Below are 70,407 nucleotides of genomic sequence, written 5' to 3' on the forward strand. Positions count from 1 at the left end.
AAGAATAAAGAGTTAGACATGGCCAGCTCCTAGCAGGCTGGCGTCAGCTTCCTGACGTCTAAGAGCATCCCTTTCTGGGGAAGCCAGAGGGCACAGCCAGATGGTCTGCAGCCCAGGCAAGCGTCCAGTTCCAGGCACCACAGCGGTCACTGCAGAATCATGAGACAGGAGCTGGACACCGGGCATTGGGCCACAGGACAGGCTGCCTGAGGCTGGCGCCCTGCTGGCTCTCTGCCTCCTCCCTGGGTGCAGGCTATCCTGAGAGCACAGAGGTGGACACGGCAGGAGGCTCCCCTGGGTGGGAGCAAATCCCCAGCAAGCCAGGGCCTTTGGGACAGGGACACATTCACAGGGATCAGGGAGCAGGAAGGCTCTCCATACTCTTGGTGTCTGTGCCCATCACCTGCCATTTTGGAAGAAGCTAGTGGGTTGGAGAGAAGAGAGGAGGGGAAGGCTAGCGGCTTTGGGGATTGGGAGAAAAAAGGAGTGGGAGGAAGGAGGAAAAGGAGAAAAGAGAACAATATAAAGAAGAGAGAGGAGGAGAAAGAAAGGAGGAGAGGGGAGAGAAAGCTCTGGGCTACAGGTAACACAGACCCCAACATAACAGCGGCTCAAACAAACAAGATGGAAGTTTCACTTAGATAACAATCAGAAGTAGGAGGTCCAGGGCTGCCGTGGGAGCCCAGGAGCCTTCTCTTTCCATTATTTTCAGGGTGTCATCCTCATCCTCATGAACAAACATACCCACCCCCAAACACAACAGTCTATTTCAAGCAGCAGGGTAGAGGAAGGGTACTGTACCCCACTTTATGGCCCAGCGCAGGAGCGGACACACTCGTCCCCCTGCCTCTCAATGGCCAGAATACACTTCCCACGGCTGCCCCCAACTGCAGGGGAGGCTGGGAAATGCAGTCTCGGTTTTGAGCATCCATGTGTCCAGAATAGCAGTCTCAATGCAAAAGGAGACAATGGATATTGGGGCCGAGGAAAGTAGAGAGGAAGAGAAGCTCTTGGAAGGAGAAGAGGGAACAGGAAGAGAAACGGGGTAGGCTCTCTGGAGCAGTTAGCGCCCTTGCCAGACCTGACCCCTGGCATCCCTGGTCCCCACTCCTGGGTGACTGGGTCTGAGGGGTCTATCATAAACAAGTTTCTTGAGGGCCGAAAGCCCTTCCCTTTCCCCAGAGATCAATGAACTTGCCACTCACTGGATCCCAGACCTGAAGTGGCTCTGGATTCCTTGGTGAAGGTCTCTGGAAAAAGATCTGCATCTAACAGAAGGAAAGAAGACAAAGTGCAGGATTCTACTTTCCTACTTAGCCAAGAAGAGGCTCCAGACAGCCGTGTGATCCTGAAGAAGGACATGATAAGTCATATTGAGTCATATTCTCACAGGATGCCAGGAAGGAACTTGTCTGGTTTTCTTCAAGGTATATGAAGGAACATAAAACCATCTTGATATATGGGACTATCTCACATATCGATTAGCTTGCACTGGGCCACCCATAACTGAAAACCCATTAGAATGTCAATAAGAGCATTTGTTATTGCTCAAAACAAGAAGTCCAGAGGAGGGCAGTTCCAGGGTCAGTTAACCCAACAGCTCCATGATGTCTGGGCTCTGGCTCCATCTCCTAGAAATTCTTATAATTTTTCCTTTGCGTGGTCATGTGGCAGCCTGACCTACAAGCATTATGTCCTTCTAAAACTGCTTTCAAAGGAAGTATTCTCCCCACCACTGCCATTTAATCCGGAAGGAAAACTTTTTCCGGAACCTCTCCATCAGAACTCCCCTTATCTTGGCCAAACTATGTCACAGTTGCTGGCAAAAGCAAACGAGATTACCCCTTCCCATGGGAGGGATCGTTTAGGACAATCCTGCTTCATGATGGGGGAGCCACCTTCTCTGAGCACACTGCAGCTGGATCCTGAACAAAGACAAATTCTGTTATCAAAATCATAGGAAGCAATGAGTGTTGGTTTGGCCAAGAGCAGACATTAACAATCAATCTTAACTCTCTCAGACAGTCATTACCAATCAAGCAAAGTTGGCACATGAGATAAAGCATATATATTATCTCAGTCTTAGATAATGGGAAGTAAGGAAGCCGTAATTCAAGCATCTTTAGTGACCCAGTTATCTTGTCATTGTCTCAAGGAGTGCCTTTAAATTTGTCTACAGACAGGGTGCAGTGACTCACACCTGTAATCCCAACACTTTGGGAGGCTGAGGCAGGAGGATCACTTGAGGCCAAGAGTTGAGATCAGCCTGGATAACACAGCAAGACACTATCTCTACAAAAAAAAAAAAATTAAAAAAAATAGCTGGGCATGGTGGTGTATGCCTGTGGTCCCTGCTACTTGGGAGGCTGAGGTGGGGGGATCACTTGAGCCCAGGAGTTTGAGGCTGCAGTTAGCTATGATCGTGCCACTGTACTCTAGTTTGGGCAACAGAACAAGACTCTGTCTCTATAAACAAAAAATAAATAACACTTTTAAAAATTAAAAAAATATGTCCACAAATTATTTGGCATTCCCTCCTACAAAAGGCGGCAGCTAATTCCCCTCCTCTTGAATATGGACTCGACTAGTGACTCATTTCAAAGGAATAGAAAGTAGCAGAATGATGCTGTATGATTTTTGAGACTGTGTTCTAAAAGGCGGGGTAGCTTTCACCCTGCTCTTTCTTGGACCACTTGCTATGAGGGAGGCCAGTCACCATGCCATGAGGAAGCTCCAGCAGTCCTATGAAGAGACCACATGAGGAGGAACTGAGATCTCAGTTTCTGCCAACAGCCACATGAAGGAGTCATTTGGAAGTGGATTTCCAGCCCCAGGCAAGCCTTCTGATGACTACAGCACTGGCTGACATCTTGACTCAACCCCATGAGACACCCCGCGCCAGAACCCCCAGTTAAACCACTTGCAAATTCCCTTCCCACATAAACTGTAAGATGATAAATGTTTGTTGTTTGGAGCCACCAAGTTTTGGGGTAATTTATTGTGCCGCCAGGGCTCACAGTGTCACTAGGGTGAGGCAAATGTCATGTCTAAATGAGCACAACATTTAAGGAGATGCTCCCTTTCAGGGCTATGACAGTTCAGGGTCCACACATGACCCCGAGAGGGAGTATCTTCTTAAATTCTGTGCCCTAGGCTCCTCACTTGCCTCACCCCCGCCCCAACCCTGTGTCTAGCAGCAGATATACCTCCATGGCCCTTTTCCCTCTTCCCAACATTCTCCAACTTGTGTTGGGAATCCATGCAGTTCATTTTTTTCCTCTCTCTCCTCTTGAGACAGAGTCTTGCTCTGCTGTCCAGGCCGGAGTGCAGTGGTGCAATTACGGCTCAGTGTAGCCTTGACCTCCTGACCTCAAGTGATCCTCCCACCTCAGCCTCCTGAGTAGCTGGGACTACAGGCATGTGCCACTATGCCCACCTATTTTATTTTACTTTATTTTATTTTGTTTTTTGTAGAGACAGCATCTTGCTATGTTGCCCAGGCTGGTTTTGAACCCCTGGGCTGGAGCAATCCTCCTGGCTCCCAAGGTGCTGGGATTACAGGCGTGAACCACAGCGCCCGGCTTTCATGCAGTTCGGAAGAAATTGGCTTCAGAACTGCATGGTTCTGGTTCCAAGGTGGAGCATGTGACTAGGCCAGTCAGCACATTCCATTACCCTTTGGTCACAGTGATTGGATCAGTGTGGCATGTGGCCCAGTCCTGTCCAATCAGAGTAGGTGGTGTCAGGCTTTATTGCTAGCAACATGGGGGACAAATATGAACCCACTTTTCTGATGTTAGCAAGATAAGTGAAACTGTGCAGACTTCTGGCAGCCTTTCTGAGACCTGAGCCAGTTTGGGGATAAAACTGATGTCAGGAAACAGAGAAACTGGGTCCTTGGTGACGTTGTTCAGCTGTCCTTGGTGACATTGTTCAGCTGTTAGATTAACCTGAAGCCAGCCTCATCTCTGGACTTTTCAGCCCAGCAAGCTAAAAATTTCCCTTTTAAAATTGAAACCAGTGTGAGTCTGGTTTTCTGTTACAGGCAAAGGAAAGCACAAATGTGATGTTAAACACACGGAGGAGACCCCACATCAGTCACTCCCGCAGATGCTGCCAAGGATCCAGCTGCTGCACACTGTGCCGAGTGCATATCCAGATGTTCTGTCAAAGTGCTCTTGTTTCAGCCAGATGTTTAGTATCTTGTAGATGGAAGGTTAACTTGATTTAGTGCTTAAACGCAAACATCCTTCCCTCTCTCTCACCCATTCCCTAGGCCTGGTATCTGCCCACTCATAGCCCCTGCCATGTGGCTGTGCCCCCATCAAATCCTGGGGCAGGCGCTGTGTTTTGTATCTTGTAATAGCACCACCGTCGCTTGTCCTCGTCCTTTCTAGCCATTTGGGCCAGGGATTGGGATCGAGACCAGAGAGCCAGTTATTGCTGCACAGCCAGCAATAACTGACGTGCAGCTTGGCATGAAGAGATGCGCTGGGGCAGTCAGAGTCTTTCTTTGTCTCTCCGAAGTAAGAGATCCTGAAGAATGACAGTTACAGGTAAAGCCACAAAGCAGAGATGGGCCCTAGAAGAATGTCAGGCAAGTGGAAGTGACGTGAAAGCGGAGATGAGGAGCTACAAGGCTCCAAGGAAAGAAGAGCTATCCTAGAGTCAGGGGAAAGGATGAGGAGAGGATGGAGCAGATTCACAGAGGGAAGCAGACTGCCTGAGACAGGGGATAAGCCACTGAGAAGCAGATAGAGAGCAATCAGACAGGGCGTGCTAGGTTCTGCTGTGGAAACAACCCCAAATCTCAGGGGCTAAGCCCAGCAAGAATTTCTTCTTGACCACACATGACCTGTCCATCACAAGTCAGCAGGGAAGCCTCTGTGCACCACAGTCACAAGGGAACGCAGGCTAAGGCAGGGGAAGGAAGTTTGACCAATTGTACATTGGCCCTTAAGGCTTCTATCTAGAGTGACACACGCCCCTTCTGCTGACAATTCATTGACTAAAGCAAACCTCATGGCTGTGCCTAATTTTAAAGATGGAAGAGTCGTGCAAAGCTACTGTCTGTGTGGAAAGAGGAGAAACAGGAATATCTGTGACCAGCTTATTGACTGCTGGTCAATAAGTGGGGAGTGGGGAGCCGGTCCCTAGAGCTGCCTCAGATCCCACAGGCTAAAATTTCATGCAGTCCTGCCATCCTGCGATTCTGGTTTATACTTACACAAAGTTCCTCTTACCCCACACATGCTTTGCAGTGCCCACCATCCTCCACACACATTTGTGTGTTTCTTGCAGCCTAAGACATCCCTCCATAGTCTTCTTCCTTCTTTTGAATGCTCCTTTCCCAACTGGGGGCTCCCTCCTTCAAACGGTCTAATGTGGCAGAAATTCCTTTGTGTCTCTGTTTTACAGCAAGGTGGGAGGATCTACAAACCCTCTTACTGGGGAATATTGGAGAAGTCTGCCAGAAATTCTATTTGTACACATAAAGACCTTGTAGGTTCCCCTGGCAGACACTATTAATAATACAAATCTATATGGTATTCTAGTGCTCACTATTTGCTAAGCACTGTGCTAAGAACTTTGAATTATCTCATTTAAAATACTTTTGGCCAGGTGCAGTGGCTCATGCCTGTAATCCCAGCACTTTGGAATGCAGAGGTAGAAGGATCACTTGAGACCAGGAGTTTGAGACCAGCCTGGGCAACATAACAAGATCCCCATCTCTAAAAACAAATTAAAATATTAGCCAGGTGTGGTGGTGTGCACCTGTAGTCTCAGCTACTTGGGAGGCTGCGGTGGGAAGATCACTTGAGCTCACGAGTTGGAGGTTGCAGTGAGCTGTGATTGTGCCACTGCACTATAGCTTGGGTGACAGAATGATACCCTAACTCTAAAAGAAGAAAAATAAAATCCTTAAAATCTCACTTTGCAGATGAAGAACCTATGGCATAGAGAGGTAAGCAACTCTCTCAGTGCATCTCACATTCCAGTACACACCCAAAAGAGATGGTGGGGCGGGTTTTGGGGCTGATGGACCAGCCCTGGAGACTGAGGTTAATCTCTGGGGACAGAAGAAAAAGAAAGGAGGCTGCTTCAGGTGGACAGAGCTTACCTCCAAGGAAGAGACAGCCTGGGATCCAGGAGAAACACACTTAATGGGGCAGAATGTGGTGTCCTTCAGATGCACTTGGCCCAGACTCAAGTTATTCGAGAAGATTGTGAAACAAAAAGAAAAGAAGCTCTCTCTGGTTGAGCACGTATAGTGCCCAAACTGTGGTCTCTAAGTATCTTTTTTCACTGAAGGGAACCAAGGCTTCTTGGAGAATTGCCTGTTTCCAGGTCTGGAGCAACAAATATACAAGATGAGCCCAGAACATCCTGAACCAGAAAGTGAGAAAGTGATCAAACACCATGAGGGGCATGTCAGAAGGACTCAGGTGCCAACTTGAAGGAGCTCCCACTGGATAAAATGGGATTATTTGTGCATTCAAAAACAAACCGAAACAAACATACAAAAATCCTGCAATGAACTGAAACACATTAAATATTGTAAAAATCCAAGAGTTCAAAATGACAATAAAAAAGAACCAAGTCACTATTCTGAGAACTGATAAATTAAGGAAACATGTTTTTTAAAAAACTATCTTTGGGGCCTCCCAGATACACAGTGAATTTGAGGTTTGGTTGGAAGGCACCCCATGTTCTTCCCAAGATTCTTTTTCTGGCTCTCTCCAGGCCTGGATTTCCACCATTAGAGACTCATTTGTTTGGGTTCACAAAGATTCAGAATCAAAGTCAAAATACCCTTGGGAAAGGTTTGTTGACTGCTGTCTTTGAAGACTGTGGTAGAGGAAAAGTGGAAAGTCCTGTGGTTCCTAGGGTCTGGACAGATAGTGGACAGCCAGAGAAGAGGGGCCAGGAAGGTCAAAGGATTTGGCAACGTCAGCTCGGGCAGGGATTCTTCAGCTTGAATGTGCAGGAGAATCCCATGGCTGGCCATCTAAAGTTCAGCTCCTCCGTGGCCCAATCACACGGGTTCTGATCCAGCAGGTAGGAAGAATGGCAGAAAGGTACATTTTATTACATACCCCATGTGATTAGGACACAGGCGGTCCTGCCATCGCCCTCTGGGGGATACTGGATCTTCCCTCTTGGGCTGTGTACCTTCCTGCTTCAGAGCCCTTGAGCATCAAGCTGAGCACCTACAGCCACTGCAGACTCCATCAGGCCCTCACTCCGGGATCTCTTTGGTACTGCCAGCTCCCTTAAAGGTGCCAGGATCTTTCCTGTATGGAGAAGCTGGCACCATGGAAAAGCAACCCAGCCACACAGGTCCTCATGCCAGCTCTGAGCTGCCTGCTCTCGCCCTGTCTCACGGCTTCCCAAGCTGAAGGACCTTCCCGGCTTCTCGTGTGACTGCCCACTCACTCCTGGCCTGATGCTTGACAACACATCTGGGACTCTGCTGGGCTGAGGACCCTACATCTCAGCCCAGGTCTCACGTGCTCTCAGTCCTGGGATCCCTATCTCCTTCCCCATGCCACCTCCCAGCATCCTTGTTTCTGGGCAGGAGGTTCTTTGCAGCCCTGCTCCTCAGGTCTGTGACCCAGCCAGATTGGTGGCCATCTGCCCTCACTCTGCGGTCAGCTAACCACCTCTCTGTCCTCCTCCCCACCCTGCCACCTCACCTAGTCCCTTCCACCTCCACGGACCTCCCCTGGGGCCTCCCTCCCCACATTGCTACCCTCCCCTGCTGAGATGAGCCCCACATCCCATGAGCTCATCCTTTCTTAGCAGTGCTCCTGAGACCACCTCTTCCCCATAGACTGAGCCCCAGCTGGGGGCTGACCTTTGGCATCACACGCCTGGCCCTTGACTCACAGCTCCCCTGTTCTGACACCCGGCCTTTGCCTGACCCCATCGGCAGGCCTGGGCGCCAGCCTCGGCCCCCCCGGCTGGCCTGTCCCCCCGCCGCCTGAGCCTGGGTTATGACATCTTTCCACTGAGCAGCTCTTATTTTGAGAAGGCAAACACCGCGGCGCCCACAGGCATGTGCACACGCCAGCACACGCACACACATACCCTGTCCATCCCCGGACGCCTCATGCACTGGGGTTAAAATCTGGCTGGCCGTGTTTATTTTTCTTCCTCTAATTTCCCCTTTGGAACAAACAACAGTCCTGTAACCCCGACCACCCTCCCCTTTCAGATCTGTGGTCTCCCGCCACCCTTCTCCCAGGTCCTCCCCTCGCAGCTGTGAATGAGAACAGAGTAAGTCTTTTAGCGGGAGGCAGCAGCCTGAATGAATTGATCACAGCCTCAAAGCCAGCAGGACAGGGGGGATGGTGAGCATGTGTGTTTGCTTCTTAAACACTCTTTGCACACCCTGAAGCTTCTATTTTTCCATGTGACTTGGAGCAAATGCCTTCCCCCGGCCATCCATCCTTTTAAAAATTATTTTATTTCATTTTTGGTCCCATGAATTTTGTTTTCTATTTTCTACAAGGGAGCCCAAATCAGGGCCTCAGAAAAACAAGGCCGAGCTGCCAACTGGAAATGTTTGCTCTGGGGGCGAGTTCGGAGGCTGGCGTCAGGCGGGGCAAGATCCGTGCCAGTGGAATGTGATTTGGGGAGGAAGCTGCAGGTCACTCAATCGCTGGCAGCCGGCCCGGGAGCAACTGGATGCTTTCTGGGCTGTGTGTGTGTGTGTGTAGACTTTTTTCCCTCATGCAAACAGAGCACTGGAGACGTGGAGACAGAAGCATTAGGAACAAATGAGACAGGGGTTTGGAAAATCAGGGGATCTGGGGGAATAAGGTGGGCCGGGGCCGGGAGAGGGTGCCAGGAGCTTGTGCAGCCATGTTAATCAGCATGCGCTGTGTGTTCAGCTCTGAGCTGGGAGCTTGCAGGAGCGAGGAGGGCAGCAGACCACATCAGCCCCCAGTGATCTGTGGGTTCTTTGGAGAAACAAGGCTTTCAGTATAGAACACTGGCAGGTGAGCCTGGAAGTTCCCCAGAGCTGAGTGTGTTCCTCTGGGCTGAGTGTGTCCAGGGAAGGCTTCCTGAAGGAGGTGTGGTGGGATCAGAGCCCTGAATGAAGCATGTACGGTACTGCACTGAGAGGAGAGGAGAGACATTCAAGGTGCAGTTATTAGCTACCATGTGCCAAGCCCTGTGCTCAGCCCTTTACATTGATAATCTCCCTTTAATCCTCACAAAAACCCTATGAGGGCCAGTAATCTTTCTATCCTGGCTTTGCAAACAAGGAAACTGAGACCCAGTGATATCAAGGAACTCAGCCAAGCTCCCAGCTTGTAAGTGGTGAGCCGGGGGTCAACTCAGGACCATCCCTGACCAAAACCTGGGCTCTGTCCACCACCACTGAGGGCCAGTTTTCACTTAGCCGAGTTCCTTGCGGAAGGTCTTGTTTTCCCTGCCCCACCCAAAAGAGGATTGTTGAATTCAAGATGGGGAATGTTGGGGACCTAAGATGCCAGGGTAGACTTCCAGGGGGCAGTATGACAAACACTCAGAGGCCAGAGCGATAAACTACCTTGTTTCCTTGTTCCCAGGAGGTAGTGGCTGGGCCCCTTGGCAGTCCCCCCAGGGTTCATACCAGGCCAGCCCTCTCCTGCAACCTACCCCCCTTACCAATGACCCACGCCCCCCTCACACTCCCCTGCAGACCCCCATCACATGTCAAGTTCTTTGCCATCCCAGAGTGAAGGTCCGCCCACTTCCAGGAGTCCTCAGAAGTTATCTGTGTTGCTCTGAGTCACACATGAAACTCAGTGAACCAGACAGAATGGATTTTCCCTGGGCAGCCACCACAACCCTGGTGTTGGAATCAGGAGACCTGAGCCAGCTGAGTGGGGGGCAATTGGTTAAAGTCAAGAGTCTACCTCCTGTATGATATCAAGTGAGCCATTTCCATTCTCAAGCCTCAGTTTTAAAATGAGGAGTGGCCTGAATGGTTTCTGAGCAGTCACAGATGGAAGGAGAGGCTCTAAGGTAGTTGAACTATCTGCAGGTGTTGGAAGGGTCAGTCAGGAAGACTTTCTCGAGGTGTTCAACCCACCGCAGAAGGATTCTCTGCCAGAGGAAGCAGGGTCTGTCACTGGCTCAAGAGGGGAAAGGAAAGAAGCCAGGCTGGAAGGGCAGGAGGAGATGAGGGTGAGGGAGGTGGAGTCCTGGCCACGATGGTTAGAACAGCTTGACTCAACTTTGTCTGGTAGTAATCAGACAGACGGTGATCCATCTGATTAGAACAACTTTGTTGACCACTTGGGAATTCTGTTGTCTTGAGCTCAGATAGTTGGTTAGCCTCCCCCATGAACTCTTTTTGACAAAACTGACCACTAATGTTAGGTAGACACTGGCTTGGGGCTTACCCGGGCCTGATACATCACCTACATTGGTTGAACTGACCAGTCGATTCCACGAGACAACTAGTTTTACCGATTATTTCCAGGAAACAGGCAGTTTATAGCATTAACTAAAATCAGTACTTGTTTTGGCTTTTTGGAGACCGTCTTTGGATCTGACATCTTCAGTCCTCAGAGACATTCAGGCTACCTGCCACTGACCAACAGGAGTCAGACTCCTGAGAAGACTGGGAAAGCCCTACCAACAACGGGCATCAGGACTCAGTCTCTCTCATCAAAAAAAAAAAAAAAAAAAAAAAAAGGTGGGATTGAACTAGACCAGGAGTGGCAAACACATGGTGTGAATCCTGCCACTCCTCTTCTTTCATCCATGGCAGACATTGCTAATCAATTATAGCACTCATTCCCAAAGGGACCCAGATGCAGCCTCAGGATCCTTTTTAACACAGAGCTTCAGGCAGCTTCTACCAATCAATTAGATTTGGCATGCGTGATAAAAAGCATTTGTCCTCTGGACTAGATGATCTCCAAGCCTCACTCCAGCTGTGCTGATCTAGAATTGCAACTGATTAGGCATCCTGAGGACTCAGCCTGGGGACCACCAGGTCTACAGCTGTCCCTGGGGTGTCCAGGTCTGTGGGGCTGCCCTTGAGCTGGTGCCTTATTAATTTTCCTCACTGCTAATAAATGTGCATTGCGTCAGCTCTGTTCTGCCCCCTCATGTTCTCTGGCTGCTGCCATCAGTGGGGACTTTTTCAGAGAGCTGCAAAAATAGTTTTTTGCTGTTGTTGTTTGAGGAGCCTACGCAGAAGCAGCAGCCAAGGCTTTTTTGCTTCCTTTCTTTACTGAGGGAATGGGGAAATGCGGAGGGAAGACTTCACAATGAAGGAATGTGCTCCTTGGGGAACTGAAAGTTGTTTTCCTTAAAGAAGAAGAAGATGAAGAAGAAGTCAGCAAGCTCTTTCACATCTAGCCGCAAAGCGCATCTGCGGGGATTGCTAACAGCTCTCAGGAGATCACTGGCTCAAGTCAAGCCTCGTTAGGCTGTTGACAACTAGGTCCTGATGAGCAAAGCCCTAATGAGCAGCTCGCTCACCGCCTGCCCTCCCGGCTGGTCCCTCGTTGGTGTTCACTGGGCTCATGGAGGCCCTGGGAGACAGTTTTTCTTGCCTGCGATGGATGTTAGGCATACAGGGGAGCTCGCTTTCTCACGGGTGAATGTTTCACTTTTCCCCACTGCTGTGCTCTGGGGTTTTTAAGAGGGTTAAGACAAATCCTAAGACACTAGGGATAGGAAGAGCTTGAGATCTGTGCGTTCCACCTCCCCCTCCCTTTTACAGATGAAGAGGCCTCCATTTACAGATGAAGAGGCTGAGGCTTGCGGTGGGGGGTTGGGGGAGGTCGGGGACAGGGGAGGCAGATGCTGGGAAGAGAATGCATCTCTCAACTTCCAGACCACCAAGTCAGAGCTGCAGAAAGCTCAGATAGTGTCCAACCCAGAGCTTCTTGAACTTGAGTAACATATGCCCTTGTCCCAAAAGGAAACATATTGTCCCAGAGCCTTAAGATCTGAATTATGCTCTTGTGCTTTATGCTTTTAATTTCTATATAACTGTAAGCCCAAAACAAATTAATAAATAAATACAAGCCAAACTACAAAAGCGATCAAAATTCACATTAACAAACAGGTTAATATGATGAATAATATTGTTTTGCAGAAACAGAATCTCATAGGGCACAGGAGAGGAGCAGAGCACCAGCAGGGACCCTAATCTTCTTCCTGCATCCATCAGAGCTTTCAGAATGAGGAATCTGGGGGACAGTAGCATGTCAGGGGGAGGGAAGAGGAGCAAGAGAAGGCAGGGACAAGTCAGATGCCAGGCAGAGGAAGCTGAGAGCCTGAAGACTTGGCTGCTCCAGGGCAGCGTGCTTATCCTCTGGGGTCGACCATGTTTCTTCCTTAGGCAGGGCTCCTTGAGGCTGAAATCGTCCCTAGCAGACCCTCGATGGTCAGGACACTGTCATGTCACCTGCCAGTGGGAACCTCACTGGGCTCTGCCCACATCCAAGCACTGCTCCTACCTGCCACTTCCACTCTCCTTCAAGTGGGGACACAAAACAAACATGCTGTACAAGTAAAGCATAGAGCATGTCATAAGGTGAAATGGCTGGTGGTTCCAGCTGGAAATGGGTGGTGAGGGGAGGCCTCAGTGACCAAGTGACATAAGGGCAAAGGTTTGGAGGAGGAGAGGAAGCAAGCCATAGGCATTTCTCAGGAAGGTGGTCTGCCTGGCCAAATCCCACCATCTTTCCAGCCTGGTTCAAATGCCTTTTCTTCCAGGAAGTCCCCCAGAGCTGTTTGGCTACACCCTGAATTCCCACAACTTTTTCCTTAGTTGTACTGCTTCAGATTTGGATTTTCTTTCCTACTGGACTTGGAGCTCCTTGAGGTGGGGACTGTGTCTCCTCTTACTAGAATGTCAGCTCCACAGGGTAGAGGTTTTCTCTGTTCACTGCTGCATAACCCCAGCCTAAGCAGATGCTCTACAGAGGGTAGTGAAGGGTTATGGTGGATAAAGGAAGGGATGGGGATGGTCTCTTCGCGGGATGTGAGCTTTTGGTGGCGGAAACTTCACCAAACTTATCTTTTTTTTTTTTTTTTTTTTTGAGATGGAGTCTTGCTCTGTCGCCCAGGATGGAGGACAATGGTGTGATCTCGGCTCACTGCAACCTCCGCCTCTCAGGTTCAAGCGATTCTCCTGCCTCAGACTTCCAAGTAGCTGGGATTATAGGTTGCGTGCCACCACAACTGGCTAATTTTTTGTATTTTTGGTAGAGATGGGGTTTTGCCATGTTGGCCAGGCTGGTCTCAGACTCCTGGCCTCAAGGGATCCACCTGCCTCAGCCTCCCAAAGTGCTGGGATTACAGGATTGAGCCACCATGCCTGGTCACCAAACTTACCTTTCTAACCAGTCCCATTACAGTACCCGGCTCAGCTCAAGATCTGTCCAATGTAAGAATGACTGTTAGCCGGGCGTGGTGGCTCACGCTTGTAATCCCAGCACTTTGGGAGGCCGAGGCAGGTGGATCACAAGGTCAGGAATTCTGGACCAGCCTGGCCAACACAGTGAAACCCCGTCTCTACTATAAATACAAAAATTAGCTGGATGTGGTGGCAGACGCCTGTAATCCCAGCTACTGGGGAGGCTGAGGCAGGAGAATCACTTGTACCCGGGAGGCAGAGGTTGCAGTGAGCTGAGATTGTGCCACTGCACTCCAGCCTGAGCAACAGAGTTAAACTCCATCTCAAAAAAAAAAAAAAAAAAAAAAAAAAAAAGAATGACTGTTGACTTGAATCCATTGTTCTCAACTCAATTGATCAGGTGGGGGAACCCAATGCCAGAGAAAAGACTGTGGATTCAAGACAACCACGAGTTCTTGGCAGTCAGGGCAGCTGTGCCTTTGACATGACCAACTCTGTCTCTGGATCCACTGTTTTTTTCTGGTCAAAGCAGCTGACTGAATAGCTGAGCAGGTCTTGGTCTGCACAGAGGAGTGGGCCTTCATTCACTCAGTAAGTACTTATTGATTGTTCTACCAGCTGGGATATAGCAGTAAACAAGTCAGGCAAAAATCCCTGCCCTCATGGAACTGACTTTCTAGTGTGTGGGAAACAGAAACCAAGCAACCAGTGATATCTACAGTATGGTAGATGATAGTAAATGCCATTGAAAATGAAACAAGGAAGAGGCAGAAAATACTGAAGGGGAAGGGTACAAACTTCATAGAGGGTGATTAGGGGCAGCCTTACTGAGAAGGGGACATAGAAACACCAGAAAGGGGTGAGGGAGCGAACCCTGAGGCTACCTGAGCCAAGGGCATTTCAGACATAGTAAACAGCCAGTGCAAAGGCCCTGAGGTGGGAGCCTGCTGGGTAGATTCGAGGAATGGTAGGGAGCCCTGTGTGGTGAGAGCAGAGTGTATGGGCTAGGTTGGGGGATGAGGTTAGAGAGGAAATGGGGGACCAGATGTCAACTTTTGTTTCTACTCAAATGTTCCAGTTCTCTATTTCTGTATAAGAAACTACCCCAAACTGGAGTGGCTTAACACAACCCTTTAATATTCTTTTTCATGGTTCTGTGAGTTGACTGGGCTCAGCCAGGTGGTTCTTTAGTGGGTTCTCCCATGGGGCTGCAGCCAGCTAGAGGCTGGGGCTGGAGGCACCCATAAGGTTCTGCTGAGCGCCTTCTTCACTCATATGTCTGGCACTGTGTTGCTTTCTATGTGGCCTCTCTCTTCAGTAGAACCCACCTGGACTTCTCCCTTAGCAACTAAAGGCTTCCAACCGGCAGGAAGCCAAAACAGCCAGTCTCCATAAAGCACAGCAGCACTTCTGCAGGGCTCCATTAGTCAGAGCAGCCACAGGCTAGCCCAGGTTCACGGCAATGGAGGGACAGAGTCCATCTCTCCATGCATACAGGGAGGGAAGGAATTCATAGCAGCCATTAACACATCCGAGCAAAAGAATTTAAGGGGAGGTTTTAAGCAGAGAAATGACATGATAGGATACCTGACCAGTGGTGTGGAGATCTGTCATGCCAGGCTCCTCCTGATTTTTGTTGACAACCCTTGTGACCTTTTCCCCTCCCCATTCTCCCCTTCCACTCTGACCAAGAGTCAGGACTAAACCCTACCCGCTGGGCACTGCCCTCTGCACATGGGTTTGAAGGTATACAGCGCATGTGCTGAGATGGTGCACACAGCAGGTCTCAGGGAGAGAGTGTCCTTATCTGGCATCTGCCCAGCCCCAAAGACTCAGTTTTCCATAATTGAGATGGCCATTTGAATAGAGGAAGGTAGAAGGAAGATTGCAGGAGAGTCTGAAAGAGCTTCCTGCCTGGATGCCTCATCACTGTCCTCTGGATCCAATGTCCTGCTGGTTAATGGTGGCAGCGCTAGCACTGTGAATGGGAGGTGGGAAGAAGCTCTGGATTCTTCTTATTCCCCTGGGTGGCGCTTTCTGGTGCTGCTGTGAGTACCACCCCAGGGGGGCACCATTCATACTGTGTCTGTTTCCACCAGGAGAGTTTCCTCCTGGCAGTCTAATTTCCACTCTTCCTCCCTTTCTCTTATGGGTGCCACACCTACTTTGGAACAATCTGAACAGCCATAAATAGGGACTCCAGATTTAGGAATGCAGAGCTTCATGTAGCAAGCATCCAAGGTTCTATCCCATCCGGCCAAGAAGCAACTAATCACTGGCTGCCACCCTGCAGGGCTGTCCTGTCTGCACTCGGGTGGTGTGTGCACCAAGGAAATGCTGGGCATGTTCCACTGGCAAGGAGGGAGGGCCCCAGTGCCTGGATACCAAGATCTGGGCTCTATATGCCCTTGTCATCTGACCCTGACTAGAAGGAGCTAGAAGGGCATTGTGCTGGACCAAGGGAGGCCAGTGGCTGCAGCTGAGAGGTGGACAGCAAGAAGCCCACCAGGCTGGCAGCACAGCAGGAAGAGCTGGCTGACACAGGCCAGCCCCATAGATGGCCCAGTTATCACCTCCCAGATGCTAGTCGCTGAGCTCTCAGGAGGCAGTAGACACAGTGGTTCAGAGCTTGGCTTTTGGGGTCAGTTGGCCTGGGTTCAAATCCCACGACTGTTCTTTCTGTTGGCAAGATTTTTTCTTCCCCACTAGGAGCCTTAATCTTCTTATCTATAAAGTGGGTTTACTTCCCTGGGTGATGATAAAGATTAGTGAGATAGAGTTCGTATGCGCTCCTTGCATGGCAGTATTAAAGAATTACGATTGCCTGGCTTTCTAGCATCTGCTCCCAGTGGCCTGACCCCTAAGCTCTTGCCTTGCCTTCCCTTTTTATCTTTATTACTTTTCCCTAGACCTGCCATCCAAGGGGTATGGAATCTTCCAGTGACAGCATCACTTGATCCCAGGGTCACCTCAAACGGTTAATTCAGTGGGTGATGTTTTTAATGAAGGCCATAGGCTGTCGTCTGCGTTGTCCCATCCAAAGGTGTGAGTAGGGCCACCTGGAGCCTTGGGAGACTTTTTATCCTGGAAAGTCTATGAATTCCTGAAATCCACATTACTGTCATTACAGGGCCACCACAATGGGCACAAGTTCCTCATGGGGAGACCGCAGTGTTGTGTGCAGTCCCAATAGTGTGATACCACCAGGGGGTGCTGCCCAGCTGGTCTCTGCCCCAATTTCCAGCAAGGCTGAAGAAGGCAGAAGCAAGAGCCCTTGGAAGACAGGTTTGACCCTTAGGCTGGTGGGGCGTGGGTAGCCAGCCTGGACTTGGAAGGTCTGCAACCTGGCAGGCTGACAGTGGCAATAGCGGGGACTCCACGTCAATTGGCCTCTTTACAATTCACCGCCTGTTCCCACACACACCATTCCATCTCGAGACTCAAGAGATGATGCTCAGATAGTGAACAGAGGCTCAGAGAAGTCAGGGAGCGGCTCAAGGTCACACACCTGGTATGTGACAAGGTGAAGATCCCTCTGGGCTTGGCTGTTGCCAACTCTGGGGCCCTGGCATTTGGCCAGCGGGAGAGGCAGCATGTTGGGGAGAAAAAGCCTGTCTGGGAGCCTGTAGCCCGGCTTGGAGCCCTGCTCTACCTCCACCCTGCATGCCTGATCATTCCTATCCAATCCCTTCTCCTCCTCCTGCCCCAGGGGATCTCAGTGACCTTTTCCCCTATTTGGGGGAAGTTGGCACAGGGCTCAGGATCAGTATGAGTGGATCCCTTGGTATTCAGCCAAGATGTGATTTTCCCAGACACAGCTTGGCCTCTTTAAGGACAAAATTCAGTCCTGCTAGAGACTTCTCACACCCCCTAACTAGCCATGGGCACTCCAGTCTTCAACTACACCCAAGTCTGGGATGCAAGGGGGCCTGAGCAGCTGGCTAACCCAGGATGCCCCAGGTCACCATTTCCCAGACTCTAGGCATCATGCCACATGCTGCACATGCAGCGTCTTTGAGTCCTTGCAGCCCTGTGAGGCATGGTATCATTACTCCCATTTTACAGAGGAAGATACTGAAGCTCAGAGAGTGCCTGAGCAGCCCTGGAGGAGGAGTGTCGCTTTTCCTCCATCTCTGCCGCTGACTGGCTGGATGCACAGGAGGACTGGGTCTCCAGACAGGACTGTAAAGGGCACGAGGACTGCTTGTCCTTATCAGAGGCTTCCTGAGCACCAGCCCTTAGAGACAGGGAGGAAGGCAAGAGTGCACCTTTGAGGAACGCACAAGCCCAGGAGTTCCAACAGGGCTGCAGTGGAGGCTAAGTTGCAGCAGGACTTTTGAGCAAGCATGTGCAGATGCCAGCAAGAGCAACTGGAGACTGTAGTGAGCAGGGAAGATTCGCAGGAGGAGGGGGACTGGAGCTGGTCATGGAAGGGTGAGGAAGAGTGTGCTTTGCAAAGGGGAGCTGTGGGGGAGAGCTGGGAGCAAAAACCAGGACTTTAGATAAGGTGCAGGAATATGCAGGTGTCCAGGGAAGAGGGTGTCTGTGGGAGCACATGCTTTATGATACTGGCACCCACCTTGGTAGCAGAATAAGATTTGCATTTACTACAGTCAGAAAACCACGTGCCTCAGAGTGTGTGTGTGTGTGTGTGTGTGTGTGTGTCTATGTTTGAAGCCTTATGTCGAAGTCCTTTGACATTCATGATCTCTTTGTCCTTTCCCAGCTACCCTGAGAAGGTTGGCCGGACAGAAATATCCTCAAAGACAGAAAAGTGGGAGGAAACGTCTTGCTCTTGGTCACGGGCCTCCACAGTTGAAAAGCCAAGGCCCAACCAGGACTGCCAGCCCCAGCTCCATGCTCCTGCCTCCGAAGCTTTGCCCAGATCCCCATCCCAACTCCCAGCACCCTGCATGCCATCTGCCTCCTCAACCCCTAGGCATTCTCCCATGGAGGAGAGAAGCACTGTGTGAGCCCTTGTGTTTCCATCGGAGTTCAAGGCCAGGGTCGACAGTTCACCTTCTCCCTAACCACTTTGCTGGCTTTTAGTGCCCACTTTCCTTAAGGAGCAACAGCCACAGAGTAAGGGACCAGCAAGGAGTGAAACCCTCTTCTGAGCCTCCGAAGGGAGTGGCTGGGAGGTGGTCCTCTGGCGAGGGCCTACTAGTTTGACCCCTTCTTTCCAGAATCTCCAGTGGAATGGCACAGAGAGGACTGAGGGTCTGGGGGGTCGACCTCTGTGCCTTGCCAATAACCGTGGGCACCAGCAAAGCTCTCGCCTGGTGCCAGGCACTGCTCTGAGTGCCTTGCGCATACACGCTCTTCACACCGCCTGGGGAGGCAGGTACGATTATAACCTTCGTTTTACAGGTAAGGAAAGTGAGGCACAGAGTGGTTAAGTCACTTTCCCAAGGTCATGCAGTGAGTGGCAGAGCTGGGGTTTGGGCCCAGGAAATCTGCCTCAAGTAACTGTTTTGCCTCGATAAATAATAATAATAATGACAGCTACCATTTGACGACCCCTTCCTATGTGCCTAGTGCTTTAATTCCTCAGAGCAATGCTATGATTTAGGCGTTGATGTTGTCCGAATTTCTCATTTCATAGATGAGTAAATCCCGGCTTAGCAGGGCGCCTGGAATGAGGTGACTGCAGAGGCTCGCAGACGTTAGGTCTGCCTAAACCGAAGCTTCCACCCTCCTCTGCCTCTGTGACTTTGGAACTTTTGGAGACTCAGTTTCCCTGTCTTAAGCCCTCTGCTCCTCTTGCTTCCCCGCTCCAGCAAGTGAGAGTGGACTGGGTTGCCGTGCCTGGTGGGTGCGGGTCGCCGGGCAACTCCGGAGTCTCCCCTTCCCCATCGGCCCGCAGCAGAAGTCCCAGCTCCCGGCGTTTTCTGTCTCTCGGAGAGTTGGGGCGGAGGGAGTGGCGGGAAGGTGCCGGGTGGGCAAGGTCGGAGCTGCGTCACCGTCACCGAGAGGCCTGCAAGGCCAGGGAGAGAAGGCCCCGCTGTGATTTGGGGAAGGGCCGGGGGGCCCATAAATCACGTGCTCGGGGCTGTTGTGAAGAAGCGGACTGTCCTCTGGGAACATAGAAGCGCCCCCGACTTGAGTAGGGGCGGGGAGGGAGAGCCGAGGAGGCAGGTTCTGGGCCAAGGGGATGGGGGTGGGGGGAGGTAGGGAGCACGCGGACAAAGGAGGCGGCCGGCGGCCCAGCTGTTTTGAAAAATGCTTCCTGTTTCTTTAAAGGCGCTCGCGGCTCGGGCGGCCGGGGCTGGGGAGGCGGTGGCGGCGGGAGCTGCCTCCTCTCCGGGCGGCGGCGCTGACTGATCTCGCGAACTGGGCTTCTGTGTAAACTGAGGCTAAACAAACACAGATGGAGCGCAGCGGGCGTTCTCCAGAAATGCTGGCAAGGCGGCAGCGACTTCAGATGACACTCTGAGCGCTCCGGGAACGGACAGCCCGGCGGCTTCGCGAAGCCGGCGGCGCAGCTGCCCCGGGCGAGGGGGAGAAAGGGAGAGGAGAGGGAGGGGAGGGCGGGCGAAGGGGGAGAGCCAGAGACTCCTCGGCGCTGAGCGCGGCGGCGGCCCGGGCAGCCCCACGCTCCTGCCTCGCGCGCCGCCCGCGCCATGAAGCACATCCCGGTCCTCGAGGACGGGCCGTGGAAGACCGTGTGCGTGAAGGAGCTGAACGGCCTCAAGAAGCTCAAGCGGAAAGGCAAGGAGCCGGCGCGGCGCGCGAACGGCTATAAAACTTTCCGATTGGACTTGGAAGCGCCCGAGCCCCGCGCAGTCGCCACCAACGGGCTGCGGGACAGGACCCATCGGCTGCAGCCGGTCCGGGTCCCGGTGCCGGTGCCAGCCCCAGTGGCCCCGGCCGTTCCCCCAAGAGGGGGCGCGGACACGGCCCGGGAGCGCGGGGGCTCCCGGGTGCCCCAGGTCTCCGACGCGCGGAAACGCGGCTTCGCCCTGGGCGCAGTGGGGCCAGGACTCCCCACGCCGCCGCCGCCGCCGCCACCGCCGCCGCCGCCGCCACCGCCGCCGCCGCCGCCACCGCCGCCGCCGCCTCCTGCGCCCCAGAGCCAGGCTCCTGGGGGCCCAGAGGCACAGCCTTTCCGGGAGCCGGGTCTGCGTCCTCGCATCTTGCTGTGCGCACCGCCCGCGCGCCCCGCGCCGTCAGCGCCCCCAGCGCCGCAAGCGCCCCCGGAGTCCACTGTGCGCCCAGCGCCCCCAACGCGCCCGGGGGAAAGTTCCTACTCGTCAATTTCACACGTAATTTACAATAACCACCCGGATTCCTCCGCGTCGCCTAGGAAACGACCGGGAGAAGCGACTGCCGCCTCCTCCGAGATCAAAGCCCTGCAGCAGACCCGGAGGCTCCTGGCTAACGCCAGGGAGCGGACGAGGGTGCACACCATCAGCGCAGCCTTCGAGGCGCTCAGGAAGCAGGTACCCGCTCCCCGCTGCACGCCCTCACTGCACCCGGGGACGACTGAGGGAATGGGTGGGCGAGTGGCCAAGGCGGGATAGAGGTGTGTTTAAAGGGCAGGCTGCCCCACCCGGTCCGACAGTGGTGCCCAGACAGGTGTGGGCAGTCCTGGGGCAGTGACTTTGCCACAGCGTTGGTATGGATCATAGTTTTCAAAGTGGCTATAAAAGTTGGATATCTCTGGCCCGAGCACCCCCCACCCTCAACCCCCGCCTCGGGTAACGCTGTCTGCGCGTCTGACTTCAGCCTCTATAGTTCACTTTTATGGCAGCGAGTATTTGCCTGCCGGAGTCCCCTGGGCGCGGTGCGGAGTGGAGAGGGGACATGTGGGCATCTGTCTTGGTCAGGGCAGGAAGAGGGGGAGCCTTCTCCAGGCATTTGGCATGGTCAGGGTCTTGGCCCCCCGTTGGTGGTGGGACAGTCCGGGGGCGCTTGTCAGCCCCTCTTCGGGACCCAGCAGTGATGCCCCGAACACTCTGGTTGCTTGCGGGCTGTGCACTCCTTGCCCTGGCATCCTCAAGAACCCGCACTACAAGCCTGTGCCCTCTCCCCAGGGGTGGGCTCAGGAATGGGCTGGTGGGAGTCTTTCTAGGAGATCCCTTCCTTTCACCCGTGGTGAAGCAGGCAGCTCTGCTGAGGGGACTGCCTAGTTGGGGGATTCCCTCTGGGGCATCTTCAGAGCCTAGTTCTGGGGTGAGTTGGGGACTTTTTAGTTTGGAGCTGGTGCGGGCTGCCCTCACCAGACAGTGCCCCTGCGCGGGTAGTGGAAGAATACTTAACCCAAGAATTACCTGTGATGGGGAGGGACAGTTGCTTGGGCTTCTAGGCTTCTTATTTTCTTAGCGAGAAGGAGCTGTAGGAAGGAGGTGGTGAGTTCTCTCCCACCCCTACACAGGGCGTGGGGAAGGGTTAGGGTAGATGTGGCTGGTTTGAAGGGTGTTTTTGTTTTTTTTGTTTTCCTTTTTCTTTGCATGCTCTGCAGCTGACTTGCTGTGTGACTCCAGGAATGTTGCTCAACTTCTCTGGTCTTTAGCCAGCAACAAAACATTTCAGAAACCATGATCTTCTTTTTGGATCACTCTCCTCTTCCTCCTGGGGGTTGGGGTGGGGTGGGGCAGTAGTGCCTGTGTCCATCCATGGAAAGGAAATTGAATCCCTGGAGGAAAGAGGCCATATGACTTTTGAGCCAAAGTGTCTTGCTTGGGCTTGGGGAAAGTGGTGAGTGAGATTGGGTGGCGGTGGGGGACGAGTGGCTGTCACAGACCAGCCCAGTGGAGCAGTCACTCCCACCCTGAGCCAGCAGCTCTGTGTCTGCATCGCTGGGTAGAGGTGGCGGTGTGTGGGGGATCCTGCAACCCACTCCCCAGGACAGAAGGATTACAGAAGGGCAGAGAGATACCTGTCCACCTGCCCACCTTGCCACTAGGGAAGCCTCTCCTAGACTGGGGAGGCACGTGCCCAGAGCCTCATAGCTGTTGAGTAGCAGGTCAGGGCTGGCACCTAGGGGCTTTGACTGCAGGTTCTCGGCCCTTCTGCCCCTCTATTGCCCCTCTGTATGCTGAGAGAATACTCATCTGAGTGCTCTGTTACATCTTATGTGCCCGCTGGCTTTTACTTCGTTCAACAATCAATTCCATCTCATTTGATCTAAACAACATCCCTGTCAAAATTGGATTAACTCATTTTATAGTATGGAACACTGAGGCCCAGAGATGGAAAGAGACTTGTCCAGGATCGCTTAGTGGGTTAGGGAAGATGACAGCAGTTTCTGGAATGCCCTCCTGGCCAAATGCCTCCCACAGTGCCATCTTTATCAGCATCACGTATCACCCCCCAACCCCCAGCCTGTGATGTTTGTTAACAATCAAGGCAGGGTGCACACTTGGCAGACCCTTTGAGATGAGATTGTTCATCCTGGTCTCCTTTTACTTCCTCCATTACCGTGGGATGTTCTCTATAAAAAGGGCAAGTTCAGTGTATCTAAGCAGAAGGCACACCCATGCCCTCTCAGGGAGAGAGTGTGTATGCAATGCAAACACACAGGCAGGTACACACACACATGCTCCTTACACGTGCTCAAGAGCACACACAAATGCACGGTCACAGAAGTGCCTGTTCCTGTTTGTTTCCTCCTTGCCCCAGCCATTCTGCCCCTTCCCTAGAAAGGCTGCCAGGCCATAATGGCACCTGCCTGTTAGCTGGGAAGGAAAGAAATACAGCCAGGATGTTTCTGGTCATAGAGCCAGGGGCCAAGGCCGCACCCACCATGTCCCCCTCACCACCATGGCACCTATTTGGTAGAGGAAGACCTGTGTTCTGGAGGAGCCCCTTCCTCCTCTGGGCCTCAGTCTTCTGGGTAAAATGTATTCCTCACCCCCTCGCCCAATCCAGACAAGCTGCAGCTCTGGAGCTAGGCTCGGGCCTGACTGAAATGGGTCCTTGGAAATGGGAAAGGCAGATCAGCTCTGCCTGAAATGGGGCCTTGGCCAGTGTGGCACCAAGATGGGTTCTGGGATTGTGGCTCTGGCCTGGGGCTTCATTCTCCTGAGTAGCTTCCTGGTACCATGAAGGAAGCACTGACCTGGGAAACTGGAGGCCAGGCATTGAGTTGTCCTCCCCTGCATGCCTTCTGTGTGGCTGTGGACAAGTCACTGACCCTTTCTGGGCCTCAGTTGCTGAAGTTGTAAAATGGTAATATTGCTGACCTCATCCACAGTGTTGAGAAAAGCAAGAGCAAGTGAGGAAAGGAAGGAGGCCTATAAGAGCAGTGAACATTCCCTTCCTTCCTTCCTTCCTTCCTTCCTTCCTTCCTTCCTTCCTTCCTTCCTTCCTTCCTTCCTTCCTTCCTTCCTTCCTTCCTTCCCTCCTTCCTTCCTTCCCTCCTTCCTTCCTTCCCTCCCTCCCTCCCTCCCTCCCTTCCTTCCTTCTCTCTTTCTCTCTTTCTTTCTTGACAGAGTCTCTCTCTGTTGCCCAGGCTGGTTCACGTGATTCTTCCGCCTCAGCCTCCCGAGTAGCTGGGATTACAGGCGCACACCACCATACCTGGGTAATTTTTTGTATTTTAGTAGGGATGGGGTTTCACCATGTTGCCCAGGCTGGCCTCGAACTCCTGAGCTCAGGTGGTCCACCCACCTCGGTCTCCCAAAGTGCTAGGATTACAGGCATGAGCCATTGTGCACAGCCAGAGCAGTGAACATTTCTTAAGCATCTCCAAGGTCCTCAGGGCTGGACAAGGCTCTTGACAGATGAAGCAATAAGAATTCTTTAATTATTTTAATAACTGTCACAGAAACTAGCATTTAGCTCATTCTTACTTTGTACCAGGCGTAGTGCTAAGCTTGTTATGTGTATTAGTTCATTTAATGAAATAGATACTGTTATCGCACCTCCTGCTCTGTTTCTCAGATGGTGACTGAGTTTCAGAGAGCTTATGTAAGTTGTCCCGGTCTGTTGCCACTGCACGTGGCCTTGTGGGTTTTGTGCTACACGCTACCTTGGCACACCGTTTGCCACACTCCAGGGTGGCAGTGCTTCGTGGCCATGTACGGTGGCAGCCTGCGTAGTTGTGGGCCACTGTTACTGTGGAGTTTGGGTTGGACTCCCAGGGCCCCGACTCCTAACAGCTCTGCTCCTCAGCCTGTCTAATGTCCTGGAGCCATCTACCCTCAGCATGAGGAAGCCAGACAGGCTCCTACTGTGTCATAATCCACAGTCCTCTCAACCAGGAAGGGAGCAGGGAGGGTGGCTGCAGGGCTGCAGGTGGGGAGGTGCAGGTGAGAGAGAGAGAAGCCCTCTGGTCTGGTCTAGGCTGGGTGGTGTGGGGCAGATGGTCAGGCCATAGCACATGCCACCAGCACAGCTGCACCAGAGCCCTCCCCACCGCCTCATGGAAGGCCATGTGTGCACAGCTGGCCTGGCCCGGGAGTGGGGCTGCTCCCTGCCAGGTGGGAGGGGTGAAAGGGACTCCCTGCCAGGTGGGAGGGGTGAAAGGGACCCTTGTGGGGTGGTGAGGGAAGGGGCCAGAGTGGCAAGACCTTCTGTCTCACAAGCTGTGCCCACCCTTGGGGCATGTGGTGTGCGTGTGGATTTCCTCTCTCCCCTCAAAGCTCCTCAGTGTTGATGGAAGATGGCAGCAATGGAAGGCAGTGCGGGGCCCCGGTTTCTGCCGTGGTCCTCTCCACGGAGGTACATGCCAAGCAACTGGGACCCAGGCTACCTCCCCTGCTGCCCCTGGAGCCTCCCAGGGGGTCCTTATCGAGTGAAGTCAGGGTTGCCCTGGAGGGAGCGTGGGAATGGTGCTCTCAGCACCTCCGTCACTCTGAAACCCCCCAGGGTGCAAGGAGGGCATGGGGAGTGCAAAGCACCTGTGCACCATCCCCTCGGGCAACGAGGGACAGGCCTGCTTGCACTGGGGGCTCCATGCAGGTAGGTAAGGGTGACAGAGGCCTTCCTCCTGTTCCTTCATGTCCGCAGTCACCAGGGTGGCTGCTGTGGAGCCTCACTGCACTGAGTGAGGCCTTACCTGAGCCTGCTGTGGGGTGTCCGTTGTGCTGTCTTCCCATTTTGCAGATGAAGACACTTACAGAGAGGTGATGCAGATTGCTCAAGCCCACAGAGTGACCAGGATCTGTACTCAGGCCTGTCTGGCCCTGGGGCCATAGCTCCTAACGACCAAGACCCAGGTTCTTAGGGTCCAGCCTGGTGGCAGTGCAGGAGGTTGGGATTTTAAAGGACCTATTTAGATAGACTTTGGGAAGGACATTGAACAGCTCTGGGTAGAGTGGCTTCACGTCGGGAATCCAGCACTCACTGACACGAGACGATCAGATGATAATTTCACTGGAATCCGGTGCTCTTCTGTGTGTAGTGGATGTGGTGCTGTTGGAGCTCTATGGGCTCAGGAGTCTTGGTGGGCTTCCAGGAGGGCGTCTTGGGCTGGGTCTGAAGGGTGGGCAGGAGTTGGCACAGAGGCAAGAGCATGGAGGGCTTCGAGGCCTTTCCTGCATTCTCTGGTGGGTTCTCGGCGTTGCTTCTTTAGGAACTTTTCCCTCATTTGCCCCTGCGATCTCATTCTGAGGTAGCAGGTGTTCTGATGCCCATTTTACTGGTGAGGAAACTGAGGTCCTGTAAGCTTATGGATCTGCCTAAGGTCACCTGACTGGCCAGTAGTAGAGTCAGGCCCTCGGGCTCCCAGGCCAGTGCTCTTCATGTTTTTTCATGCTTGCTGGAACCGGGTCTGGCTTAGGGTGGGTGGGGTGGAATGTTTTGGGGGCATATGGGACCTTGCGAAAATGCCAAAGTCTGTTCCACCAAAGTTTAAAAATCCTTGTGGGATGAGCACAAGGCAGATCCTTTTACTTTCCTGGCAGCTGGGCAGTCTGTCGGGAGTGGGAGCCAGGTAATTCTGCCTCCTCCCTTGGCCCGTGTCCTCTGAGCAGGGTGAGCCGACAACTGCTGTGGGGGACTCTGTAGGCGTGGGGGTGGGTGGGCTCTGGGCCTTGCTGTGGATACTCTAAGAGGGATCTCATGGCATCATCAGCCCAGAACTCTCCATCCCTAGCTCAGGAGGGTGGGCTGCCTACCTCCCCATCTTAAGCTATAGACACTTATTCAGATCCCCAAGCAGTTCCTGCTGGCTAACTGGAAAGAGCCCAGCTAAGCCACAAGTTCAAAACCCAACTCATCACTCACCAGCTGAGAGATCCAGGAAATTCCTACATGCCTGAGAATCACACGCTTTTCTGTAAAGTGGAAGTGGCCATTGCTACCTCATTGGGCTGCTTAAAAGGTGAATACAGACATTGTATTTGAAACATCCACCCTCTGCCTGGCCTTAGTAGACCGTAATAACAGCAAAGTGGCCTGGGCCCAACAGTCACGGAGAATCTGTGCTGCTCAGACTCCAGTGGAAGCTGCTTGATATAGTCCTCGAAGCTCTGTGGGCTGCCCAGGCATTGCTACCCCGACTTTCCAGATGAGGAAACGGAGACTCTGAGGCGTGAAGGCACTTCCCACAGCTACACCGCTTGTAAGTGCCTGGAATTCAGACCAGCTCTTTCCACCATACTTCAACGTCCTAGAACCAGAACGGGTGCTAAATTCTCACTTTGCAGTGGCAGCCCAGTCTGGGGTGCCTCTGAGCTGGGCTGTTGGGAGCTGAGGGGCTGCATCCTGAAGCATGGGCACCAGGAGGATCTGGAATTGGCCGGGTAGTGAGGAGCCGCCCCTAGGGGTTGGGGAGGAGGAGAGGTGAGCAACCTGAAAGAGGCCTTTGGTGTCCCATATATGGCTCCCTCTGGTGTGGTGGTGGGAGCCGGGAGAGCCTAGTGGCTGTGTGCCTGGTGTCAGTCAGACGAGTTTCTGACTCCAACCAGGTCTTAGCTGAGTGATCTGGGGCCCAATATGTCATCTCTCTGTTTTTGTGTGTACAGATGGTGGGGAAGGTTTTAAATGGGCTAACACTACCTGTAAATAGCTTCCACAGTGTCAGATATACAAGAGCTCAATGGATGGGTTTCTTCTTGTTAGATCTAGAGCTTGACAGAGACAATAGGGCAAAGTGACATATCTAGGACAGAACTGTCCCAGAACCTGGCATGCGGACCTCTAGATTGGCCTTGGCCTCAGCTGTCACTTTGGGGTCCTACAGTGACCCTGGATCACAGGGTACAGATCCCTTCCAAAATCCCTGCTCCCTCCTGGAAGGCCAGCTGTTACAGGCCAAGGGCTCAAAGAGCTGGGTCTTTAAGGGAAACTCCTAGCGGCGTCTGTGTGAAAACAGTGCTGAGGGCTGTGTCACAGAGCTGCACCCAGTCCCCAGAGCCTCCCTCAGGCTGCCACACCCTCCCTGGGGTGAAGAGGAGGCAGAAGTGCTGGCTGGCCCCTGAGACCCCCTTCCCTGCCCCAGGACTACCAGACCTTGTTTATTTGTTCAGGCTGATAAAGCAGAATTCCCTGGACTCTGGCTGGGAACGAGCAAAGTGCATTGTTCTGCCAGCATTTCTGGGATGGGTTTGGAGCTGCAGCCAGGCCTGGGAGTGGGAGATGGGGTGAGGGGTGGAAATGCATGGGAATTGGCTCTCTCTGTTGCCTTCCTCTCCCTCTCTGGGCTTCCTAGTCTCAGCACCCCCAGAGGGTGGAGGGTGGGGCAGGCACGTGTCCTGGCCCCAGACCTCCTGCTTCTCACCCCCTCCGGAGCCCCTCTTTGAGGACCTTCTGCAAAACCAACCATAACACTTTCACAGACCTCTATCAGGCCTTACTCCATGCAATGCACACATCTCATCTCATTTAATCCTCACCACCTTGTGAGGTCAGTCCTGTTCCCAATATGACAGGGAAACCGAGGCTTAGAAAGATTCTGTCCCTTGCCCAGAGTGTTACAGCTAGACAAAGCTAGAGCCAGGAGTTGAACCCATGTGACAAAAAGATACACTTAGCTTTATGCCAGATAGCTTCATCTTCATCATCAGAGAGAGGAAAGGTGTTTGAGCCCAGTTCAAAATATTCTAGAGTGAAGATCCAGAGGGAGAGGTCATTGATTTGTTCACTCATCGCCTCAATCAACAAACCCCTTTGAGGGCCTGTTACGGGCAGGACCTGTGCTAGCCTCTGCAGACATAGGCCTTCCCCCCACAGTTCATAGGGAGACTGAGCACTCAAGAGCCACAGTGTGGGCAGTTAAGGACAGATGGGGTGCTATTAGGGCACTATTGAGGGCAAGCTGTCCCTCCTGGTGTAGGGTAGGGGAGGTCAGGGAAAGCTCTTGGACACAGTGAGGTTTAAAGTGAGATCAAAGTGGGTGATGTGTTTAGGGTCCCCAGTCTGGGGTGACTGTCTTGTTCATGCTTTTTCTCCGTGCTCTGGAATAGGGATTTCCATCTTTGGCACTATTGACATTTGGGGGCAGGTAGTTCTCTGTTGTGGGGGCACTGTAGGATCCTATGCACTGTAGGATGTTTAGCAACGTCCCCACCTCCGTCCCTGCAATGTCCCCACTCCCCTGTCCTTAGGGGACAAAGTCATCCCTGGTTGAGAATCACTGGCCTGAAAGAATGTCTGGCATATGGTGGGCGCTCACTAAATACTTGTGTAGATGCATCGTGCCGTCCCACCCCCTGTGGGATACGGGTTCATCAATAATATGGATGACACGTGTAGATCCTGAAGAGCCATAGCGAGGAGAAAACCAGGAGCCGTAGTTGCTGGGTTTTTAGCCCTTTAGGTGAACAGTGCATTATAGGAACAGTGGGGTCTATTAGTTAGCATCTATCAGGTTGATTTTGTGGAGCTATTTCCAGGTTCCAAGACAGAACTCTGTTCAAGTGTACCGCAGTCTTTGGAGCTTTTTGCTCATGCAGCACGAATATTGGTGGAGAGAGGTATTAAAAAATCAAAGGCTCCATCTTTCATCCCATACAAATCCCTGTGCAATTAGTGAGGAGCTAGTTGGTGACGAATCATTGACAAACGTGTCAAGTTTGTTCAGTGCTGTGAGTGTGTATTATGCCGCTGTTGTCTGCCCAGCAGCACCCCAAGTCCTGAGGGCACAGAGTAAAAGATTTTTAAAAAATGAAAACCAGCCATGTTTGTGTCTTTCCAGCTGAGCACTGATACTTTCCTTCCTGTATGTCCCCAGAGTCCCAGGTGTGACATTATAACCTCACTCAAGCATAAGTTCTCTGAAGTAGGAATCAAGTTATTCACTGTTGTACTCCCCAAGTACCCAGCAAAACAGGTGTTGCTGAATGAATGAATGGAACATCAGAGCTAAAAAAACAAAATGCCTGTTCTCTCAGAGGGATTCCTGCTCAGGAGGGTGGAGGACAGAGCTCCGTGGTGGTTGTGGAAATTCACTGAGCTTCAATTCATACTGACTGGCTGGCAGGCATGAGCCGAACCTGTTTCTTCCCCTGCAAAATGGGAATGTGGGTACCTCTCAGAGCAGATGAGCCGACGTGTGTATGTATGTGTGTGTGTAAACAGCAGGTGCATAGAGCAGATCACAAGACCAAGGTGAAGGGCCCAGATATACCGTAGACAGGCCACCTCCGATGCCTGCCAGGCTGGGCACCGCGCCCCTGCAGCCCCTCCTGACACTTTCTCCCCTCAGGTGCCGTGCTACTCGTATGGGCAGAAGCTGTCCAAACTGGCCATCCTGAGGATCGCCTGTAACTACATCCTGTCCCTGGCGCGGCTGGCTGACCTCGACTACAGTGCCGACCACAGCAACCTCAGCTTCTCCGAGTGTGTGCAGCGCTGCACCCGCACCCTGCAGGCCGAGGGACGTGCCAAGAAGCGCAAGGTATGCACCAGCCGGGTGGGCAGTAGCTTCTGGGGAGCATAGGGGAGGCAGGGACAGGAACTTGGGGGTGCCCTGCATATGCCCAGAATTCTGAAGGGGCCAGAGAGATCAGCTCTTAGAGGTTTGCTGGGAGTTGCCTCAGCTTCAGGACTCCTCAAATGCCTGGGATTATAGGTGTGTCTCTCCTCCTGGTAACTGGCTGCTGGGTGGCCTTGAACAGTCACCCAGGGGAGAGGACTCTTTATCTGCAAAGCCCCTTCCTGGCCTTAGGTGCTCTGGTGCTGAATTCCTTGGGTGGCCCCTGAAAAATGTCATACCAGGACAAGATTCCCCTGAGCAGGGTGACAGCCCAGGAGAGCCCTTTGGCAGGTTTTGGGAGGGTGACTTGGCCTGTGGGTTATCTGAGGCTATGCATTAAGGGGAGTGATGGTCATTCATTCATTCATTCTGGAGAGACTGATGAAGCTCCAACCATGTTCCGAGCACACTGGGCAGGGGTATAAAGATGACAAACATATGATCCTGGTCCCCATGCAGCTCACAAGAGGGTCAGGAAGACCCTCTTGTAAGTAGATGAGGGCAGGAGCCCTGTGCTAGGGGCAGTGGAAGCCCAGGTAGAAGAGAGACAGATTTCACCCTCCTGCCCACGGGAGTTTGAAAGGGCATCTTAGTGTCAGTGATGTTTCAGCTGGGACCAGCGGGACAACCAGGTCACCAGGCAGATGAAGAAGGGAACAGCATCTGAGGCGGAGGGAACAGCTTGAGCGAAGCCTGGTGTGGCTGGGGAAATGCGTGCAGGAGGAAAGGTGTTGGGCGCAGCTACAGGGCCCCAGATGGCCAAAGCTCCGGGCATTCCCAGTCAGGGGTCAGTGCTGAGCAAGGCTTAGTGCAGCCCTCTGGATCTCTGTTCACACGTGGCTTCCGGGGAGAGCAACAGAGAGTGAGACCCAGTCTATGTCTGTGAGGCAAGATGCCTGTCCCCGCCTAGGGCAGGGGGCAGACCCTGTCATTCTCCATCCATCCTTTGCGCTGCCTTCTTCCTTCCTAGCCTGCCCCTCCCCCATCCCTGACATTCCTCTCCAGACCCCTTTCCAGCAGGCCCCTCTGTGGGTTCTCCGGGTTTCCCAGAGGTCCCCCACGGACTCCAGGCTCATGCCAGGGAGGGCACCTCCTCAGGGCTCCCTGCTGCCGCTGCCACGGTAACTGCACGTTGCATTCCTGGGAGTGCTTTAACGTGGACCAATTAGACAAAATCTTCATCAAGTGGGCAAGAGAGGAAGCGCCACTGGCGGCTCTGGGCAGCTTTCCTCTGGAAAGTGACACTGGTAAATTAGGGCGTGATTGATGGCTCCCGCGGCGCTCAGTGACAAAGGAGGTTTGTAAACTCTTGGTGAACTTCCCCTGGCATTCAGGCGGTCTGGAGGTGTAGATGGGCAGAGTGGGCAGGCGCCCCGTCTCCATCTCAGCCCCTCACTGTCCTACCCCCACGCCCTCCTCTTCACCCAGGGAAGGCAGAAGTGCAGCATGGAGGTCCCACCTTCCCTTTGATTGCAGCAGGGTCTTGGGCTGGTAGGAGGCTGGATGCCTGGCTGGTGAGGAAAGAGGGACAAGTTGGGTGGAGAGGCCCGACAGAGCCAAGCTTTTGGCTTCCCCTGAAATCACCTCAAATCTAACATATCTTAGACACCGTGTGGGCCTAGTCCAACCTCCCCATTGTGGAGAGTCTGGGACTTTACCTGAGGCTACAGATTGTGGTTAAGAGCATCACACAGCCCTGAGTTCAAGGCCCTGCTTATCACCCACCAGCTGTGTCGTCGTGCACCCATTGCTTAGCCTCCTCCGCCTCAGTTTTCTTGTTGATAAGTGGGGACTGGAAATACTCACTCATGGGCCACTGTGAAGATGAAAGGAGTCACTGCAGGAGAGCGCAGTGTCCGCATGGTCGCCATCCTCAGGGTAATGAGCCCCTAAAGTGCTCGAGCTCTGAACTTGAGGCTCATCCTATGGGGCTTACTTATGTGGTGAAATTGCTCTGGAGGGGGATTTTGGGGGTCGAGATGGAAGTTCCACGGTAGGAACCGTCTGTTTCCTCTCCACCCTCCCTCCCCCACACCCAGCCGGGGCCTGAGGGCACTTCCTGCCTCCTGCCCTCTGTCTTTCCCAGCTGGGTGAGGAGGTCACCCAGCTGGGACTCTGGGAGGTGGGGTCTGTATGTCTTTGCCCTAATGACCTTCATGGTCTCACAGACTCACATCGTATGTGTGGTGACACATTTCTCATATGAAACCACTCAGGAAGCCCTGGCTGGCCCTGCGTCTCCCCGTGGGGGCCGGTGTTCATAATTCCAGCCCTTCCCAGACCAGCCCCTTCCATAGTTTTATCTGGACAACCAGGATTTGACCCGGCAGCCTTTACAAATATGGGTATCTCAAGCAGCTAGATTCCTTCCCAGCTCGGGACCCCTGGAGTCGCTGGAACCCTCGAGCTCCCAGGCGGCCCTTTCAGGCAGATCCCTGTGTCCCACCTCTGGGCACCTATGCTTTTGCTGCCATAATTGCTAGCTGTCACCCTCCCTGTCTGTCTACCTGTCTTTCTCTCTCAGTCTGGCTCACACTGTCCCCTCTTTATCCGCTCTCTTGGTGGGGATGTGTGGCCCCACACTGAAGCCCAGCATAGCTGGCCTTAGCTGGTCCCCTCGGCAGATGTCCTGCCCCAGGAGTGGACTCGTGGGCCCTGAGACTGAGCGGCCTGGAGCCCCAGGGGAGGGTACTTCCCTGCCTCCTGGGGCTGCTTGTCCTTCCCTTTTTTGGGGGGGCTTGAGATGGCCTGAATGAGGAGCACATCCTTAGATATGTCCTGGCTTTTGAATTGCAATTGGAACCTCACCAGTTTTATTTTCTTCCTTTTGTGACCTCCCAGCCTGGGCCTCTGAGGCCACACCTCCATTTACAGAGATTCTGTTTGGGGAACAAACCCCCAGGACAATCGAACCAACATTCTTTCCTCATGTCTGGGACTATTTCTATGAAAAGACTTGCAAAGGTCTACCAGTAGATTGCACCTGGTTATGAGTTTTTGGGAAGAGGTGACTGAGAGTACGCACTGCTCACGGCGCTCAGTCCTGCCACACCACAGCCTGGGAGCCAGGCAGGGGCCGGGGGAAGCCCAGGAACTTACAGCAGGTGCAGTGAGGAAGAGCCCCTCTTCCCCACCCTTCACCCTCTTCAGCAGGTATCCACCCCCTGCCCCCAACAGGACATGTGACTACTGTAGGGGTTCCCCGAGCAAGAGATGGGAATCTCAAAGTGTTCCTTGGTATTCTGCCCTCCCCTTCCCTCCCTTCCCCTTCCCTCCCCTCCCCTCCCCTGCCCTTCCCTCACTTCCCCCCTCCTTCCCTCCCTCCCTCCCTCCCTCCCTCCCTCCCTCCCTCCCTCCCTCCTTCCTTCCTTCCTTCCTTCCTTCCTTCCTTCCTTCCTTCCTTCCTTCCTTCCTTCCTTCCTTCCTTCCATGAACAGCTGTTGAGTGCCCTCTATGTACCAGACACGGTGCAGATACAAAATAATTTACCACATAGTCCCCACCATTCTGCAGCGACTGAACGCTTCTTGGTCTAGAGGATTTGGAAGCCAGGAGTGGTTAGAGTGAGAAAAAGGAAAAGCAAACCAAAGAATTTCTGCTTCTAACACAAATCTCTAGCCATCAGGGGCCATCAGGAAGCTGTGGACTGTGGAGGGGACCCAGGAGAGCTGGGGAGATTGCCCGGAGTCCTGCAGGGGCACAGGAGGGTGGGAGAGGGGTGAGAACTAGAGCCTTGCATCCAGACCTGCTTTGCCCTGTCTGGTCCAGGAGGTGGGTTCATGGGTTGGAGTCTGCACCACATGGGGTCTGGATTAGCACACAGTCCCTAGGCCACCACCCTGGGGCTTGCCTCTTGGCATCACCTTAAAGATGGCCCTGGGACAGAAGCGTGGGCCCAGTTTGAGCCTGAATGATATCACAAGTGTGTAGTTTCTCTGTGGGGCCCCTCCACCTGACTTCAGGCCACTGTCCCTCTCACGGCCACTCAGGGCTGCCAGAGTCCCTTGCTGTTCCTCTTTGGAAAATGAGATGACCACCTCAGGCCTACTTGCTTCTCAGCCCTTCCTACCCCAGTGAGCCATGCTTGCCGCCCCATGTGTCTATGGTTGTGGAAGTCTGCCTGGTAAAGGAATTCCTGACAAGGTGCATGGTGGCCCATAGCTTCACAGTCACCCTCCTGGCATGTTAACTGGGGTTTAAAGCCTTAGGGTACAGGACTGCTGATGGGCCTGTCAGGCAGGGCTGCAGGAGGCTGGGAGCAAAAAATTTTGGGACCAAAGGCTGTAAGGCCGCAAACAGATGCCTGCTGTAGCAGCTGCGATGGTGGTGGTCATCGCTGATGTGATTGGTGGCCATTTGAACTGTCCCATACAGGGACTGCTTCCTCAGAGCTCATGTGTCCAAAAGAGGCTGGGTGGCCCTCCTTCAAGATGCCCACTTGGGAGGTTGAGCTCAGTGTCCTCTGAGGTCCCTCGCACCCCAAGGAGCTGCGCTGTGGGTCCAGGTCAGCATTAAGAATGAGATTTAAAGCACACTCGGCTTCCCCGCCAAGCCCAGGTGCATCCTTCCGCCCATCTCAGCCTTTCTCAGCAGCGGGTGGGGAACCTGCATTCCTTGGCCAGTGAATCCTCCCCTTCTGGGCCTCACAGATCATGACTTTGAGGATTTGGAGCCCCATTTGGAAGCCCCAGTAGTGCAGAGGCCCATGTCAGAGGCCGCCCAGCAGAGAGACGGGCGGGAGGCGTGTAAGGACTCTGGGGAGTTCAGTTCTGACTCTGGCTGCAGCCGGAGATAATGCACGTTAAGCACCTGGCTCTGGGCCACGTTTCCGCAGCTCCTGTTTTTAAAGCAGCAACTCCTGGGAACTTCTGAGGAGGAGGAGGGAAAAGAGGAAGACAAGGAGGAGGCAGAACTGTTTTTCTACACCTGGGCTGGATGGGCCACCCTAGACCTATGGAATAGGAAAGCACTGATTTTGCACAAACCAGGGCGTCGTCTTCTAATAATTTTAAGCCATCAAGTAGTATAATAATAACCACAACAACAGCTACTCAAACTGATAGCATATTTTGAGCCCTGGCAATAAACGGCCAGTAAGTTCCTGCCCTCAAGTTGCTCAAAGGCCCTGGTTTTGCGTGGGAGACAAGATGAAACAGAATGTGCTGAATTGAGGGCTGTACCAGAGGCCTGGCCAGCAAATGAGATGCCCTGGGCGGTGTGCCTGCAGCTGTGTGTGCCGGTGCGGGGAAGCCTGGGTCTGCGGGGCTGAGAGGTTTGCTCCTGGCCCTGTGGGTGATCTGAAGCCAGAGGTGGCAATTCAGCCAGTGCAGCTTCGTGAGATCTGTGTCCTCCCTCTTTTTCTTGCTGCTTTCTGGGGACAGGGGACGGGTCCTAGTATGGCCTGGCTCCTCTTTGGAGGAATGTCTTGGGTGCAGACCCCTCTAGCTTCGGTGCCAGGGACAAGATGACAGGCATATTGGATTTTGTCAGGTGAGGGGGATTTGGTGTGAGCTGAGGGTGTGTAGGAGGGGCCCCCTTCTGTCTGGACAGCTGAGCCCAGGCCTCGGACAGGATCCCTGGACGCCAGCCCCTTCTGTGGACTGTGGGAGGCGGAGTCTCCAGAGCCGCACCCTGCCTGGATTCAGTCCCACCTACGGCCCTGAGGGTGCCCACCAAGGGGCACTGTCCTAGCTTTGTTCCTACTTCCCATGTACATTGTCAGCCCTGCTAAGGCCTTGTCTCTGAAAAGTGAGGAGCTGTCATAAGTGATTTCTAAGGCCCTTGCCAAGCCCACCTCAATCCTCTTTCTGCTTTAATGACTGACCCCCATGTTACTTCTCAGGGCATTTCACAGAGATTTGAAAGTCACTCCTAGAGACTACTGGGGCCCCAGGGCAGTTTGCCCTGAGACTACTGGCGACATCTGATGTTCGGAGAGTATGGATCGTGTGCCAGGCATGTGCTTGGCACTTCCCGGATATCACCTCGTGGGCTCCTCTCACCAGCCTTTGAAGTGGGGGACTGGTGTTACTCTGATGCACAGCTCATGAGTCCGGGGCTCCCTGAACCCAAGGAACTTGCCTGAGATCACGTAACCACTAAGAGGGGTGTGTGCCCCCAGCTCCTACCGCTTCCCTGTCATGCTTCTCACATGGGAGTGGGGTTGGGGGGAGGTTGGTGGCTCACATCTCCAACCCCCTCAGCCCAGTTATTAAGTTAAATACCATCTGCTTTCAAAGCCCAAGGAGGCCATCTATGCTGGGGAAAAGGGGGGTGGGTGGGAAACCACCATCAAATTCCCAACTAGCCATAAAAATGGATGCAATTTATTTTTTCTGGCATTCCAATTACATAGACGTTTGTCGCCAGCTGTTTGTTCTAACACGGAGTGTTCTCTCAGCTGCTGTTTCTCTTCTCCCATTTGACATTGTTAGGCCACAAGTCTGGCCGGGCCTGGGCTGGAGGGGTCATTGGCTGGGGAGCCTCCCAGGTGAGCTGAGCTGGCTTTCCCTGAACATGGACCGTGCCTCTGATGTTCCCGGGGTGGTCTCGAGGTGAGGCGGGGGAAAGCCTGGGGTGCTGCTTCCTACCTCTTTTCACACTTTCTGCCCCTTTCCTCCTTGTCTCTCTTTTTCCAAATTACTCCCCACCCTCAACATGTGCTCCCAGGCCCCACCCTTCTCCCCAACACACTGGGAATGGATGAAAACTTGGGGTCTCTGACTTAGGGAGAAAAACCAGCTGTTCCTGCTCAGAAAGTCTCTGAGACATGGGAAGTCCCCTCTGACGCCCTAACTGACAACCCTAGGGAATGCAGAGAACCCCGGAGCACCTCTGAGCCAGGTTCCTCTCTGGAAGCCTCTGTGGAGGCTCAGTGGCCCTTGGGACGCTGGAGAAGGGGTGTCTGTGTAGGGTGGGGGCTAACCCCAGAGAACGCTGTAGTTCTTTTTGGTGCTCTGTAGTGCTACCATTTTCTGGTGCTCTGTAGTTCTACCAGGAACGCACACTATGGCGGCCCTCAGCAAAACTGTGAAGTAGGCAAAGTGCAGATCTTTGGGGCCAGAGACCTGGGTTTGAGTCCTGGCACTGTCACTTCTCGCTCTGTGGCCTTGGGCATGTTACTTGACCTCCCTGATCCCCAGTCTTCTCATCTGTAAAGTGAGAGCACACAAATCTGCCTTGCTGCCTTGCTGAAAGGATTAAACAAGACCCCATAAGAGAAAGGGCTGGTGTGTTCTCACTGAGTGCCAGAGAGGAAATCTCATGAATTCATAGCTACAAGGTAACAACTTAACTGGAACCCCAGGAAGGAACAGCTCAGAAAAGGGCAGTGCCAGGGTGGGTGAATGACTGACCAGCCAAAAGGCAGATGGGGAAGGACCAGCCTTTCTGAGTGACAGATTCCTTCCTCTCTAGCACTTCAGCCCAAACCCCTGGTTCTGCACCCTTAGCATGGGGTGCAGCCTGCAGCCCATCCAGAAATCCTCGGATTTCAAAGTGCCGGGAGTCATACCAAGAAACGTGCATAACATGTGGTCGTACAATAATGCTAATCAGCAGTGCAGCAGATCACCACCACCAAGCACATCAACCATGTGGTGAGTGCCATCGTGTCCCCTTATGGGCACCCCACTCACATGATCTCTACCCCGTGTTATACTAACCCCAAAGTTGGGACCACTTCCCTCATTGCACAGATGGAAGACTGAGGCCAGGAGAAGAGCGTAACTTGCCTGGGGCCACATGACCAGGAAGTGACGGAGCTCAGTTTCCAGCCTGTTTTATCTCTTTGGTTCTGAGTTCTGAGCTCTTCAGTTCTTGAGGCCAGCCCGCTGCCTGAAGCTCGCACACTGCCCAGCACAGTGGCCTGTGCCCAGGAGGCCCCCAGCAAGTGCCCGGTGCCATGCCTTGCCCGGAGCGACAGCTCTTATGTAAGTAGCCCGGCTGCAGCGTGTGGAGGCTTCATTTAGCTGCGGGGAGCCAAAAGCCTGCTGGTGGTGGCCCTGGTGGTGGTGAGGGGTGGGTTGGGCAGGGAGGTGTTATCAGCTGCGGGCACCCCCAGCTCTGTGCCGCCAGTGAGGCCTGACACCAGGTTAAGTCGCCTGGCGGCCTCTGGCTGCAGCTGGGAGCGCGCCTGGTTCCCATTCGGGTGCTGTGGTTTTGATTAGCTGTTCTGCGAGGCGGGCCTGCTGGTGAGTCCATGGGAGCTCCGCTGGAACAGAGGGTCCCCCGCCCCGCCGCCGCGGCCCCCCCTCCTGGCAGCCCCAGACTCCAGATGTTCCGAGCGCTCGCTGGGAAGGCCTGCTGGCGCCACGGAGGGCAGAGGGCAGGGAAAGCACGCGAGCTGGAAGCCCAAGCACTCAGTCACCGCAGGCCTTGGCAGCCCGCCCGGCCCTCTGCTGGCACATTCCCCAGCTCTCCCCTGGCCATCTGTTCCCAAAAAACCCTTTCAGAGCCTCATCATCACTCAGGATACAACAGCGCGAGCAGCTGGTTTGGAGGCAGCAGGGAAAACCGTGCAAAAGGTTCTTTGTGAGAGAGGAAGCTCGCTTATGAATAACAGGACTGGACGCCGTAAAAGTTGGCGGCTGGAATTCTTGTTTCTCAGGCGCCGCGGTTTTCTCTTGACTTTTTATCTCTGGTTTTTATTTTTTTCCCATTTTCTTTTAATGTTGTTTCTTCCTCTTCTCACATCAGTTGTGACTTTTTTTCCTCCTCTGCGAGCCCGAAGGCCACCTCATTAGTGCTCCTGACATTGCCGAACTTTTCTTTCTCAAGGCTGTTGTCATTGGGGATGGTTGGAAGTGACTGTTTTCCTAAGAAAACAGCTAGAGGGGACATGGGAGCAAGAAGGTGCTTGGAAGGGCACGTCAGTGGTGAGGTTCAAAACAGGCAGCGCCGTGGCAGAGTCGTGCCGCCGTCACCCTGAATAAACCCGGGGCATACAGATGAGAACAACGTCTCCTCAGAGGGAGGGTCTGGGAGACCGGACACCATGCAGAGACCCCCATCAGCTCATCTGAGAGCTTCACGGAGATGTTCTGGGAGGACAGTCACATTCATAAATACCCGGGTGCCTCGGCCCCGCCGCTGATTGCAGCATGACACGAAGCCTTTTTAAAGAACTGACTGCTGCTGACAATGCCTTCTGGGAGATGTCTGCCCGGAACCTGGGCACCTCCTGGGAGCAGTCACTGGGTGGCCTGTCAGGGGCTGTGGGGTCCTGGGGCAGGGCCGGCAGCTGGAAGGCCAGCGCCAGGGAGGAAAGGAGAAAAGGGCAAGGCTGGGCTGCTTTCCTCACAGCCCCTGGACCCTGAGGGAGGAGCTGAGTCGGGCCTGGGTCTGCCATGTGTCAGACAGTGGTGATGTGATGGGGGGGACACAGGTCAGGGGCAGGGTACTGGGAGTTTCCCTTTCCTTTCTCAGTTCTTTGCACCCATTTTCCATGGGCTGCCTCCCAGATCCAGAAGCCCCAGCAGCCCCTCACCCCAGCAGTGGAAAAAGCCCATCATCGACGCGGCTGTGGGTGGCCAGGTTTGCAAAAGCCTCACATTTGGGGCTTTGGAGGGCGTTTTGCGTTTCATCTTTACACAGGCTCCTGCACCTCATTCCTCTTGCCCTCCTCGCGGCTTTCCTCCCACTTCCAGTAAGAGAGATGGCAGCTCTGGCAGGACAAAATATAGATGTTTATCGCAGTTTTAGGGCCATTCATCTCACCTGGGCTCAGCGCAGGCCCATGGGATCCTCTCTCCTTGAGTGACCTCTGGGGGCAGGTATCTGGTTTGGATGCTGGAGCTGGTCCCTACTCTGCCCTTGGGGGCTGTGCGGCCGGGTGCTCAAGTGTTTTAACCTCAGGACCCTGACTGGTAATCATGAAGCTACGCCGCCAGCTCCTGGCTCTGTTCACGGATCAATGGCATAAAAGACATAACACTGTTTTGCAAAATCTGCTCTCCCTCCCGTGTGTCCTGCCCAAGAAGTTGGTCTTCATGGGGCCAAAGGCAAGGAGGACCTGAGGAAGGAAGAGGAACCACTGTCCCCAGCTCCTGGTACGGCCTGGAGTCAGCCTAGTGACCAGAAATTGCTTTTGAACTCTGAGGCTTCCAGAGGACAAGAGGAAGAGGAGGACAGGGCTGCCCTGCCCACTGCTCAGCCTTGAGCCCTGCACCTGGCACAGTGTGAGGCCTCAGAGGGTGTCAGCAGGCCCTGGCTCCCCACACCCCATCCTTAAACAGGCTGTGCCCTTTCTACCTGCCCCAGCAGACCAGAAAGCAGTTTCCATGGGAAACAACAAACTTTCCTTGTGCTCCCGGGATAAGTGTTTCTAGAGGGCAAAGTCGGGAGCCATTCTCTCCTTTAACACCTTGCCACCTCTGCCCAGAATTCACAACCACCGGGGCCTGTCTTAGCTGCCCTGGCTGTTAGCCCCCCGAGAGCCCCTCTTGGCTGCTCTGCTGAAAGCTGGTCAGACTGCCTCACTCCATCCCCTGCTTAGCTCCCCTAAGACCTAGGGGGCTCCCTACTGGCCAAGGGACGAGGCCAGACTCAACAGGACACCTGATGGGCCTCCCAAATGACCTGATCCTGGCCGGTCACTCCCTGTGTCCCAATTTATACCCTAGCAGCACAGAACTCCTCACCCAAAGGGGCTATTTTTGGCCTCTGTGCTCATGCCATCCCTTCTGCCTGGAATGCCCTTCTCCGCTGTCTGTCTGGCTAACTCCTGCTCATTCTGGAAGGCTCAGCTCCTCCTGAAAGCCCTCCCTGACCCCGACCCCAGCTTCTTCCTCAGGGCATCATAGCACAGGGATGCTTTTGGTCTAATTCAGGAGAGCATCATGTGATACACTTTTAAAGTAATGACTTAAAATGTTATACAGTATGAAACTCTATTATGTGATATATTAGATTTCATGTCATTACATTGCATTATATTATATTTTTAGGTGGTATGCTATGTGACATAGGATGCGATGTGATATTACATCCCATGACACTATGTTACACAGTGTTGGATTAGTGCCTGTGTCTCTGGCTAGACTGTGAGCCCGTTTCTCTTTGTGTCCCATCTTCTGGCACATACTAGGGCCCCCAAATAATGACACACCATTCTTTCCACTACAATCCACACTGCGAGGGCTGAATGTCCCTATGCTGACGGCAAGGGACATTCCCTTCTAGGGAAGGATTAACTAAGGGCTTTAGGACACAGCTAGGGAGATGCCCCTGGGCTCTCCTGTGCTCCAGTTGGGCTCGCTCCCTTGTTCCCGTGAATCTGTAAGGAAAGCATGTGTTTCAAATAACTGAAACCCCTCAAGCGGCAGCTTAAATTAACAGGGGCTGGCATTTTTCATAGTTCAGAAGTCAGCTGCTCCCTGGGATCCAAGAGTCCAGGCTTCTTTTGATCTTTGCCTCATGGCTGCAGAGTGGTTGCCACAGCACCAAGCTTTTCATCCTCAAGCTGCATCTACAGTCAGGGCAGGGTGCCATGCTAGGAAGAGTGTTTCTCCTCACCAGGGCAGTCAGCCTTGCCCAGACAGCCCCTTCCTTCTTCCAAAGGAAGATGCTCCCCTCGAACCCGAGAAAAACATCAAGGTCTGTCAGCTGGGAGGGCAGCAGAGAAAACAGCCACGTGGCTCATGCCTGGAGGGTTGACCCTGATTTGTGACAAGGTGGTTTTCTTCCCGGGGAGCTAACCATTGTCGTTATCTTAACCACAGTGTCAGAGCCCCACTTCTTTGAGCTTGCTCAGTCCTCACCACAGTCCCACAAAGTGGGTGTCACCAACCCCATTTTCAGGTGACAGTGCTGAGGTTCACAGAACCGAAATGACCTGACTAGGCCCCCAGCGACCTCATTCCTGTGCACAGCACTTTCCAGTTTGCAAAGCTCTCTCACACCCATGATTTTCTTGAATCCTAGAACAAGCTCCTGGGGTCCACATTATTAAACATGGAAGTGAGATGAGGCGAAGTCGCCCAGGCTCAAGCAGCTGGGCAGGGCTGGGTGGGGCCTGGACAGGCTGAATCCAGGCCACCGCTGTCCTCTGTCCTCTGCTTTCTCAATGGTGAGGGTGTGAGCTTCATGGGTTGCCTGGCGGTGTGGGGCCTGAGGCTTGGAGGCACGGGTCTGAGTCTCAGCCCAACCACTCAGGAGCTCTGTAACCTCAGGCACTTACCTTCAACAGGCTTCACTTTCCTCATAAAATATGGATAAAACCAGGTGAGGAGTGTTTGGGGAAATGAGGGCTGTGAAAGCATTTTGTCAACTGGAGGCACAGCACTCAGAGAGGGTCACTGGAGGCCACTGCTGGCCCGTCAAGAAGGTGGGCAGAGGGACCTAAGTGTCCTCTCTTCACCCAGTGACTTAGAGAATGTGCACGCATGCACACACGCAGGTGTGCTGGCGTGTCCATAGGCCCCGTCTGTTGGGGTCCAGTGGAGGGCATCCCGCATGATCGGCCGATTTCCCATGCACGTGGGAAGGGGGTACCCCCTGGAAGGCGGCTGGTTGTCTTCAAGGATTTCAAAACTGTTCTCCCTGCACAGGGCCCAGGAGCCATTAAAGATGGCCCCTCAGTGGCAGGCAGGGCAGGGCAGAGCCAGGGAGCTGGGCATGTGGTGGGCAGCTCTGGGAGTGAGCCATGCGGAGCCCACCTGGAATCTGAGAGCTGCGACTGGGCATTGCTGGGAACTGTCCGTTCCCCTCTCAGCAGCTGTGCCTCCTGCCTCGCTTTTCCTGCCAGCCCTGTTCCTGCCACCACCATGTACACACGAGTCCCTGCCACCACAGCCCACCCACCCCCTCCACACGCACACACAGGGGTTCTTCACTTGTTGTCTTTTTAGGTACATGAGTATTAAAAGATGAGTGAAACATGAAGGGCCCTGCCCTGCACATCTGCTTAAAAATAAGTCGCCCGGAGTGTTTACTCTGTGTCAGGTACTGTTCTAGTGCTGGGGGCATTTTGGACAATGAAACAGAGGCCCCACCCTTCGGAACTCAGAGCTAAACTACAGAAAGGCTATGCCTAAAAATTCAGAGGAGGGCACCCCGGGACGGTCTTTGGAGCCCACTACACTTAGTCTGCATACAGTTCTTATGAGCTTGACTCTCAGGCCCCTCAGATCTGAACGTCAGAACAAAAACAGCCTATGAGGGCAGGGGTCGGGGGGTCAGGTCCTGTAGCAGGTACAGAGATAGCACCCAGAATCAGCCATCGGCCTCATCGAGTAAGAAGAAACAGACACATGATAAAGAACAAGGCCAGAGGCTCAGAAGGACTGAGAGGCTGGGGGCCCCCTTAGTGTCAGGGCAGAGAGCCCGCAAGCCTCTGGGACCTTGGAATTGTGTGTGCACTGATGTTCATGGACTTGACCTTGAGTTGTCAAGAGGAAGCTAAAGTACATCTAGTAACGTCGGGCTGAGAATGCAGGGAAGTGCATCAGTTATTGGGAAAGGGCCCATCCAAGCTGTTTTGGCAAAGAAAACATGTGGCTTCCTTTCTCCAGGGAAGTCGGCTTCTGTGCAGGAGCCTGTTCTCCTAGGATGGTGGAGCTAGGAGGGCTGGGCTTCTCGTCTGTTTTGTTCACTGTGGGGTCCCCAGAGCCTGCAGTGGAGCCTGGCGTGGTCTAAACGCTTGGTAAACATTTGCTGGATGAATGGAGCAATGGAAGCATGAGGCAAGGCGGTGTTTTCAGTTGTTTTCCACAAACATCGAAGGGGAAGCTCCTCTGTGCCCACACAGAGGGAGGCCCTGGTGATCTGAAGTGGAGAGAAAGTTCCTGCCTTGAGTTACTGATGGGTAAATGGGGCGACTGGGGACCCTTCCTACCCCACCCCCATGGAGTCTCTGTGCTCCTCGTAGATACTAAGCACCCAGTGCTTGCCTTTGCAGCCATTGTGTTCTTTAATCTTCCTGACAAGCTCATGCAGTAGATACTATTATTACCATTTTATAGGTAATGAAACTGAGGCACAGAGAGGTTAAGCGTCTTGCTCAAGGCCATACAGCTGGTAGAATGGGGAAGTCAGGATTCAAACAGAGGTCGTCTGGTGCCATAGCTGGCACATTTAACCACTGTGCTGGATTGTTTGCCAGTGAGTGTGCACATGTGTGTGTGTGTGGCAGTGAGTAAAGACCTCTAATCAGAGATGTCCCCACCCCCCACCTGGATCCCTCGGTGGCACCAGCATCTAGCTACGGGAGGGGCTTAGGGACAATGGAAGAGGCTAGGGGAGGTGTTCCTCATCTTAAAACTGCGTCTGTATGGAATTTGGGCTTCCCAAATGGCTCATGGCCTCTCCAAACCACGGGTACCCCAGTGATCCTGAAGTATCCACAGCCGTGCTCCCTTCTGGGAGTCTCCTGGAGAAGCACTGTGATCTCTGCAAAGGTTTGCTGGCCAGCACTTTGGTGTGATTTGGCTTGTCTGGTTGGTGCCCATCAATCCCTGCTGTGACTTTGCAGTAAGGACTGGGGAGCGGAGGCGCTTGGAGAAGCAGCAGGGTGATGGGAGTAGTTCCCAGTCTAGAAGGAGGCAGGCCTGATGGGGACCCTCCACCGTGGCTGGGGCATGTGAACTTACATGTCGTGTGGGGGTGTCTGTGTAAGGATCGTGAGCCAGGCCCACAGGGCAGGTGAAGAGCAGAGCCTTTCTCGCATGACTGGGCCACCAGTCTGCCTATTGGTCTGCTCTCCTCCACCCTGGGTGTCTCCTCCAGCCTGAGTGGGCTGCTCCTTCCTGCTTGAGTGCCCCCTCCGGCCTGGGTGCCTCTTCTGGCTGTGCAGTGCGGCCATGGGCCTTTTGAGCTGCTGGCATCTGGAAGAGCAGTGAAGCCAAGTAAAATGACCGGACAGTGTCGCAGGACGGAAGCAGGTGGGAAGCCTCAGCAGCTGCCTGCAGCTTCGCCTGGGCCAGCTCGACCCTCACAGTGCACCATGCTGGGGGTGAGCTGGGGTGGGGGCCAAGAAAGACAGACAGACTGGTGGACGTGGAGAGTAAAACAAAGAAGAGGCCAAGAAGAGTTGGCAGAGACACATAGACAGAGCACAGAGAGGGAGACAGCTCGGCAGCCAGAGAGAGAGTGGTCTGCAGCCTGAGAAGGCGTCGGCATGGTATGGCTGCCCCTGTAGGCCCAGTGGGCTCCTATGAACTCTGGCCCTGGCCCTGGGGGTGCTGGGCCTCCCACTGCCAGCCACCTTCCCTTAGGCTCCAGGAGTCGAAGGCCAAGATTTTCTTAGAACCAAGTAGGTGACAGTTGGGTGGATGGCTTGGGGACCTGCTGTTCCTGTTTGCCTGTGAGGAAACTGAGGTCTATAGGGGTTAAGGGTCTACCTTGCTCTGCTGCATTCTAGCAGTGTGGCCTAGGGCAAAGGAGGTCACCACTCAGGCCTCCATTTCCTCATCTGCAACATGGGCACAGCGGTAGGCACCTCCCAGGAATTACGAAAGACAGCACATGCAAACAAGTGTAGCATGTGCTTGGTAAGGGGCCGCCCTCTGTAAATGGTGACTCTGAGCACTGATGCACTTGCTTCTGTTCCCAGGCTCTGGGAGGATGGGTGCTGGTGGTGGAGGTGTGTGGGGTAGGGGAAGGAACTGTGGCAATCACAACGACAACCATTCGTGGCATAGGGGGATGTAGGAGGAGTTGGGATAAAGAGCTTCAGGAGTTCAGAGGAGGAACCCGTCGTCCCCACCTTGCGTTGGGTGTGGGGCTGGTGGGGGTAAGAGGGTGGACATGAGCAGGCCCTCATTGTCCTGGACTAGGGAGGCAGCAAGGACTCAACTGACAACCCCCAGCCCCAGCCCTGAACTTGTGGAACCTACATTCTAGTGGGTGGAAGTAACTCCAAGTAAGGCCCTGCAACACTGTGGAGTACATGGTAGGTGCTCAATAAATGCTAGACTAGGATACCTGGGACCCAGCAACACCTCTAGCATCTTACCACAGGAAGGGCTCCCCAGGTTACCTGCTCTCATCCTCAACATTGCCTGATGCAATGATTGTTTCTTACTGATAGGAAAGTTCTTCTACACGGCCTTGACTGACTCTGAGGTTTGAACACATCCATTGGCCTCAGTGAAGGAGGGGTTTGACTGCTGGCCCTACCTTGCTCCTGACCTGGGGCCTGTGGGGCAGCTGTCTGCACAGCACAGCTGAGGCTGTGCCAGTCCCCTCCTCTCTAGAGAGCAGCCTTGAGAAATACAGAAAGGACTGGGTAGAATCCGCAGCAGCAGCCAGCAACGGTGGTCCTCAGTTTTCCCCTAGAGTTAGACTGTAAGCTGCCCTAGTGCCTGGGACAGGACTGGCCCCTATTAGGAACTAATACATCTTTGCTGAATAAATGACATTTTCTCTCCATTTTTGGCCTCCAGGCCAACTGTCCTGGCTCACTAAAGGCTCTGGCCATAACTGAAACTCTTAGACACTTGGGACCTTGAAGGGCCCTCCCAGCCCGGACACAGCACTATCCTCGATTCATGCCCTGTTCCTGCCCCCCGCAAATAGCAGCCAACTCCAGCTGCTCATAAATTTCTTGCCTGTCACCCATGGTGCCCAGGCTAGGCAGGCAGGAGGTGCTGGGGGCCGACTGGACCATACCTGCTTCCAGGTCCATGGGGAGCTTGGAGGCCAGAAGCCCAGGCCTTGCGCCTGTGCCCAGAATAACCTCTGCAAAGCCTGGCCCTTGGAGAAGATGTGAAAGCAGATCTGTCAAATGCAAGGATGTCCAGGCTTGAGTGTTAAAGAAAACACCAATGCAGCTTATGATGCAGCTTGTACAGCGTAATTCCACTTTTCATAAAATACTGTATGTGAGGACGCATATGCATGGGAATAGCATATGGGACAGTAGTCACCCAAATGTTATCAGTGGTTTGCTGTCAGTGGAGAGATTAAGGTGATTGAAACGATTTTCTTTCTGTTCACTCTTCTGTATTTTCTTTTTCTCTTTTTTGAGGCAGAGCACTTTGGGAGGTTGAGGTGGGTGGATCACTTGAGGTCAGGAGTTCAAGACCAGCCTGGCCAACATGGTGAAGCCTCATCTCTACTGAAAATACAAAAATTAACCGGGTGTGATTACATACGCTTGTAATCTCAGCTACTCGGGAGGCTGAGACTCGAGAATCATTTGAACCCAAGAGGTGAAGGTTACTGTGAGCCAAGATCACGCCACTGTACTCCAGCCTGGGTGACAGAGTGAGACTCTGACTCAAAAATAAATAAATAAATAAATAAATAAATAAATATGAGGAAATTGACCAGGTACGGTGGCTCACATCTGTAATCCTAGCACTTTGGGAGGCTGAGGCTGGAGGATCGCTTGAGCCCTTAAGTTCAAGACCAGCCTGGGCAACAAAAGTGAGACTCCATCTCTACAAAAGATGAAAAAAACTAGCCAGGTGTGGTGGCATGAGCCTGTGGTTCCAGGTATACAGGAGGCTGATTGGGGAGAATCACCTGAGCCTGGGAGGCTGAGGTGGCAGTGAGCCTTGTTTGCACCACTGCATTCCAACCTGGGCAACAGAGCAAGAAGCTGTCAGAAAAAAAAAAAAAAAAAAAAGATGAGGAAACAGACTTGGAGAGGTTAAGCATCCTGCTCAGGGCCCCTCAGCTGACTTTGGGGCCAAGATGAACCCCAGGAAGAATCAAGAGCAGCATTCAGAGGCAAACATGCAGCCCCCTTTCTAGCCCATACACTGGTGTACTTAACAGTGAAAGGCAAACTGTGGTTTTTAAAAATTCTCTTCCCATGCCACATCTGCTCTTTTTTTCACCTTTTAGTTTTAAAATAACATTTGAAATCTGACTGCCCTGTTTAGGAAAGACCAGTTTAAAAAAAAGTCAGGATTTCAACCCCGTTGGAGGTTTATTCCCTCCTGCATGTAGAAGGCTGTATCAAAATTGCTTAAATACAAAAAATGTATAATTTGAAATAGTGGAAAATGGTTAAGTAGGTCAAGTGGGTATCATAGACTGACAGTAAATATAAAAGGCAAAATAACTTAAAGGCAGATTAAAAAATCGTTTTTTTAAATACCCCAAAGTGGTAAAATTACCCCGCAGTGCACAGAAGTGATCAGGAGAGGAAAACAATTAGAATTTTTTTTTTAAACTGGAAATGAACAAAAGCATAAAGGATGCTAAATTGTTCCAGGGTTCATAACAATTACCACAACTTCCCTGAAAGTATAGATAGACCCATTTACAAAAACGCTTAATATTGCATTTGAAATAGGAGAAATATTTTGTAACATATAAAGCCACAGTGAGTAAAATGCCTGTGACTTGAAGTAGCTATGATTGAGTCAGCCGGTATTTATTTGTTGTTGTTGTCTCCCTCTGACACCCAGGTTGGAGGGCAGTGGCATAATCTTTGCTCACTGCAACCTTTGCCTTCTTGGTTCGAGAGATCCTCCCGCCTCAGCCTCTCAAGTAGCTGGGATTACAAGCGTACATCACTACACCCAGCTAACTTTTGCATTTTTAGTAGAGATAGGGTTTTGCCATGTTGGCCAGGCTGGTCTCGAACTCGTGACCTCAACAGATCCTCATGCTTTGGCCTCCCAAAGTGCTGGGATTACAGGTGTGAGCCACTGCGCCTGGCCCAGTGTTTATTGAGATACTGCTGTGTGTTAGACACTGTTCTGGGCATTGGAGCTACAACAGCAAATAAAACAGGCCACATCCCTGCCCTCGTGGAGCTGGCATTCTGGCCATAAACAAGTGAACAGATAAAAAGATGATTTCTGCTTGTGATAAATACTCCCACTTTGCCACACTGACCAAATCACCTTGCTCTGACTCGGTACGTCAGACTAGCTGAGAGGGACCTGTGAGGCCATCTCATCTAGTCATTCTCAAGGTTAATTTTAGCAGCAGAACCTGTTGTTCAAAGGACATCTTCGGCTGGGCGCGGTGGCTCACGCCTATAATCCCAGCACTCTGGGAGGCTGAGGAGGGCGGATCACCTGAGGTCGGAAGTTCAAGACCATCCTGGCCGTGGAGAAACCCTGTCTCTACTAAAAATACAAAAAATTAGCCGGGCATGGTGGTGCACACCTGTAATCCCAGCTACTCAGGAAGCTGAGGCAGGAGAATCGCTTGAACCTGGGTGGCAGAGGTTGCAGTGAGCCAAGATCGCGCCATTGCACTCCAACCTGGGCAATAAGAGTAAAACTCCATCTCAAAACAAATATAAATAAATAAATAAATAAATACATAAATAAAGGACATCTTCCGTGGTGGCAGAGGTTCTGAGGACAGTAAGCTAGGGAGTAAGCCAGACCCAGAGCCTTGGCTGGCAGCAGAAACACAAAAACCCACAAAGGGCCAGAGCTGGGGGGAATGCAAGCCTCTCGCACTGTGCCCCTCACATGGGACACAGGATGTTGCCAGGCATTCCATGAAAGGGGTTCTGTGGTGTGGTGGTCACAGCGGGGATGCTTGCTATCCTCCATATTTGCCATTATGCATCCCCACATGCAACCCACCCCACACACAGCCTCTTATGAAGAGGTATCATTGGCATCTTTGGCTCCTATCCCTTGGCCACAGCTGATTGGTCCAGGGGAATAAATCAGACCTAGGCTAGACCAATGGGTGTCCTCCACTGGGTCTCGGGGATTGGCATGCCGGGAGACCAGACTAGTCGGTAGTCAGGGAGGAAGGTAGATACCTGCAAGTGACTGTAAGCAGGCATCTAGAGGGCAGGGCCACAGACTGCCCCTACTGACCTTTGCAAGCCCTTTGCTACGTTTTCGGAGACCTTCCCCCGGTCTCTGTGAAACGCCCTTTTGTAACTTTAAATGAGCTTCCCTTTCCTGGAGGGTTGAAGTGAGTTTCTGCTCCTCACAATGCAGTAGCAATTACATGATCAAATCAGTTGGGAAGGCTGGCTGCAGTGGCTCACGCCTGTAACTTTGGGAGGCTGAGGCGAGGGGATTGCTTGTGTCTGGGAGTTCAAGACCAGCCTGGGCAACATAGAGAGGCCTTGAATCTATAAAAAATAAAATCAAAAATTAGCCAGGCGTGGTGGTGCATGCCTGTAGTCCCAGCTCCTTGGGAGGCTGAGGTGGGAAGATCGCTTGAGCCTGGAAGGTCAAGGCTGCACTGAGCCATGATCTCGCCACTACACTCAGCCTAAGTGACAGAGTGAGACCCTGTTTCAAAAAAACAAGTCAGTTGGGAAACTGGGTCATTAAAGCCAGACAAATTTCTTCGCTACAGGACTTTTCGGAGCCTTTGATATCATAATACATGCAGCGACTTTCCAAGTTGGGGTCAAGGTATGTGGTATTTCCCAAATTCATGGAATGCCTCACCGAGCTCGTGTTCCACAGAACACCTTTTGGGCAATGCCAATCTGCCTCCCCTCCCCTCACTGTACAAGTGAGGGAATGAAAGCACAGAGTGGGAGAGTGAGCTACCCAAGGTCACACAGCTGCTGAATTGCAGAGGAAGTCCTGGCACCTGAGGCCTCCCAGTGTTCTTCCCATTACATCCCAGTTGTCATAAGACTTCCTTGGATAGATGATGTATGTGCTGAGATTCCTGGGCCGAGGTGGTGGTGGTCTAGTGTAGACACCAGGAAAAGGGTGGGGTCAAGAATTGAAGATCAGGCCTTGGCCAGAGAAACCCCTGTGTCCTTTAATCCTGGATGGTAGCTGTGGCTTCAGCAGGGACTAAGAGCCAACAGAGGGCTTGGGGCTGGCCCCAGGCTGCCCCGACCGCCTTTACAGCATGGCCAGGAGGACGGCTCCAGCTAATCCCGCCTCCCCTTCTTCCTCAGGCCACGGGCAGGCTGAACAAGAGAAAAACTTTTTCTGCCCATGGCAGGGCCCGCCCAGGCAGCCAGCGCCGGGATGACGCGGGCTGTAAATCACCCCGTGGACCACAGACCCAGTGCCATCCCCACGGGTTTCCTTTCCGCTTCTTAATCCTCCTCCTCAGACTCGGTAACACAAAGCAGATTCCTGCTGGGGCCAGCCATGCACAGTGGGCTTGGAGAATGTGAGCCTGGGATTTACCACATCAAGATGCTCCCGCCTCTCACTTTTCCTTTTCTCCCTCCTGAGCCGCTATTAGCTGGAGAGCACTCCCTCCCTCTGGCCCGGCTCCCTCACCCTCCTTGGACCCCACTTCAGCCTTGCCCCAGCCTTGCATCTTGGCTGGCCGCCCGGCCCACGGGGCTCACCAGGGCCTGTGGTTAGCAGGCCCTCCAACGTCGTGGTTTGGCTCCATCCCGGCTCCCCAAGCCTCTGTCTCAGTGAGAGCAGCCTCTGTGTGGTAGAATGAACACTGCCGATCTGGATTCAAATCCTGGCCCTGGCAACTTCCAGCACTTCCTTCTCGGAGCCTGGGATTGCTCACTCATGAGAGGGGAATGAGAGTGCTCCCTGGCAGGTCGGAGGCGCCTGACAGATGTTTTACTTTAAAAATAACTACTTATTAATAGCTGTTGGTTGAGGGTTGGAGCACGAATCAAAAGGGTGTTTGGAGTTGCTTTAAGAGGGATGTGTTGTACCAGGTTCAGGGACTTTGTTATTTTTCATCCTGGTTGGATCTGGAGGTCTCACAGAGCCTCCCCACCAGCTCTGACCTCCCCAGAAAGCTGAAACCCCACAGCCCCCATGACCTTGCCCCCTGTCCCATTGCTTCCTGGTAGCCAGTTACAACCTGTGCTCAGCGCCAAGTTCAGCTGCCAGAATGAGGATTGCACAGATCAGGGCTGCAGGGAACTTAAAGGTGGTCTAACCCAGCAATTTTCAAACCGTGCTCCTTAGCACCCTGATTCTCAGACATGTCCCAGGCTCTCTGTTGGCAGGAATGCAGTAGGTCTCTGGGTCCCCCTCCCTCTGTGTCCCCTGACTCCACTGCACCAAATAGACAGAACCATGTTTCTGTATTAGCTAACACGTACTTCCTTCTCCTGCTTAAAAGGAGCTTTCATCGATCTGCTCCAGCCATGCCATTTTACAGATGAGGACACTGAGGCCTAGAGAAGTCAAATGACTTGTTTGAGGTCACCCAGCTGGCAGGTGAATGTGCTACAATTAGAATGGGCCTTGTGACTCCTAGGACAGCACAAGGAAGCTGCAGACGGCCATTCCAGTGGGGCTGAGCCTGCAGAGGAGTCTGCCACCCCAGGTGGGGACAGGCCTCTGAGATCCGTCAAAGGGGTGGCCCTGGGGATTGCGGTGTCAGTCCCAGGTGTCCCTGAGCTTCCAGTGGCCCTGGCTCCCACTACCCACTGTGGTCCTCTTCTTTCCCCAAACCAACCAAAACGCAAGGCCTCTGAAATGCAGCACTAAGGAGGAGGGGAGCAGTGTGGGCTCTGGAGGCAGCCAGGCCTGGGTTTGAATCCTGGCTCTTCCAGTTATCGAACCCTTCAAGATGGAGGCCCGTGCCTGGAGGACTCAGTGAGGGGACATTCTGCAGGTGTCCGGAAACAGGAACCAGGTGGAGTAGGGGCAGCTTCTAATGGCTGGTCATGTCTTTCAGGAGTGACTGGCTGCGGGCGAGACCAAGGCCACCACTGTGGGCCTTCCTTCCAGTCAGGCCTGAGGACAAGGTGAGCTCGCTGAGTCCAGCCTCGTGGTCTTCTCCAAGATGCCGCCAGACGCCCGGCCTACAGCCTCTCAGGGTCGGATCGGAGCACGTCTGCCTCCCTCTCCCCTCCGCCCTCACCCAGCCACTCCGAGGCTGCTTCGCACTTTGCCCTCTGCCTGGTGGGGAGGGGAGAGCTCAGTCCCCCACTCACTCAGAGCCCAAGGCCCACTGTCCAGCTGCAGAAATTCGTTGCCAAAGATTCGACAGAGACACTGAAGGAAATGGGGTGATGAAACCCCACAGCGAAAAGCCACACCGTTGCTCTGTGACTTTTGCTCCTCCTGTTGCCTGAGCCCCATCTCAAGCCGAAGATGAGTAAGCGGTTCTGCCAGGAGCTCATGGAAGGGATGGGCATTTGATGAGCCCTGGGGCACCGGGCCCTCTGACCTGGTGCTCTCTCTCCACCAGGCCTTGCACTGACTGAGTGCAAGACAAGTCTTAGGGGCTGTGAGAGGGAGGCTGGGGTGCCTGGGCAGGGCCAGGAGTGGGGCCTGAGTTCCCTGCCCACTGTTTCCCCTTCGTTGGCTGCCCAGGCCGCCGGCCCCAGTTCTCAGTGTCCCCTGGGTCCAGGCTCCTTGGGCCCTGAGCATCACCAGAAGGGAGTAAGCAGGGAGAGAAGCAATACTACTCCCTTCCCTACACCAGGGACTTGCACCAGGGCAGCTACCTACGGGTCTTTGCTCCCCTAGCCAGCCTTCCCTCACCGTGACCCATCCCAGGCAGCCAGCACCATGAGCGGGCCCTGCCATGGACAGGAAGAGTTTTTCTCTTGTTTACCCTGCCCGTGGCCTGAGGAAGGAGTAGAGGCTGGGTTGGCTGGAGCCGTCCTACTGGGCAAGATGGAGCCCCACTTGGAGGACGGTGGTCTGTTACAGGGTGTGCAGGGGCAGAGGAGGAAGGGACCAGGGGACTGGGCCAGTATGTGGACGATGGGAGCAGGGGGGCGTGTTCAAAGCCAAGGCCTGCCCCTTCCTTGTGCTCAAATGGCCAAAGCTGTTCACGTCTGTGCTCAACCATCTGCTTCAAATTGAAGTAAAAGCCCTAAGATGTCAAGAAAATGCTTGTGTCGAGTGGACTCTGTGGGTGACCAGGACTTTGGCTGGTCATCGGCTGGGGAGTGTGAGGGAGGGGTCGGTCTCTAGCGACAGGTTGAGAGCCCTTCAGGAGCAAGTGCTGTGTGGGTGAGAGTGTGTGTGTCTGTGTGTGGAAGGGGGTGAAGGGTGGTTCTCACAGTAGTCTTAGCCTGGACTAGTGACCAGGAGGCCTGGTCAGGAACACATGAGGAGCCCTCTCTGTCCACACTGCACTCATTCTGCACCATGTATTTATGAGATGGGGGCCCCTATTATTAACCCCATTTCACAGATGAGAAAACTGAGGCCCCAAGGAGACAGGGCCAGTTGGTGACAGAGCCAGTTGTTGAATCAGGATGGCCTCACTTCAAATCCTGTGCTCTCAAACCTTTTCCAGCCCCATCACCAGTCCCAGCCCGAAGTCTCTGTGTGGCCTTGTCACATTGCTTCACCTCAGTGGGCCTAAGGGAGGGACAATAAAGGCCCACTGGGACTAGGGGAAGGGGTGATAAGATAAAAAATAGGAGAGCACTATCAAGGCAGAAGGGACAGGGCTTGCCAAGGAAAGGGGGATAGGAGGGGACCAGAGGCTGCAGCCATGCAGGACACAGTTTGTCCCTTGGTTTCACCAGTGTCACTTTCTCGTCTGTGCTGCCTGACTCCTGGGCTGGGCTGGGCAGGCTGCAGGGAGCCCCCCTTGCAGTAGTGTTTCTCAGGCTGGCCCTTTACCGAGGACCGTAGTGTCCATGCTGTCCTGGATCCCTGGACTGGCACAGAAACAGGGGACCCAGGTGGCCCTGAGCACTCCTCAGAGCAAAGGTGCTCTGGATGCAGACTGGACAGAGTGGGCATGGAATGGGGCCAGGAGGGTCCGTTAGGAAGGTTCAGTCACCCTGTGACCTGGCACAGATAACAGCACCGCTCTGTTTTCCCTCGGAGCCTCTGAGTAACCCTGACGGTACTTCCTAAGGAAGCAGGACATGTGGACCGACCAGCATCTAACTGTTGACATAGAGGACGCTTTCTATTACTAAAGGGAGTGTACTCCATTCTGCTGCCAAGGGAGCAGACTCATGGCCTTACCACCCAGAAACAGCCCATCCTCCACCTCCCATCCCCCTCCTGCATACATACTTCATTACATACTTCCCTTACATTCTGAAGCGTCATTGATGACCAGCTGCCTGTCAGACACTAAGACAGGCAGGGGGAATGAAGAGATGGATCTAGTGTAGTGCGTGGCATCATGGAGTTCCGGGTTCTGTACGGAGGGTGGGACAGACAGGTAGACAAGCAAATAATTATGATTACATTCAGATGACTAAGGTGTTGTTGGGAGCTTCAGGAAAGGAAGAACTAACTCCTGGGGAGGTTCTCAGGAAGGATTTTCCTGGAAAGTAGCCATGGGACTTGGGTCTTAAAGGGTGAGTAGAAGCTTTCTGAGCAGGGGAGTAGGAGAAGGGCTTTCTAGGCAGAGGAGCACTCAGCGCTGGCAGGAAATTGGAATCGCCAAAGGAGACTATTACATATTGATATGAAGTATTGATGCCCAATTTCATCTCCAGAAATTCTGAGGTATTGGTCTAGGGTGTGGCCTGGTCATTGGAATTTTTACAAGCTCCTCAAATGATCTTAATGTGCAGGCAAAGTTGAAGCTGCTGGTCTAAGTGAGGTCTGGTCTACGAAAAGAAAGTGACTTGGAGCCATGGATTTGGGAGACAGGCTGTGGGTGAATGCATGTGTGTGTACACATATGTATGTATGTGGATGACTAAATGCACGCTCTCCTCTCCTTTCCCAGCTTCCTCTCCAGCACAGCAACTTGTGTTCATATGCACACACACGCACACTCCCTCTCATGGGCGCATGCACACCCACACACACACTCGTGTACATTTCCAGAAAACGGAATTCTCTTTCAGATAGATTCAGATTCCACCAGCAATCCTCTAAACAGTTTTATGCAGGCAGCCATTCAAGAAGACCCTCAGCAAAATATAAATGACGAGGAGCTGCCCTCATGGGGCCTGTGAAAGCGCTTTGCAGTCCAGCCTCTGGTTTGTGGTCACAGAGTCACCTGCACACTCTCCTTGCCTTGTCTGCTCTGAGTCACCAGGCATAGGCCTTAAAGGGATGAGGGGACCCTCTCCAGGGGCCCGAAAGATCTTCATGGGTGTGTCTGCATGAAGCCCCAAGTGTGCACACCCATCTTCATGCGTGTGTGCCAGCCTCCTGCTCTCTGCAAGACAAAACCAGAAAGAATGGCTCTGGGAGTTGGAGATCTCAGCTCACAGGCCAAGCTTTGCAAGACTCTCCAAAGACTGCCCACAGACTGTACTGCTTCCTGGGTCTGGCTTGAGACTATCCCAGAAGAGAGGGTTAAGTTCTGGAGATGAGGTTTTGAGCAAGTGTCCATCTCCCCACACCATGCTTCTTCCTGTCTCCATGGCCACATCCTTCAAGGCTCTGTGCTGTTCTCTTTTTTCTGGATTTCTCCACCTCCACCAAATTCCCCTTTCTCACCGCTAGCGGAGGCATGAGTAGGCAGGTCCCAGGGGCCGGGAACTGGGTAGCATTGCCATGTGCAGGTACAAACAGAACTCTGCTCAAGAGCTTGCCGGTGAGCCTGGATAGAGGCACAGGTGCAGCTAATTAGGATAAGACAGGGGCCGCGCTGTGGTCAGCCATGGGAAGCCGGCTGGGGGCTGGAGTTGGGGTTACACCTGCATCCCTCCTATGCTGCTTCCTGAGCCACGAAGTGGTCACTGCCAGCCGTCCAGGCAACAAACAGCAAGACTCAGACATCTTCAAGGACACCCTTCGAGTGGATTTGTACCGTCGTCGTTCTCTTCTTGCCCTCTTGCTGCCCTGACACCTTCACAGCTGCTTTCTGTTTCATGGTTCCAGGAAGACAGTGGGGCACAGGGTCCCTGCTTTGTGGGGAGGGGCTGGCTTCACCCTTTGCCCCCGGGTTTTGCTGTCCCACGTGTCTCCCTTCTGGTGACCCAGACCCCAGACAAATTATGCCTACCTCTCTGAAGCCAGGCACCCCGAGGAACTTGGACAAACAATGGCAGTGTTTTCCAGAACTGTGGGTATGTGTCTAATCTCAGATGGTACTATAAATTCCTGGAGAGTAAAGTTTGGATCTAATTCAACCCCCAATCCTTGAAAGGGCCTTCTTGCTAAGTGTATATATTGGTTTCTTTGCTGAATGAATGAATAAAACATGGAAAATGTGGTAATTCACTCATTTTTGTTTTCTTCCTTCCACAAATAACTCTGAAGCATCTAATTTGTTCAAGACCCGGAGAAAACAGGACCCGGGCCAGGTGATCTTTTATATGGCTTTGGAGAGGCTTGAAGGGAGAGGGGCTTAGAGCCGAGAGAAGCCTGGCCATGGACTTTTTGCTGTTTATGTGGCCGAGCCTTTGAGAGCTGAGTGAAGAGGACAGCATTGCGGCACAGGTGCTGGCACACAGGCTGTGAAGGAACGGTTGTTGAATGTGGAGATGAATGAGTGAATGGAGGACAGCATCGCGGCACACGTGCCGGCACACAGGCTCTGAACGAACGGTTGTTGAATGTGGAGATGAATGAGTGAACGTCGCCTCCTTACAGCCCCACCTCGGACATCACTAACCAACAGTGGCTGTTTTTCTGGAGGGGCTCCCACGCTGCCTGAATTCCGCTCCAGACAATGCTCCAAGCAGTTACTACTAATCAATTGGAGAGATGAGCTCCTTCTGCCGCCCTGGTCCCGTGGCCTCCCTGGAGTGGGCCAGCCTCCTCGGGCCACCCCAGCATGGCGTGTTTGAGGCTATGTCAGGAGTTCACCTTCACTGTTGTTCACGGGCCATGTGGCTGCCTCCTGACTGGCCTCCCTGTCAATGGTCTGTCCCTTCCAACCCTGCCTCTGCCATGGCTGATTGAGGTTTATTTCCAAACTTCCTCCCTGGGCCCATCGCCTCCAGACTACAGCCCAGGCTCCTTAGCTGCCCATCATGATGGTCTCATGTGCCCTCCAGGTCCACAATATCTCCCTGTCACCACCAGGTCTCGGCATGCCCACAGCTTGGCCCTCTGGAGGTGGTGGCCGAATCCCATCCTCAGATATCGTTAATCACTAACAGCCCCTCTTCCTCAGCCATGGCCCTGTGTCCTTCTCTCTGGCTGCCCATGAAACAAGATTCTTTCTGACCTTAATGTTTGCTGCAAAGGAAACAGTTCCTTTTTGTCCTAATATTACCCGTCATTGTGTCCCGCCTAGCGCCTGGGTCCCTGGGGAACTCTAGTTCTTTCAATCAGCGGACGGAGAGGCCCTACTTAACCTGACAGCAACAACCTCAGTGGTTGCCTTTCTGCTCCCGGAGCTCATCTTTTTTCACATGTAAATAAGAACATCTCCACTCCCGGGCACCATGTTCAGTGGGAAGCCAGCCAGCATTGCCCATGTCTCTGAGGATTTTCGAGGGACTTACTTCCTTGGCTTTGATCTTTGGGGTCTACTGAATTCATCTCTTGCTCAGGGGCCCCCTAAGGCTGCTTCCTTCTCTCTACCTTGTGGCCCTCAAGAGAACACAGACACCTTTCCTCGATTTCCCCAAAATGTCCCTCACCCAAGGCAGTGTGTGGAGAGGAATTATTTTTTCCATTCCTGATGAATTTTTTTAAATGCTTACACGTGTGAAAAAACAAACAGGACCTTGCCTTTTACTTCCTAACTTACGCAGCTAATTTCATGTATTTTTGACAGGTTCATCATGTTTCCGGCATTTGTAACTTTTTTCCCCTCTGGCTTCACTCCCTGGTGCTACATTTCTGGGCTGTGACTCACCCGAGGTTGTCCCACAGCTGGCACTTAAATCTAGTATTTTTTCTTCATTCTAACATCTTCCCCTGCCCCACTCCATGCCCATCACCACCAATATGGTGGCTAATGGATAGACTATGAGCAAATACAGCAGCTGGTGAGGGCGCTCACCTACCCTTGGCCGAGCAAGTATCCAAGATCTCACCTCCGGGAGGAAAGATGCACCGCCCTGGACCAGCCAGCCTCTCCCCAGGCTCTCCTGTCACCAAGGCTTGTCCAAAGGCAGCAGATGGGCCACACAGCAGGGAGTGAGACCAGGACAGAGCCTGCCCCCTCCCCAAGAAACCGGCAGAGCCAAACCCATGCCCCCAACCACCTCCAAAGCCATCTGGCCCACAGACAACGTGCTTTCATCCTTTGGGATTTCATTTCCAGCACCACAACCAGAAGTTTCTAGAGAATTCCCCTCTGGCAAGCACACACATGCACATGATACACACACACACAAACGCGCGCGCGCACACACACACACACACACTTTTTTTTTTTTTTAAATAAAGAACTCAAAAATGCTTCTAAGTCCCAGGAAAGGAATTTCTATTTTTGGAGAAGAAAATAGAGCAAAAACAACAAGTTTATTTATTTCTTTATTTTTAGTATGCTTTGAGATGGCTACACTGACCTTTATTTCCTAAATAAAAATCAGGACAAGAGGTTTGATGAAGATTCAAGTGCTTTTTCTGGACAGGTCCTGGTGTGGGAGGCAGTCGAGGAAGTCCAATATTGTAATCTGGGGAGCAGCTCTAAGATGAATAAGATTAGGCTGTCTAAGAGCAACTGATTCAATGATCCTGTCCACTGAGGACCACAATGTAATATATCCTTTTCCTAAAGGCTCTGAAAAGTCCTGCAGTAGAAAATCTCATTTAACTTTTTGTACTCAGTGCCTCTCAAACTTTTATGAACACTTATCCTTTAAAAAAATTTTATTATGGTAAAATATACATAAAATAATATTTAGCATTTTGACCATTAACTGTACAATTCAGTGGCGTTAAATACATTCATAATGTGTGCAACCATCACCATTGTCTATACCCCAAACGTTTTCAAGCCAACAAAAACTCTGTACCCATTAAACAATAACTCTCCTTCCTCGCCTCCCCACAGACCTGATAACCTTTATTCTACTTCCTGTCTCTATGAACTTACCTATTCTAGGTGCTTCATATAAGTGGAATTACACAATATTTGTCCTTCTCTGTTGGTTTATTTTGCTATGCATAATGTTTTCAAGGTCCATCTGCGTCTTGGCATGTGTCAGAATTTCATTACTTTTCATGGCTGAACAATGCTCCATTGTATGAACAGATCACATCTCTGTTGACAGAGAATGCTTATCCTTTATTTCAGGGATCCTTCTCTTCATGGGACACCAGGAAAGGTCCCCAGAACACAGTCTGGGCACTGTTGGTTTTTGGAGCCACTAGAATGTTTGGATTTAGAAGGACCCAGGATGTTCATGCTCTTACCCACACGGTTGCCCCAGGCACTGACAGAAGGCCTTCAATCAGCCCAGTCTCTAAACTTAAGGCAAAGGCTGAAGCCCTGAGTGGGGAAGCTATCTGGGAGGTACCTGGGGAGTGGTGGTCAGTGGTTAGCCCTGGGCGGAAAGCCAGGGCTAGCCTTGTTCTCTAAACCCCATAGGACACTTGGTCCTGCTGGGTTGTGGGGCCTGCTGGGAAGGCTGACAGCTCAGTGTTGGTGCCATCTGTCAGGGCTGCCATCCCTGGTTTTGAGAACAGGGCTGGAGAGGAGCCAAGTTTGAGGGGAGCAGTTGCCCGGGAGGCCCTGGCCCCTTTTGGCAGCCTCACAGGTTCTGTTCCTACAAGGAACTGGACACGCTGTTCTGAACAACTGCCCTGCCCTTCCCTGTCAGCACCTCCCACGGAGACCCCTTTCTAGCGGGCAGGCATGCTGGGGATTAATGGGTTAGGGGGCCCAGAACCCCAGTTCAGACAAGTGAGGAGACGCCCAGAGTCCAGCTTCCATGTTGTCCACGTGGACAACATGGGCCCCTCTAGGAACCCGAAGGCCTTGTCTCCAGCTTGGCCTGATCCTCCACTCCATGCCTGTAACCTCTGAGGTCGCTCCTGGCTTGGCAGTCTCCCACCTGGGCCTCACACTGCTTTGTCCTGCCCCAATGCTGGCATTCAGGGTCAGATTAAAACTCCCCGCGCTGGCTCTACTGCCCCCGGAGGCCGAGGACCCTCCCTGTTCTCGCTGGAGCAGCTGTATTTCCCCTCCTGAGAGATTTTCTTCTGAGCCAGAGAATTATTTGAAAGAGCAAAGACCTTCCAGAGTTGTTAAACAAAACAACACAGCATCTCTAGAGGAATTACAAATAAACGGGGGTTCGCCCTTCAAATCTGGATAAAGCTCCTCTCCCCAGACCTCAAACCTGCTGCTCAACTAAAGCTCCCTTGACCTTGGCCAGACCTCCCTGTGCCTGGGCTTCCCAGGACACATCCTGTGTCCCCCGTGGCCTGGTTCCTTGCATCTCCATCTGTCTTCCCGGCTCTGTCGTGCACTCCTGGAAGGTGGTGAGTGTGTCTGGTCATCTGCCCCAGGCAGAACGGCCCTCAGGACCTGCGTTGATGCAGCGCTGCCGGCCTGGGCTAGAAAAGCTGTTCGCGATTCTCTGCCCTGGTGAGGGGCTGCGGGGTCCTGCCCACCTCAGCGCAGCCCAGCCCAGCCCAGCCCTGGGGTTATCCTGCAGAGCCCAGCAGAGTCAGGTGTGGGAAGGAAGTCTGAATTAGGATGTATGCTCTGGGCACAAAATGGCTAAGGAGCTGGAACCAGACGGAGCGCACAGTGAGAAGTACTGCGCTTCTCCAACCCAAAGCCTTTCGGAGCGATCGAAGTGAATGTCTCGCTCACAAGGTGGCAGTGTCCATTCCTCCCAGGGCCTGCCTGCAGCCCCCAGCCCCAGGTCCTGAGCCTACCTTGAGGCCTGCCTCCCTGCAGAGCTTCATCTCTGTTTCCCACTGAGCCAGGCCTGTCCTCAGGACCCCCTTTCCTCCCCACAGAGTACAACCCTCTCAGAGCCAGCCCTCTCTCGGCTCTCGCCGCTCTATCCCGGCCCATTCTGCCTCAGCTGCTTTCCTCAGTGCGTGGATTCCAGTGGCAGCAACATCTGCTAGGCACCGTCTGGCCCGCAGGTGGTCACAGGGTGCCAAGGGCCCTTGTGCTGGTTCTTGGCCCTGCCACTCACCGGCTGTGTGACCCAGGGCAAGTCGCTCCCTTCCCTGAGCCTCAGTTTCTCCCTTTGTAAAAAGTGGTTGGAAGAGATGATGACTCAAGCCTCTTCCAGGTACCTAACTGATGCAGCCCTTTCGCCTGCTGAGACACTGTCTTCACTTGCTCTGCGCCTCCATCTCCCTGGTTTGGCTCCTGCTTCTCTGGCTGCTCCTTCCAGGCCCCCTTCACCTGTTGTCACACTCCCGGGCTCAGTCCTCAGGACTCCCCACTCAGGCTGCTGACTTCCAATGCCTGTCTCTATCCCAGAGACGGACAGGATAATATCTGCTCATTCAACAACAGACTGAGTTAAATATCTAAGGAATTTCCAGTCTTAACCCAGCGTTTAGAGCCAGCCCTGCCCCACTGGGCATCATCCACAAAAAGGCAGGCAGAGACATTTCATTCTGTCTGCCTTCTCCCTCAGCACTGGCCTCGGTCAGCCTGTCCTTGCCCAGGTCCTCTGGGCCCCTCCCAGGGCTGTGGCCTTCCTCTGGCCGGGACCTTAGGCAGGGCTCATTTCCTCCCAGGCCTGAGCACTTTCCCAAGGAGCCAGCGCCTGTCCCTGCTGCCCAGTGCTTCCTCAGAGGCAGGACCTTGGCAAGCACTGCCTTGCTGCTGATGAGACTTAATTAACGCAGGGATCCGCTTTCCTCCTGGCTCTGGGAGAGAGGCGCCCGCCTTGGAGCTCAAGGACACAGGGTCCCCCATTGTTCTCCGGAGAAACACAGCTGCCCCTCCGCAGCTGCTGCCCCGGGCCTGTCAGCTGCCGTCCCTGCTCTCAGAGGTCCTTCCCACTCTCCTCCCTGAGGGGCTTATTCAAGTGCCCACCAGCAGCAATCCACGTCCTTCCCCTGAGCTGGTCTCTTCAGGGTGTCCATGGTGCTGACTCCACGGGTTGAGCCTTAGGCCTCACTGGACTGGATGTGTCAGGCATCGGCGCAGCCCGTTCCCCCCTGCTGAGACGCTGTCTTCACTGGCTCTGCAGCTCTGTCTCCCTGGTTTGTCTCCTGCTTCTCTGGCTGCTCCTTCCAGGCCCCCTTTGCCTGTTGTCACACCCCAGGGCTCAGTCCTCGGGCTCCCCACTCACTCAGGATCGTGCCCTTCATAGGCTGCTGACTTCCATTTCCTGTCTGTATCCCAGAGATGGATAGGAGCAGATATCGCTCTGTCTATCACAATAGATATTCCTATCTGCATCACCCAGAGCGAAGCTGAGTCCTTGCCTTCAAGGCCCCGCACCACCTGCTGACCTCACCTTCACTGCTGTCGTCATCTGTGTGGTTCTTTGACACACCAAATCCAGCCACCCTTTGCATTAGGCCTTCGCATCAGCTGTTTCCCCTGCCTGGAATGCTTTCCTCAGTATCCGCTTGGCTCACTCCCTCATTATCTTCAGTTCTCTGATCGAACACCACCTTCTTAGCAAGCCCTTCTATGATGGCTCTATTTTATTTATTTATTTGTTTGTTTGTGTGTTTGTTTGTTTGTTTTTTGAGACAGAATCTCACTCTGTCACCCAGGTTGGAGTGCAGTGGCTCAATCTTGGATCACTGCAACTTCCCAGGTTCAAGTGATTCTTCTGCCTCAGCCTTCAAGTAGCTGGGATTATAGGTGTGTGCTACCATGCCTGGCTAATTTTTGTATTTTTAGTAGAGATGGGGTTTCACTATGTTTGCCAGGCTGTTCTCGAACTCCTGACCTTAAGTGATCCATCCGCCTCAGCCTCCCAAAGTTCTGGGATTACAAGTGTGAGCCACCACGCCCAGCCAATGGCTCTATTTTAAATTGCAATTCTCCCCTACTTCCCCTAGCCCTCTCTCTCCTGCTTCATTTTCTCCGTAGTACTCATCACCCACTGCCACGCTATGTCAGTTTGAAAACACTATCACCTGCTTCTAGACCATAAAGTTCATGGGAGCAGGGGTTTTTGTTTTGCTGACCACTGTATCCCTTGTGTCTAAACAGTGCCCCCTTGGGGCTTGTTGGAATGAGGAATGCTGTCCTCAGTCCCTAGTAGCTGATGAACAAATATTTGTTGTGCAAATGGATGAGTGCTTCATTAAGTGTACTTGTACATGTATCTTTATGTCCTGGTGATTTGACTTCTGTAGACTAGATCCTGGAAGTGTGGTTATTCTGTCCAGTGTATGTATAGAGTATTTTTAATTTTAATAAACAACTCCAGATTACTTTCCCAAGAGGTTGTAGCAATTCATGCCCATTTCTCTCTGCCTGTGCTGGATGTTATCACACTTAAGTTCTTGCCAGTCTTCTAGGGAAGCAGGGAAGGCATCTCATTGTTTTAATTATCATTTTCCTGCCTAACAGAGAACATTGTTCATGTTTATTGACCACTTGAATTTATGTTTCTGTGGATTGTCGTGTTTATTATAGCCTTTGCCCGTTTTTGTTTTTACAGGGGAGGTGGGTAGGGGAGGACTGATGTTTTCTAACATGTGTGTAAGAGGTAATCTGCATTTTTTTTTAAAGCATCCCAGGTAATTCTGATACTTATGGCCATTCCCAGCGCTATTGCTCTAGTATAAGGACCCTCCTGGTCTGCTACTGTCTGGCAGGCTCTGGGGTCCTCTATGGGTTTTAGAATGAAAGGTTTTAAGGTTTTTTTTTTTTTCTTGTTGGTACTCTGTACTTTCTACAACGATCTTGTGTTACTTTTTAAAAAAGGATATTAAAAAACAATCATAGGAAAACCCTTGTGGAAAAACATTTACAGTTAGGATGTACTTTCTGATGAGAATGATGGGGGGAGGGATTGCATTGGGAGTTATACCTGATGTAAATGACGAGTTGATGGGTGCTGATGAGTTGATGGGTGCAGCACAGCAACATGGCACAAGTATACATATGTAACAAACCTGTGCGTTATGCACGTGTACCCTAGAACTTAAAGTATAATAATAATAAAAAAAATTAAAAAAAAAAAAAGGCTCTCTGTATGCAGAAAACTCTAGCAGTGAATGGCCAGAATGAAAACACAGGATTGTGGGTAATTTTTCTTACATGGAAGTTTTCCTTGCAATGGAAGGCAGACAAGTGGGGGGAGAAGAGGTGAGGGTGAACCCCTAGTGGAAAAAGAGTGCCTGCTGGAATGGTGGCACTTGGGCTAACATACCCTCCTTTTTGTGCCTTGGCAGACATCACTAATTAATCACTTCAGCAGTTCCTCCTAAGCTCCAGCTCAGCCTTAGAATCTTTCTCAGCCCCATAGTCCAGGGAGCTACTGCTCACAGATCAGAGCTGGCAGGCGATATTAAACCCAGTCACCATCCTTGCCTGAGCAGGGGGCAGCGCAGTCAGCCCTGGCAGCGAACTCTCTTGCTGGGGCAGCAACAGGCTCCCTGGCAGCCCTTGTGGCCATGTTGGGGCTGCAATCCAGTTGGTTCCTCCTGCCTAGCCATGCCCTGGGGGTGGGAGAGGCACCTGGGGTCTTTTCAACCTGCACTGGCTCCCATCTCTTATACAGAGCACAGCTTTCTGGAATCTCTTCTCCTCCCAGCCCTGGGGTCTTGTTGGAAATGGGAACATTGTGCTCAGCCTAATGCTTGGCCCTGGTGCAAGGTCCACATGTTTTTTTCATCATTGACATTCAGGGCCAACATGTGGATCCTGGACCCTGAAACATCCCCTCCAATGCCACACCTTGGCCACTCTCACTGTTTGGGCTGACTCTCCAGCCTCTGACCTCTTCTTTCATGATTTTTGGCATAAGCCCTCTCCACTCACATGGTCCCAGCTGTGACTTCATGCCCCGATGCTGTGTTCACTGGCACATCCTGACTATCTAACCAGGTCCCTGGCCCTGCCCCACCTGCCTGCCCTGCGCTTGGCATGACTCGGAGCTGACAGGTTCACTAGCCAGACTCACTGCACAATGCCAGGAATTCCTCATCAATCTTCTTCCTCTAGGTTGGCTTGGGGTTGGCAGGGAGGTGGCATTGATTAGAAAGAATAGGAAGAAATATTTTTACCGCTTTTTCTGGTTTTTTTTTGTTTGTTTGTTTTTGAGAAACAGTAAATGATATAGAAAAGTGACATAGAAATATATGAGGAAATCACCAATAATCTAATCACCTGGAGATAACCACAGTGACTGTGTTGGTGAACATCCTTCCAGGCACCTCTCTGCCTCCACACTCATTGAGATATACATATGCACATTGTCATAAATGGCGTCATGCTCTATTCAACCTGCATTTTTCATTCAACTATATGTCATGAGCATTTTCAAGAATGTCAATGATGAAAAAACATGTTTTCTTCTCCTAGAATGTAAATTATATTCCACAGGATTCTTTTTTTTCCCTCCTAGCATATCTGTGTTTTTGCTTCCTCTGAGGCAGAAATGTTATTCATTTCCCATTTCTCTCCCATAGTAATAGATCACCAATTTCTAGTTGTGTGGACAGCTACTACAATGAAGACAACGTATCTCAGCTTCCCATGGGGCCCTGTATGGCTGTGGGACTGAGTTCTAGTCAATGGGTGCAAGCAGAAGAGGTATGTGTACAACTGCCTGGATGTGCCCTGTGCTAGGTAGTTCTATATATGGCCATAAATTATTTGACAATCCTTTCATTTAGGCGGAGGCTTAATTCCCTTCCTTTAAGCATAGCCTGCACTTTGTGACTTGCTTCTAATGCACAGAATGTGGTAGAAGCAATGAACACCTGAGGTTGAATCGAAGAGGCAGTTGGCTTCCTTCTTGCTCTCTGTCTCTTTTATCATCTACTCTGGGGAAAATCAGCTGCCATGTCATGAGGACAACGTAGGAGCAGTCCTGTGGAGAGAAGACCCATGTGGCAAAGAACCGAGGCTTCCTGCCAACAGTCATGTGAGTGAGCCATTTTGAAAGCAAGTCCTTAACCCCCCAACCAGCCTTCAGGTGACTGTGATGCTGGATGACATCTTGACTGTAAACTCTGAATTCCCGACCCACAGAAACTGAGATAATAAATGTTTATTGTTTTAAACAACCAAGTTTTGGGGTAATTGTTTTGCAATAATAGACAACTGATACATGCCCTTAAAAGGATGGGTTGGTCTTCCCTTCTCCTTTACCCTTTATCTGGATGGAAAGTAGATGTGCAGTGTGCCATCTGGGATCTTGCAGATAAGGGCAACATGCTAGGGATAGAGGAGCAACAACATAGAGGGGGTCTGGGCCCTTGATGGCTTCATAGGACAGGGTCAGCATAACAACTCAGACTTCTACCTGAGAGGAACATGAACGTCTATATTAATTAAGCCAGAGTTTCCCAACCAATGTTGGGCCTTCCTGGAGTGTTGTCAGTGGGTTGCAGGTGTATGAAGCTACTGATCCCCTTTGTCTCAGGGCCAGTTGCTTCTGCATGTAAGCAGCCTGCCATGAACTGAATGTTTGTGTCTCTCCAAAATTCATATGTTGAAACCTAATTCCCAATGTGATGATTTTAGGAGGTGATTAGGTCATGAGGGTGGAACTTTCATGAATGGGATTAGTGCCCTTATAAGGGACTAGCAAGACCAGAGATTTTTCCCTTTCCACCATATGAGGACACAGCAAAAAGACATTATCTATGAACTAAAAGCAGGCCTTCACCAGACACCACTCTGCCAGTGTCTTGATCTTGGACTTCCCAGTCTCCAGAACTGTGAGAAATAAATTTCTGTTTATAAGCTATCCAATTTATGGTATTTTGTTTTAGCAGTCTGAAAGAACTAAGACACAGCCTTATTCTTTTACCCCTGTGAGCTACACAATTATTATAATTTTCTCTGTGTGCTCTGATGGGCATAACGTTTGGGGGGCTTTGGGTCTCTGTCATGACAGCCAAATTTTATCCCAACGAATACATTCTCCAAAGTGAGATGTGGCTTAGTACTTTTAACATATGCTGCTCTCCTTAATCAGGCCATGGGACACTCATGCTCTGAGGGGTATGTCAGGTCTTGGCCGATGAGGTGGCAGGTACTACAAGTGGTCGGGCTTTCTCTAGGTGTTGGTGATCATTCCCCTTGCCTGTGCAGGGGACTGATTCTGCAAACAACAAGAGCAAACCCTCCTCCCGGCCTTGGGGAACTACTCACAGTTTGCTTCTGACTCCAGCTCTCTTCCCCCTGAGCTGTGTCTGTATCCCAACCTCCTTCTCTTCTCAGGCTCTGTCTGTTCAGGAACAGAGGTGGCAACAGCACAGAGGTGGACAGTGCTTAATAACATCATTTCTCCCTGAGAACAGTCATGGGTCACACACCCAAATCAAACTAAGCCTCCTGAGGACAGAATTCTATTAGGAGGTATGGGACTGGAGCTTTCCTGATGTCGCCCACTCAGAAGAGTAGAATGTCTATTTTAATGGCTAGGTGTTATGCACAGAATATTTGTGTCCCGCCTAATTCATATGTTGACATTCTAACCCCGATGTGATGGTACTCAGAGGTGAGGCTGTTCAGAGGTTATGAGGTTATGAGGGTGGGGCCCTTATGAATGGGATTCATAGGAGCCCTGGGGACCTCTCACACCCTCTTTCACTGTGTGAGCACACCACTCAAGAGGGCAGCTTGTAACCCAGGAGAGGCCTCAGCAGCACCTGACCATGCTGGCACCCTGAGCTCAGCCTTCCAGACTCCAGAACTTCAAGAAATACATTTCTGTTGTTTAGAAGCCACACAGCCTATGGTACCGTGTCACAACAACTCAAATGGACTGAGACGTGAGGTTCACCCGACCCAGGCAATCCGCTAGATGTGTCCTCCCCTTTGCTTAATCAGGGCTATATGAAGTATCCATTAAGAAGGATCCATTTTAGCATGAGTGACATCACAATGTAACATGAGAACCATACACATTTTGTGACATTGCTTATGCAGACTTAGATCTACACGACCATAAAGATTCCACAGTGGTGGCCGGGCACGGTGGCTCATGCCTGTAATCCCAGCACTTTGGGAGGTTGAGGTGGCAGATTGCTTGAGGTCAGGAGTTTGAGACCAGCCTGGGCAACCTGGTGAAACCCCGTCTCTACTAAAAATACAACAATTAGCCAGGTGTGGTGGTGCATACCTGTAATCTCAGCTACTCGGGGGGCTGAGGCAAGAGAATGGCTTGAAACCTGGAAGGCAGAGGTTGTAGTGAGCTGATATTGTGCCACTGCATTCTAGCTTGGGTAACACAGTGAGATTCCATCTCAAAAAAAAAAAAAAAATTACACAGTGGCTTCTAGTCTCACTGCCCAGTGGCTCCTCATTAACTGATGGGAACCTCAAACAGCGTGGCCAGGAGACTATGTCTGCTTGGACCTGGTGGGTCCCTCTTCTGACAGGCCCTGCTGCTCCCTTCAGCTCTCCACACTGCTCCATGCCCACAACTGCTGGTCTTGGGATTGAATGTTTATTTCAGGGCTCTTATTTCCAAACTAGTTCAGTATCTGCTATGGTGATTGTTCAAATTTTGCTTTAAGCATTAAGTTGGGGAATTTTTTTCTTCTTTTTTTTTGGAGGGAACAATTTTTTATTGTGGTAAAAATATATAACATAAAATTTAACATTTCAAGCATTTTTGAGTTTATAATTCAGTGGCATTAAGTACTTTCACAGTGTTGTACAACCATCACTACTACCCATCTCCAGAACTTCTCATCACCCCAAACTGAAACTCAGAAGGTATCAAACAATAATTCCCCATTTCCCTTCTGTAACCCCTGGCAGCTCTATTCTACTTCTGGTGCCTATGACTTTGCCTATCCTAGATATCTCATCTAAGTGGAATCATATAATCTTTGTCTTTCTGTGACTGGCTCACTTAGCTTAATGCCTTCAAGGCTCGCCCATGCCGTAGCATGGGTCAGAGTTTCCTTCCTTTTAATGGCTGAGCACGTAAGTTTTTAATCCATGGGTTTCATCAAAGGTTGATGTTTTAATGCATTCTGCAAAATTCCTGCAGACACTTACTAAACGTGGAGTTGACTTCTTTTTCCTGCATCATTGTCTTCATTCTCTATACAGTGACTGTGTGACATCTGGTAGTGCATGGGCAGGTGTTTCATTCATTCTCTTGAATGAGAGGAGGTCCTCCTGGGTTGGAAGTCTATGCTGGCAGCAGGTGCCCCGTGGAGTGGCACCGGCAGTGACACCAAGAGACACCCCTCTCTGGTGACAGCTCCAGAGCACTGCCTGTTACTCTACTCTTACATTCTGGAAGCCTCACCAGCATCACACTTTGGTATTTTTCATTGTGCCTACACATTTCTTACTTCGTTTAATCCAAATGCCCTGATGGAGGCTATGTGTCAGTAACACTTTTAACTCTGAGGAAACTGAGACCCAGGGAGGTGATGGCTCTTGTCTCCACAGGAGGTCAGTG

The 70,407-nt window shown here is 52.4% G+C and overlaps 1 protein-coding gene across 2 annotated transcripts; it reads left to right on the plus strand.

Moving 5' to 3' along the window:
• The first annotated feature begins 19,923 nt into the window (after positions 1–19,923).
• Positions 19,924–58,202, plus strand: LOC105465392 (atonal bHLH transcription factor 8). 2 transcript variants are annotated; one of them, XM_011713839.3, is made up of 4 exons: positions 19,924–20,820; positions 29,973–30,164; positions 50,478–50,536; positions 52,752–58,202. In XM_011713839.3, the coding sequence occupies exons 1-3, from the start codon at positions 20,002–20,004 to the stop codon at positions 50,502–50,504; spliced, it is 1,038 nt and encodes a 345-aa protein (XP_011712141.2). In that variant the 5' UTR covers positions 19,924–20,001; the 3' UTR covers positions 50,505–50,536; positions 52,752–58,202. The 2 variants fall into 2 exon arrangements, with proteins under 2 accessions (XP_011712141.2, XP_011712142.2); XM_011713840.3 differs by lacking the exon at positions 50,478–50,536 and having other exon boundaries at positions 52,752–58,199.
• Positions 58,203–70,407: the final 12,205 nt, after the last annotated feature.

This window comes from Macaca nemestrina, chromosome 13 (genome assembly GCF_043159975.1).
Source record: "Macaca nemestrina isolate mMacNem1 chromosome 13, mMacNem.hap1, whole genome shotgun sequence".
Classification (NCBI taxonomy): Eukaryota; Metazoa; Chordata; class Mammalia; order Primates; family Cercopithecidae; genus Macaca; species Macaca nemestrina.

Coding starts and splice junctions, on each gene's coding strand:
- LOC105465392 (XM_011713839.3), top strand. CDS start 20,002: ATGAAGCACATCCCGGTCCTCGAGGACGGGCCGTGGAAGACCGTGTGC. Junction 20,821..29,972: donor TCGAGGCGCTCAGGAAGCAG/GTACCCGCTCCC, acceptor TTCTCCCCTCAG/GTGCCGTGCTACTCGTATGG. Junction 30,165..50,477: donor GACGTGCCAAGAAGCGCAAG/GTATGCACCAGC, acceptor TCTTCGCTACAG/GACTTTTCGGAGCCTTTGAT.